The sequence below is a fragment of the Antedon bifida genome, chromosome 10, assembly GCF_963402885.1.
Source record: "Antedon bifida chromosome 10, ecAntBifi1.1, whole genome shotgun sequence".
NCBI lineage: Eukaryota > Metazoa > Echinodermata > Crinoidea > Comatulida > Antedonidae > Antedon > Antedon bifida.
In genome coordinates, this window is record NC_136235.1 from 14777815 (window position 1) to 14838762 (window position 60948).

Sequence of the window (60948 nt, forward strand, 5' to 3'; positions counted from 1 at the left end):
ACAAAATTAAGTGTACATTGAAACATTGATACTGTATATTAAAAATATTTTAATGCATACGTCAATAATCATATTGGAGTTGGAGTTGTGGCTTGGTGGATATGATGCTTAGCTACCACTCCAAGGGTCCTGGGTTCCCGTCCGTCCCGTCACATGTCAGGAACTCCACTCCCTAAGACTTGTAATAAGACTTTGTTTATGTAGAGCATCTTGTGTATATGTTTGTGTTGTGAACCTCTGATGGTCCCTAATGGTCAGCAATTGCTGGATGGATCACCCTCATTAAATATGGTAAAAAAAAAAAAGCATTTGTTCATATGCTCGTGTAAGATTCTCTCTCATTATTTTTTGTATAGCTTATTCAACTATATTTATAGGGTAACCCTTCCAGCTGGACAAATTATTTATATTTAGAGGCCCTCTTTCATTCGTCATGTGAATATCGATTATTGATATATATTATTAATGTTTCTATGTTAGTATATTACTAGTGTACAATGCTTGTAGGTCTACAGTGAAATGAAAGCCTACCTATATAAGAATAATATTATAAATTCATTAAAATACAGTAGCTGGCCATTTTATCCCTTGGTATTAACTTTCTATGAATTATTTCCATGTCACTATATCTTTCAATAACTGTTAATTTTGTTTTGTGGTTAGAAAGTATATTGAATCTGTGTAGTGCATTTTATAAAAGCAGTTACTTAGACTTATTACATCAATTACCTTCCGGCTCGCAGGAAGTCTGATTGGGGTAAATACAGTACAACTAGAAATAGTTTGACTACCTGTATCAAATTTTATTCGAGACGAATTTAAAACGAGACATTTCTATGGCATTATGGATAATTATTATTCTTACTTCCCTCCAGTCAAGTTTTAAATATCAGCCTTGAAAAGTAATATAGGATGGAGTAAATATCGGGTTTCTGAATAACTTGTTTCCACAAGTGATTATGTAAAGAAATCTTGTAAATGACTACAGGTAGTATTGGCCTACATCATCCGTGTATTAGCCACAAGGAGTGATTAGAAGCTTTAGGCATCCACATTTTGTGAGTAGGTTTTAGCAGATGGAGTTTTATTATATTACATTTTACATGCTGCCATAAAAATGACAATATCCTTCCGCCTTAACTTCGTTATCGTCACGTAACGTTTCTTCTTACGCCATCCGACAAAAGGCACACAACGAATCAAAAGAACGAAGACCATCGTCTGGGTGAACTTCATGTACATGGTTAAGTGTAATTCAGTAAGACAACTGCCTGGAGAATACGCCTGTACACGGTTAAAGAGGAATCCAACAACTGACTTCATAATTCTCAACAGAGTGGATCCGGTAAATCGTCAAATGAACCAAGGCCATTGTCTGGAGAATACTTATGTACATGGTCAAAGAGGAATCCAACAACTGACTTCATAATTCTCAACAGAGTGAACCCGGAGAACCGTTAAAAATGGACGTGGGAAAACCGACTGTAAGTGCTGGATTTATGTTGTCTCTAATCATGAATTACGCCATTTGACAAATAGGAATGGAATAACTATTATACATACATTTTTATTATTATACATTATTATTATAGTTGAACATTAAAATTGACCAAATATATCCGGAGATAATGATGATGGTCCAAAACAATAGAAACAATGTACAGGATAAGGAGAAATCATAATTATATATTTAAGATTGGCGTCCTTTACAATCAAAAGAACTAATGCTTTTCAGACAGCATCTTTATATATATATATAAAACTTGTTTTAATATTCTGTCCATGGACAATTATAGGCCTAAATTGGAATTGAAAGAGAATGCAGTGTAACTAAAGTACAGTATTTACAATAGAAAATGCTATAAACTAATAACTAGATTCTGTAGTAATACCCGGTACTATCATACCCGTATCATTATTGTCATTTATTTTTTAACCTTTGATATTTCAAATTGTCTTTAACCTTTTAATTGTATTTACAAAACAGGCTATAAATAATACAAAGACAAGAAAGAAACAATATCTTACAATAATGCATGAATTTCGATAGCATCAATCATTTTCAAACACTTTTATGATGGTTTTCGTTGACATTTGAAAATATGAAGAAGTAATGAAGAATAATAATTTAAATTTTACTTTTAATGATAATGTATAGACCTATACTTAACACACGCAAGTTTATTTTTTTCATGGGATTGATTGATCATTTTGGCACATATGACGTTTCATACGTATACTTGGGCTCAAAACAGTTCCCAGGCAAAAATAGAAACGCCAACTTGTGGATAATAACTAAACAAACTTGTATCCAGAGATTTTCGGAACTAGAGATAGATGCCATGTGTTGCGTCTGGCAAGATGAAAGGGGCTACCTGTACATTGTTGTAGATGTTGTGCCGCAGCACAATAATTAAAAGATGAAGGTGTTAGTAAAATGACCAGGTACAATTAGGCTACTTTGGGCTACATGCAGTGTTTGTTGAAGGCATGGTGAAGGGATTTCAATCTACTGGTACATGTCTTGAACTGTTTTGATGTTGCACATACTTTGTGTTATGTTCCTGTGCTTGGAGAATGACTGTAGTTGATGAAGGATTCTGGTGGTGAGAGGATGCATTACCCATACGGGGGATGCATCCTCTCACCTACTGATTTTGATTTTGATGTTGGAAGTAAATGTTGGGATTGTGTCTGTACTCACATTGGTCATGTATGTGGCGTCGGTGTTGTTTAGTCTAATTGCATCTATCTGTCTGACGGCTGTTTTATCAACTATGAACTTGTCTTGATGAAAAACATAAATAAAAAAAAACTCGTCCTAAATATTAAAAACTTAAATGATCTCTTTCAAACTAAAAAAAAAATATTAAAAAAAAATGAATCGATATAGCCTCAATACAAGCCTACGGAGTCATCCAGCTCGTCGATCCAATTGGGTGTTACTTTGTATATGAATGAATAAAAAATACATTATACGTAGGCATTTTAACCGACCAATCAGAACAGGGTTGACATCTCTTCGTGAACTTTGTTTGGGTGACATTTCCGAGCACCCCAATGCCGAAGATGACGTTCACGGCTCTTTTAAATAAAATCAGTAAATTCATTTTCCATGCGATACAATGTCAAAATGTTGGCTACAACATACATATCTGCGGCATTTATTAAGAGTGTCCCGTTAAAGCTATAGTCGTTCATATACCAATGGGTCTCCTACCATTGTTAAGCTTTTTTTTGTTAGCCTAATTCTTCCCGAAGAAGCGATCCAAATTTGGGCGGAATTTACAGGTGTTTATCCACCACCGATTCGTCGACATTAGCTCTTGAAGGCATAGCAGGTAGATATATGTCTTCATTTTCATGAGATTGGATATTTACATTCAGCGTCACTCACCACTAAGAACTAAGTACTTTGTCCAAAGCCCAAATTAGCATAGATGTCTACTACCTACTAATTCAACGATCTTTATACAGGTTACATACAGCAATAATATTATTTTATTGAAACTGAATAAAAGTAAATTAAGAAGATAAGAATTAGTACAGTATATCATGTTCAATCTAAATTATTTATCATTTCATGATGTTCTGTCTGTCGTTCTCTTAGTTGTGACTGAAATAAATTTTCCTCTATACAAACTGCCACAGGGAAAGGTAAAAATCCTTCAGATTTATGTAATACATTTGTAACCGAGGAAGCCAAATATCACGTACATAAAAGAAATCAAATATTTTTGTTTAATAATAGGAAATTGTTTAATTTATATGTCAAGGTAATACTATTACTAACAAACACAAAATTATAACAATAAAGCCAAACCTGACATCAACACTTGCCTATTTTTCTAAGATTGATTACCTACGTCATGCAGGTGAGAAGGATTAACATACAGGTGGTATGTGATTAACATAAGGTGGTTTATGATTGCAATACAGGTGATCGCGATTGATTAAAGTTATAATTGTGATATGATATTGATGTGAATGAAACAATCTCTAAGTCTAAGTTTAAGTAATTTTAAAATTTGGTTTTTTTCTTGGTTTAAGAATATTGTAATTAGTGTTTTACGTCTAGAACATTATACAAACACGAGCGGCTGACTTTACCCACTTCTATACAAGTTTTGTTGACAACTATTTTGGTCTTTAATATGTTTAATATGTGTTTGGACAATAATTTGTTTTTGTAAAATAAATATTGACTGTCCAGTTGGCTTCCGGTACCTTCATTTTGATGCCGAAGATTATAACTTGTCTGATATTAAGAATGCTCTAGGGCATTCAATGACGAAATATGGGCACAGAGGTGTAAGCTTCTTTGTCGCCAACAAGATGAGTATAAAAATAAATACGTAGTTATTCAAATTTTAGATGCTTAACTAGAATAATCAATACTGAAAATAAATTAGCAACAAATGTGTCAGGAATTCCAACTCACATTTGTGTAAGAGATATTTATGATATAATATTTTTTCTATATTATTTTACAATTATAAAAAGGCATAGGCCTATATTTTTATATTGTCTAAAATGAAGTTTATACTGAATAAAGTATTTTATAAACTTCTAAACAGTTTTAAATGTTGTTCTACTGATTGAAACAAAGGAAAGAACATTTCCAGAAGTTGCATTTAATGCATGAACAAACTGAATTACTTGTTAAAATTGAGTGGCAGAGCGGATAAGGGCAGGGCGGCTCAACCATAATCATAACATCGACATACGCCCAACCCCCTTTTCATAGTTTTGGGGAAAGAAACCCGGACCTAGGCCTATAAGTTAAAAAGTCTTCTCCACATTTGGCTGATGTACTTCTTTCGGAAAGTAGGTAGATATACCCAGGTTGCTGGTAAATTTCAGCGCAGTCGAAAGGATGAGTGACGACCTCAGATACATGTCAGTCAAGATGAAAACAAGTAAACCTGAAACCTTAATTTCCAAATATTTCAAATGAACCTTGAACGTCCAATATAAGATACTTTATTGATTTTCGTTATTCTTGATTTTTAGGTGATGAATGCAATCAATCAATTTTATGGTAATTTCACGAAAATATTGTAAAATGGTAATTAACATTAGTGTAAATTGAATAATATAATTATTATAATTGACTTAATGTATTCAATCATTGTCAATTACCAATGCATTTTAATAAAAGCAATACACATTTTGATACTAAAGTTGCATCTGCATTTTTATCCTTTGTTATGTCAGTGTCAAAAAAATTTTACCAAAAAAAAATACCAATGCTACTATTTAATCATGTGATTGCTTTATTTTAAGGCATTTTTATCAGTGACAAACAAGTCGCATATGCCTATCTTAAATAACAACCTCTGAGCTGGCCTAATTTTACATAGCATATATTTACACTTAAGTTCGAACATTTGATTTTGAGTTGATAATATACAGTACGTAATTGCCTAAAGGGATGATAGAACTTCAGAACTTGAAGATGTACAACATGTTTGCTTCTTTACGGCTCAGAGGGCTGTACTGTCAAGACAGCCGATGAGAACCGGGAGCTTGCTGCTGAAATGTGGTTCTGAAGAAGATTACTAAACGGAAAGAGAAAATAACAAACAGAAGCATACTTGAGGAAAAGACAACTTCTTGTAGAGATCGTGAAAATAAAGCTAGCCTACAACACTGCAGATAACAGAAGGAAAGGTTGAAGGAAAGGTTGAATGGAAGAGAAGACGTCAGAAGAAGCAATGGTTTGATAACATCAAAGAATAGACAGGATTGAATTTAATGCAAGCCAAGCGTCTCACTCAAATAAGACCGGATTGTAAAGAAAGAGATAGTGACATGTCACAGATTGTAGCCAATCGTCAGTATTGACGGCGGCCAAACTTATTACTTGAAAATAGACGTAATTAATGAACATTATAATCTATAAAAATATCACAGAGAAACGTTCAGTTTTCACTAAGTCTAGGACCTGGGTAAGATTTGTATGCATTAAATTTAGGAGAGAATATCTCAACTGTTATAGGATAATTTGACACCAAGGAACAACATGGAAAATGTGCCAAATTCGCTATCCGGGACGAACATGCCCACAGCCGGGGTCAAAAGTTAAAAATGTGTGGTTTTTATATCTCGACAACCACTTGCTTTTGGTGTTAAATTGTTCAGAATAAACATATTTATATTCGGTCTAGCACAACAGGAAATGCTTTTACTGACCTTTAACCCAAAATGACAAAAAACACATTTTCAATGGACAAACTTTATGGTATCAAATGAAAGCCCATAAAATATTCTATCCATTGCTACCCAACTTGTATTAAAAATCTGTAGGCCTAATTAGTATGCTAATTTTGTTAAAAATGTGCATATTTTATTATATTTTACAAAAATGAGTATATAATATATAGTATAAATTTACCCAGCATTTTGAACCAATTTTTACCGTTTTATCACTTTTAGATATTATTTATGTTGTATTTTTTTTATATCTAGGCTGAGGGTAGTCTAGATCAAAGACTATCTAGTAAAATATAGAAATATTTATTTGACGGCCTCTTTCAATGGCTTGGCAAAAGAAATGTTGACATTGTTGTTCTAAGATTAAGTAACAGTCAAGAAACCTAAATTCTGTTTGGTAACAAGATGGCGGATACAAATTATAACCAGTTGTCGGTAACAACAATATGGCGCAAATATAAATAGCCCATTGTATAATAGACATATTCATATTGGAATTAATATCTATATACATCTATCGCAATAACGCGCAATAGAATATATGTTTAGAATTACAGTAGGCATATTTCGGGACACGTACACGGTTCCCCTATTGAGTGGATACTTTTCCGTGAAACAAACGAAGAAAGATATTTAATATTTTCCATATTGAGGGATAAATATATAAGAATGCATTTTTTTTTTACATAAAACAAGAAATTAGAAAGGTTTTCGTTCTAGAACTATAAGATAATCATTTACCCTGTCTTTGGTAAAAATAATATTTTTTAAATTCCAATCAAATGACGTCATGATAAAAAAAACCCAAAAAAATCGTTGTATTGTCACGATATTTTACTAATCATGACGTCATTTAAATTGACGTGTGAACATTTTATTTTCATCAAAGGAAGCATAGATGGTTATTCTAGAATGAAAAGTGTTTATATTTCTTTTGTTTTATGTATGAAAAATGCACATTTCTATTTATCGTCGATCGTTATCATCATTGTCTAAATGGGCCTTTACCCTAACCTTACATTACATGATACAGGCACCACATGTGATATAAATTAGATGCTGTATTACCAAATATTCCTATGATACTTGGGAAATAGATACTGTATGTGGAGATACAGCATATATATGGGATCACCACTAAGGGGACACTTTCCGTTAACATGAATTCTCCTGTACTTATAGATTTGACTTAAATCGTTTTTTTATTTTATGTATTTCTAGTAAATGAATTAAGTGATATAATAAACCAAGTTATTTAAAGAAACAGTAAGTTTGGTTATCGGCAATACATGGCCTTACGTCAGTAACTTTTTTTTTCTTTTCTTACACACACATCTGCATCATAAACTCGGTTCAAAAGGGGGAATGTTATATCAACCGAAATGCCAAAGGCCAAATTCAAATCATATTAGAAATATGCAAAGTCCCCAAGTTAAGCAAACGTCATTGCTTAATGTATTATATTAAAAAAAAATTTTAAATATTATTGACATTTACCTTGACTGTTTATACAAATCTAATATAGCATTATGACTATTAATTACAGAGTTACTGCTGTACATTTAATATATATCAGCATTATGTCTATCAAAATGTCTAACACAACGTTGACTAATAATTGCAAGAAACGCTTTAAAATGTTACAATGATTTATATACATTTATAAGTTATTGACATATGCTCAGAAACACTAACATCAAACATCCAATTTATAAATTTATGAACTAAATTAATGTAACGATATACGATTATTAATGGGTATAAACTCATCGATCGATTTCAAAAGAGAATTGGCCTGAGGTTCATGTAAAGGAACGCTCGTAACTCTCGTTGAGAAATCCGAGAGTTGTAATAATTTCTCTTTTTGTAAGTAAAAATGGAAAATGGGCAGAAATAATTAAATTACGACATTAATTAGGCTGTGTTTTAGTGTGTATGTTTATCTAATATTAATGTAGTATATAGAATGAATAGAGCGAATATTAATAAGAATAAACTATTGGCTGCAGTTCTATTTTATCAATCAATCAATTGTTGACCAGTCCACTCCTCATCCAATCGGTGTACACACACAGTACAGCCTTGATGGACGTCGAGGATGTCCAGGACTGACTGACGACTGCGGCTGGCTACCAAAGTCAGCCGTAGACACCAGGAGCAAGATCTCTGAAATCCGACGGTGGTCCAAATTGGATGGGTACACTGCATCATTGAGTTGTAACTATTTTGCATTACTTCTAAAATGTTTCCCTCCATGATTGCATTATATTTCAATGATGAGTTTTTAGTCGCGTGGACGCGACTCTATAGTTTACTATGTCGGTCGGTCGGTCGGTCGGTCTGGTATCACTATGCGTTTTAGCACGCGACTTATGGCTGTTGGCCTTGTTTTTTGCTTGATCTCACTTTGTATATTTTATATTTCTTTTTAGGAATTTCAATTTTTTCTATCAAAATTGCCATTTTTTGTAATTGTAATGTGTCCGTCTATGTTTTATGCTTAGGGACTAGGACAAAGCCAGACAAAGACAAGCCACTTTGGCTTCTGTGTGTCTTGACCATAAAATATGTAAACTGTCTGTTGAATACATGTTGTTATTATGTGTCAGGTTAATCATTGGCTATTATCAACATTCAACGAATACTAAATAGTGTATTACAATTCCCGTTCTTAAATTATTCAACTGCTTTCATTTTTAATCGAATATCGAAGGATATGTTTAATTTAGGCTGTGGAGCATAGCAGACATCGCACACTCTAGGTAGGTTGGCATCATTCGTCAGCCTACAAACATCTGTATAACGAACAAACAGCTTAATTAAGTGCACAATTTAGACTATATCGGATCCAACATGGTAAATAAGGTATAGGCTACATTGCATAATATAAACACTGCTACATTCTTCTGGTCGTTTTGTAATATCTTATAGAGAATGTTGAAAATAAGGCAAATTCTCAGATTTTGGACAATTATCAATACAAATTGCATTCAAACTAGATTGTTTCTTCATTTTAGCAGCATACAATAAATATAATAACAGATAATGAACAGGCCTATCTATTGCTCTTGCCCTGGGAAGATTGTTCTTGACATTATGCTAAATAATAATTATTATTAGGTCTTACATGCAATATTCAGTTAAGATGTATCTAGTGACAGCTGCAGATTCGTCAACAATGGATTTGATAATGATGGCTTAGGGTGCCGTATTCTGTTTGACTACTTGTACTTCTCATAAAAATATAAAAATTATAACAACAACATCATCTTCTTCTTACTTTGTTACATTATTTCCATATGTCATTTTTTAAATGAAATCATTTCTCATTAAATTTTTGTTTTCTTGGGAATGTTGTTGCACTGCAAAACTCTGTTAATGCTAGAATTGAACTTTGATATTAAATAGATCACCCAATTAAATAACTCCAACAGTCAGTGGGGCATGATATCTTAATGGATTCTAAACAACTTCCATTTTTCTCCACTTGGTTACTAAACTTCGAAAGTAGAAAAGATTTGGTGACGTCAGTTAGTTTTAATGGGCATTATATAAATTGTATGATTTATTTCTAGTTAGACATATCGTTTATTCAATTGAAGATACTCAACTTTAAAGTTTTATAAATATAGTAAGTAAAACTCAAATTCACAACTTAAGCCTAAATGATGTGTGGTCGCCAATGAATTCAAATAAACATTTATTTTCTTTCTCTATTTTCATATTAAATAAGTAACAAATTAAGAGTAAATTTTAAAATGACCGTGAAAGTAGTAGAGATGAAATTAAGGAAGTAGGTAGATGACAGAAAAGATAAAAATCTGGGCCAGCGTAAAAAGCACAAAATACAGTGCGCAATGAACACAAGACAACAGATGGAGGATCGAACCGAAGATGCCAAATTGACACCAGTTAAACGACCAGAATAATGACCAGTGAATGCGAGCGTGTGTCTTTAAATCCTCATCTTTATAAAATAAAGAAATCGATCTCTAGAATGGCCTGTGGGTTTAGAGGTCAGGGTTTATATAGAGTATAGACAATAGGCAATTGTAAGTGCGCGCGAGCCTTAGTTTTCTCTGTAACATCATGCAGAGCATTTATTCTGTCCCTTCTGGATTTCAACAACGACACGTAACGTATTTATTAATTAATATAATTGATATTCTACATCTCTGGTTAATTGAATGAAGTATGATATGACGTGCTAATGTGCGTTCTATGTAGCCAAATGCTTTCCATCGGCGATTTTTCAATAGTTGCATAAGAGTATTTCATTTTAAATCACTTGTTCGTGTCAAACTCACTAATTACGCATTACGATTTCCTGATTAGATAAAAGATGTTTTCTAAAATAAAAATTTGAAAGAGGTGACCTGCCACAGGCTTAATAACCTCACACCCAACCTGTTCTTAAGGTTTAGTGGAAAGTGACATTTAGTAGGCACGATTGATTCTGGGTTATTGTAATGGTCTTGCGGTTTAGTCACGTATGTCACACTAATACGTGTTGATACATTTTAAATGACGTTTGTTAATATGTACATCGGCTAAAATGGCCATAAATTTTCTTTACTGACTTCAGCTTATTTCTTGTTGGTAATTGTTAAACAATTGGATTAGCGTCGAGTTACTTGTAAGACGTATACAAAAAGGCAGTATATGTACAGAACCAACGGCTTTACATCCAATCCCATCCGAAGGACGAGGCAATGAGAGTAAAGCATAATAATTTCCCAAGGATGCAATCAGTATGGTACAGATATATCATTACATCATCACTATCCGGTATATACAGCACCAGACGCGATTCCCGGACGGTCTTACATCCAGAACGCAGCCTTATGTATGAAAACAAAAAACCGGGCCCAAAATTGCTTAACTTCGGTGAACCAACGAGAACCGGTGATCCGAAAAACTCGTAGTTTGGGAAACCTTTCATCTCTTCGACATCGATTTAATAATGATTGTGTCACCTGCAAAGGTCATTGATAGTTTACAGAAGACGTAAAAATTAATCATTATTAAAAATAATACTATAATCGAACATAATGCATAAGTACATGACGATTAACATCAGCAAGGTTGAAAAATGATTTAAAATAACATTTTTCTATACTTATCATTAATGAATGAATAAACAATTGGCGTGATATGTATGACCACATAGGTGCCTTGCAAAAGTATTGATTATGGTTAGATAATTAATTGTATATCTAACTTATATCAGTGACAATAGAAAATGGTTACAAAAAACGTCAAAATATTGCCATTGTATATATTCATTATTACACAGTACCAAAAACAACCCTAACTCAATTTATTCATGATACCAAAAGCCAAGGTGCTATAATTGCATAGCTGTCATCCACTTCCTTGGAATATGACACAACTATCTAATAATCCGTCATGTCATTATTTCACATTACGGATGAATTTTGCTTACATAGTAAATACATTTAGAACATTATCTTGTATTTCAATAATATTATTTCAACGATACTTTTGTTCAATGTTTTCATTAATAGTTTTAATTATATTTCATGCACAATTCATTAATAAATCATGTTATTAGAGAATTTAAAGGAGGTAGTAAGGAGGTATTTTAAGCAATGTGAAGAATATGTATGTAACCACAGTCCAAGAGGTTAGAAGTGCAATGTATTCAGCTCAGCCACTCCGCCCCGCGTTCGCAATTTAAACAGTTAGTCCAGATCCCTATGTATTTTCGTGTGCAGATCATGGGGAAAGTGTAAACATTGTGTTTTATGAATATTTGAAGCATGCTGGTAGCAAAAACCGATGTTGTCAAATTTCTAAAATTCATCTTTGACCTTTGACCTCAGTTTAAAAATTATTGCTGTAAAAAATAAAATGGCCATATCTCCGTAATGCATTATTGAAATGAAATAATTTTGGTGTCAAATTATTTGTAAGGTACATGTTTATATTCGCTTTAATGAAAAAGTTTGTCCAAAAATGGCCGGAAGTATGATTTTTGGCATTTTGACCTTTGACCTACTTGTTGTATAACTCCATAACTACCAGTCGGATTGATTCCAAAAAGGGCTCATATTATTCAGAAGACCTATGTTTCTATTCAATCTAATGAGAACTTTTGCATGAAAATCATCCAAAAACTTTTTATTGACCCTTGACCTTTACTATAAGTACATTCCTATATCTAAAAAAACTATGGGTCATTCAAAAAAAAATTTGACGTGAATATGTCGGGAATATACATATTTATATACGATATAATAGAAAAGTTTATATAAAAATGTAGAGAAATGTCATTTATGATCATTTAATCAATTTTTGGATTTATTGAGTAATATTTCGTGAGGTGGTTTTGTTTATCCAAAATATCAAGTTAAATTGCATTTTAGTGGAATAGCTTAACATATCGGGAGACTCTTGAAATTATCAAGAGAGTTTGGAGGTCTGTGAAATAATAATGATATTATTGATGTTGGTATTAATAAACAAAAAACACTACAAAATGTAATTCAAAATCTTTGGAGTGTCAACCATCCGTCTCTGCCATATAACGATCCCGAACCCCTACCTAGGTGATTCGAACAAAGTAACAGGAAACACATTTGCCCTACCACAGACGAACGGGTGCCTAGGAACAGTGACCAAGATAGTGGCACCTCAAAGATAATATATACCATATTTTTTTTTTTTTTTTTTTTTTTTTTAAATGTACTAATCTATTGTTCATCATCACTGTCAGACTCTCCTGCGACGTCATGATACTGTGAATCTTCGTCATTGCAGCATAAGCTTTCCTCTGAGGGACAGAGACATAGCTCTGTACATAGACTTGCCCCAAGTCTGTATTTATTGTCTTTTTTTTAATTTATTTGTTTTTATTTCGACCGCGATTTTTGTCTGAAAATACACCCCAAGTCTGTATTTATTGTCTTTTTTTTTATTTATTTGTTTTTATTTCGACCGCGATTTTTGTCTGAAAATACAGACTTGTGAAACACGTATAGAAATCGATTTGCAAACCGCAAACATCCGATAAGAATGACGTAGGTTATCATACCGTATTTGGCTATATGGGGCGGGCGGTATGTAAATATGGATTTCGAATCAACCAATGATCATTTTGTTTCAAAATGAAAAAGATCGAGTACGTACGTACGTACGTACAGTGTGCTGAATGTACGATCGAGACTGAACAACTGTTGAAATATAAAATCGTGTTGCCAAGTTGTTTTGTTTATTAATATTAATTGTTTAGTCCAGTCCTGGCCTAGGCCTCCTTCGTAGGGCTACTCAACTCGTACGTATGACCTTCCAAAAACGTCAATAAGGTACATACCACCACCGACCGGCACACAACAGGGCTACACCACCACACAGAACAGGACAGGGTCTGGGTGGGAATTAAATCAAATTTTCTCCGCATAATAAATGATCCATTCAATGTTAGATTTGGCGGAGAAGCTATAGCCTATCATATCATATCAAGACGAGTTTTCATGTACCCAAGTACACATTGTCTAACCGTAACATACTGTAGCGCATGCGCATCGTCTTAGACGTTGAGTCTTTGAACTGAAATATGAATATTAAAACAACGTACGAGTGAGTAGTAGCCAATGGCATGCGGCTGAAACTAGTCAACTGGATAATTTATGCACCAAGAATTCTTGGTGTCAAACCACGTGACTTATGCGTGTTTCCCCAGACGGAGTATCCAAACTCAAGTAATACACGTATGAAACGCCATATGTGCAAAAATATTTATATTTTTACAAAACTCCGTCTGGAGCCCAGACTACTCTGTACAGGGCAGATCCTGACGTCTGCATGGACACATTCTTGTACTACAATCCCCTTTGCATTTACACCTTACTAGTTCTAACGTTGCTTTTGGTGCTGGGAGTTCTTCTGTTTTATGAGGTTCAAGTTCGCCTGTTTCACTCTTTGTGTAACCATGCTCCAATGGATTAAGGAACTTTTGCATTGGTTTTATAGCTTGCTCCCATACCGACGCCTGTATCTGTGCCCTCAAAGCATGTTGCTTTAATGCACCTCTAGTTGGTGGAAGTCTTTCTCCGTCAGCGTCATTTTGTCTATATAAACGCCATCTTAACTCTGAAATAGATTCTATTTTTAGTGACGATGGGCAGTATGCAGAGCATACAAACTTTTCAAGTCTTGACAATTGCAAGTTGGTTAAGTCAGGCTTGTATGCCAGCATATGAATGGCATTTACAATCTGCTTTGACAAATAGTTTGATCCATGTCTGTTTTCCTTTGCCTGAAAATCTCCCTGTAGTATCTGATCCAGTAAATGCATGCAATGCTGGAAGAGCTTTTGATTTATGTTCCTTAAGTGCTTCAACAATTGGTTTTACTCTCACTAACCCTGAATTCATAATTAGTGATGTAGAATCTGACAAGTGCTTAAAATGGCCAATGACTAAAATAAGCACATCTGTGTCTTCTGAATGGATTGAAATTGATGAATTGGGATGACGTTCTGTGGCTAACTTAGCGTGATATATCATTAACGTGTCTGCTTCTTCATGATTATTATTGGGAATTTCCATATTGATATTGCTGTATGTTAAACCTGCAGCTGATGTTATAACACATTTTTGTGTTGATGAATTTAATTCTAATAGCTTTTTTGCAAGGTATACTGTTAATTCCTGTTTCGTTTTTGGATGAGAAAGCAGTCGTTCCATTGTTATATTCTTAATAATTGTGTCATCTTGGATCTTGTAATGCACTTGAGGTTTTCCAGCCTGCCTTCTATGACGTTCAGCTTCTTTGTGGGAATCATCTTTGTATGTGTCAAACACAGTGATGCACTCATCATCTTCATTTGTTAAAAACTGGACCTTTTTGTTGTAAAGGTATGCCAAATCACTGATTGTTTTAACATGAACTGGTTTTGAAGAAATCTTTCTTAAAACTGCCATTCCATCTACAATTCCTACTTTCCTTCTGTCATTTTGCTCAAACTCGGTTACACTTTTGTTCTTATCTTCCATGAGATCTGATAAAATTCCAATAGCTTGGCTTTTACCAATGCATGGTAACATTTCGCCATTAGCCTTGAAAAATGCCTTTGGATTTAGGGTCATTTCATGCTTCCCGATTGCTTCTTTCAGGTCAATATTACGATTAGACCTAGAAATGATCAGAAGACGTCTGTGGTAGTTGTTTGTCTCTTTAAGTTCAATTACATCATCCTTATGTTTTATTTGTTTTACAGAGTTGGCAGAGCTGTAAAGTTTGAAATTTGACCTTTTCAATTTTGACCACAGACTTGTGCTTGCTTTTATAATTCGTTGCTGAAAGTAACTTTCGTACAGTGCTTGTCCATTCAAATCGATTTTAAGGATGTCGTCTACATACTCATTTGGTATGTATGCCAATGTTATTAAATTGAACAGTCTGTTACCTTCAACGGCAAATGGATTACCGTTCTTTGACAAAGCTGATTTGATTTTCTGAACATTTCTGTTAAATCTCTTGCATTTGGCTGTTGACATTTTGTTATATACCCCCAGTACCTTTGTACAGTAGTAATGTATTGTAATATAATGTAAAAGTATTGTAAAGCTGACTCAAAGATAGATGTATTCACTTCGACTACTTTTTAACAACTCTTTTATTCACAATTCTACTATCTATATGACTCATACAAATTGGTATAGTTACAGGTGGTATTTGTAAACCAACTGATAACATAGGAAGTGTATACTGATAAACAAATGTATCATCTTGCCTACTGGCACCATAGCTAGACATAACATCTCTCCCCTCCTAATTTCACATGTTACATTTAGGGAGTGTAATCAATTAACCAACGTGGTTTATAAACTTCACGTCTAGGTCTATCTTTATCAAATGTATGTACAACAGTATCTTTCTGTTTCTGTGTGGTTAGATCATTTGTTAGGTATTTAGCATTCCAGATCTTTCCATCATCTAGCTCATATGTAGCATTACTAACAATTCTTTTAATTTTTCCTCCAGTATAGAACTTATTACTTGATTTATCAACATGTCTCGGATTCTTAATTCGTACTGAATCTCCCACTTTAAATTGTGGTTTCCTCACATTTTTCTTATCATCGTAATACTTCTTACTTTTACTTTGGAACTTTTTAACTCGTTCCTTTACCTCAGTATGTTTAATTCCATTTTGGTAACCATCTGTAGGTCTTACATTTAGTGTAGTAATTAATTTACGCTTATGTAATAATTCTGCAGGAGATATGCCTGTAACAGCATGAGGTGTAGATCGATAGATCATAAGAAATTCTAACATGGCCTCATTCCAATTCTTATTATTTTCATTGGCCATTTGAATGGTATGTTTAATTGTTCTATTCATTCTTTCAACTAATCCATTACTTTTAGGATAGTACAATGATGTTCTAATGTGTTTAATACCTCTCTCCTTTAAATAATTTTCAAACTCTATGGATACAAATTGTTTCCCATTATCGGATACCAACTCATTTGGTAATCCTTCTCTTGCAAATATCTGATCGAGAAAATTACATACAAATGTAGATGTAATATCATTAGTAAAAGAAACTTCTGGCCATTTACTGAAATAGTCAACTAACGCCATAGCATATCTACACTTTCTAGGTCCCTTTTCAAATGGGCCTATTATATCAATAGCAACTTTTTGCCATGCATGTTCTGGTAACGCAATTGGTTGTAATGGCGCATTGTAAGTTTTAGCCGTCTTATCACTATTTTGACACGGTTCACAATTCTTAATTTTATCTTCTACTTTACGATCTATAGCAGGAAACCAGTATAGTTCTCTAATCCTGTTTTTAGTTCGTACAATACCTTGATGTGCAGTATGTGCTTCATCAATTATTTTACATTGCAATGATTTTGGGATTACCAGTCTCTCCCCCCTCATAATTAAATCATCATTTAAACACAATTCATCTTTTACAAGGTAGTAAGGTTTTAATTCTTCATTTAACATTTTCTTACTTGGCCATGCAGTTGTAATATACTTCTTAAGTAATGTTGACACATGATCAGTATTTGTCTCCTTAATTAACTCTTGTTTTGTAATGCAAGTGTTAGCATCCAATATATAACTTAATACATATTCATCACTATTATCAACAGAAGGATTATTTTCTGTTATGGGGAGTCTACTTAAAGCATCGGCAACAGAATTATTTTGCCCTGTAACATATTCAATCACATAATCTAAATTAAGTAGCCACTCTGCCCATCTAGCAATTCGCATGGTTTTATGACCTGTAGCACATGAACTTAGCAATTTTAAATTAGCCTTGTGGTCAGTACGTAATGTAAATTTGTTACCCCATAAGTAATTAAACCATTTTTTACAAGCATATACACAAGCTAATGCTTCTTTCTCTCCCGTTGAATAATTACGCTCTGCACTTGTTAATGTACGGGATGTAAATGCAATAGGAATTTCAATGTTATCCTTAATTTGACTTAGCACACCGCCTATTCCGTAATCTGAACTATCAGTGGTAACAATCACTGGTAATTTGGGATCAAACAAATTCAATGCAGTACTTTTAGCAATACTATTCTTTAATTTATCAAATGCGGCTTGTTGTTCAGTACCCCACACAAACGCATTTTCTTTCCTTAGCAAATACCTTAATGGTTCTGATGTAGTCGCATAATTTGGTACAAATTTTGCATAGTATCCAAACATTCCCAAAGCAGTTCTCAATTCAGAGATGTTGTTTGGAATTTTTGCCTCGATTATGGCTTTTACATGGTCATTATCAGGTTGAAGTCCTGAAGCCGAAATTGTATGACCTAAGTATGAAATTTGTTTCACTCTAAATTTGCATTTATCAAGGTTTAGCGTTAACCCTGCCTTTTGTATTTTACTTAGAACATTTTCCATATTAATAGCATGTTCATGTTCATCTTTACCAAAGACAACAATATCGTCAAGATAGCAACGTACCCCCTTTGCATTCATTAGGATTGAACTCATTGTTTTCTGAAATGCAGCTGGTGCGGAAGCAAGACCAAAACATACTCTCTTATAACGGTAAAGGCCTTGATGCGTAATAAAAGCAGTTAAATCCCTACTTTCTTTATGTAATGTCAATTGATGGTACGCAGATCTTAGATCTAATGTAGAAAATACAGTAGCACCATGCAATGAATTGAATAATTCTGAAATATCAGGTAAAGGAAATTGGTCTACTACAAGTTCTTTGTTAACTTCTCTTAAATCTATACAAATACGTACATCACCGGATTTTTTACCTACTACGACAATAGGACTTACCCAAGGACTTGCATTAATTTTCTCTATAATTCCTTGACTTTCTAACCTATCAAGTTCTTTAGCAACTTTGTCTCTTACCGTAAATGGTAAGCTTCGTAATTTCTGAATTTTCGGTGTACAGTGTTCGCGGACCATAACTTTATGTACGAAATCCTTCGCGAGCCCCACATTCCCATTGAACAATCTCGGATAGTTCTTTTTCAGTTCTTGCTTGTATTCAGCATCATCAATTGTAGTAGTATCTTTAGCAACTTGGACGTAAGCAATTTGTCCTTTCACAATGTTAATATTTAGGTTGCTAATCAAGTCCATCCCGAGAATAGGCGATCCTTTTTCTACAATGTAAATCTTCGCGTGCACTTTATTCTCTGGCTCACTGGCAAGTGTAACTGGTAAATTCACAAATCCATGCACATGTATCGGTTCCTTGGAGTAGGTCATCAGTTTGATTGACGCCTTTTGTAGAGCTTCGTTGACAAAATATCGATTATAGATTCTTTTGGGTAGAATTGTAACTGGTGAACCAGTATCTATGGTCATGTTCACTTTTGCTGAGTGACCTATCAATACGTCAGTGCGTAATTTTCTGTTAACCATCACATTAACAGACATGGTTTCATCAATATTTTCAATTTCAACACTTCTGCAAACACTAGCAAAATGTCCTATCTTACGGCATTTATTGCATTTAGCTTTCTTTGCCTTGCATTTGACATCATTTGCTTTGTGCGATTTCGAACCACAACGAAAACAGTACTCACTGGTTTTGTATTTTGCTGGCTGTTGTTTAGGTTTGTAATTACTCTTTCGTATCTGCTCAACAGGTACTGGTAATTCAGCTTTACCTATTATTTGGCATTCTTTTGCAGCATGTTCACATTGCCTTGCAATTTCTATGGCAGTATTTAATGTAAGTTCAGGTTCCAGAAGTAATCTTTCGCGAATACGGGAAGAATTAGTTTTCTCAACTAACTGGTCTCTTATCATTTCATCAGCTATTACACCGAAATTACATGAAATTGATAATTGTCGAAGTTCCCTTACGTACTCATCTGATGTTTCATCCTGGAGTTGTCTACGTTGACGAAATTTGTATCTTTCCGCTACAACGTTTAATCTTGGGTTAAAATGTGCCCGCAATTTGGCAACAGTTGCATCATATGAATTAACATCATCATTTGGATCAATTTCTCTTTCTGGTAAAGAGTAGTAAATACGTTGACCCTCAGTACCAAGACAATGTAGTAATAGTGCTTTTCTTCTTTCAGCATTCCATCGGTCACTTCCAGACGCAAGAGTATAATTTGTAAAAAATTCAAACCATTGTTCAAACTTTAACGTTGATTTGCCTGGAGTAGGTAGAAACGGTACTGGTGGTGAAATTCCAGCCATTGTATCACTTAGAATTTAAAATCCGATCCTCGTCGCCAATTTGTTATATACCCCCAGTACCTTTGTACAGTAGTAATGTATTGTAATATAATGTAAAAGTATTGTAAAGCTGACTCAAAGATAGATGTATTCACTTCGACTACTTTTTAACAACTCTTTTATTCACAATTCTACTATCTATATGACTCATACAAATTGGTATAGTTACAGGTGGTATTTGTAAACCAACTGATAACATAGGAAGTGTATACTGATAAACAAATGTATCATCTTGCCTACTGGCACCATAGCTAGACATAACACATTTCATGGTGGTAATCCTGATTGTTTGTCTGTAACGTGAACTGTTGTTTAAACTTCGACGAATATTCTGCCATCACTGGAGCTGTCATAAAAAAACGTAGTCGAGCGTTGGAGTTGTTTGATATGCCAACTAACCCTCCTCTGACCTTCAATATTTTATTTACTTGTTCCACAGCGTGGTCTACTCCTATTGAGGTGAATGGTATTGCCGACTTTGTTACAGAGATTTTATCTTGCATCCATATCCACGTGTCTGGGTCTTCAGTCTCCAGCGATTTCATGTCTGCAATATATCTTGGCCAAAGCCTCATATATTTAAGGCGGTCCATGCCAAAAAATATCTTTCCAAGCTGCTCACCAGATTTGATATGGAGCTTGAGGTTTGATGTTCGGGTTGCCTCAATAAATTCTAGGATAATTTCCACGCGATTGGTATAGTTAATTAGAGACTTAAACATGGCATGTTGTGACTTTGAATCTATCCAGGCACTAAACTTTGTCCATAAGGTTTTGTCTAGCTCCTCTCTTAATTTTATCAACGATGCTTTAACATCTGCACCATCTTTGTTCCAGTATGCAACATTAACTTCACTGGTACTTGAAATAATACTTTCTTTCATTGAAAAATTGTTCCAGTAACAGGTCGTAAAGGGCAGCATAAGTGTAGACGTGTGCGTTTAGGCATCGTTTGTAATGTGAGCAGCTAAGTATCTGTCTTGTAGTAGCAACACCGAACACATCTCCTTCAATCCATGCATCATCTAAGCCAGAGCTCTCGATTGATTTTCCTAGAGCTCTCAAGGCAGCCATTGTTGTATGGAGCTCACCCAATCTTGGTAATACTTTTGACTTCATATCTTCATTTGCATCAATGATCTGTATGCACTTCTCGTAGAGTGCCATATCCATAGATATGATAGTTTTAGAGCTGTCACCTGTGACTGTGTTAGTAATTCTAGAGGTGTAATGTAATACCGTCAGTAGTGTTGACCATTCATGAGCTACCTCATTGATGAGAGGAAGTGCACCTATATTCACAATTGGTGGTGATGAACTTGTTGAAAGGGATTTAAACCCCGACCAGATTGGAATTAGCTGTGTTGGTTCTTGTGTTGACAAATAACGAGTTATGTTCCATTCAATATATGGATGATTTGTAGCAGTGCCGACAGGATCCAGTGATATGTTCGTATATTTGGTACTCGACATAGAACCTTTTATGGGCTTTGTGCACGGTATTACTGCAACGTCATAATCATTAACTGACATTGTCATCGAGTCTTCTATGTATAATTCCTTGGACAATGTATCACCTTTCACATCAGCCTCCTGGAATACTAGAACTATTGTTGCGTGAGTTGTTAACTTACCATCTGGTGTGTCCTCAGAGAAATCTACATTATCCATCCCAAACCATACTCGATTTCCCTGCTTTACAAAGGATGGTATATATAGCCCATTGTTCTCGATGGTATTTTTAATGACTGCATTAGCGATGGATGTTTCAAGTCGAAGTGTTTGCTTATAAGGTATGCAATGACCAACATCGTGCAGAAGAGAGATTAGTGTCTTGCTTCTAAATTCGTGGTGAAGTGTTAGTGCAAGACCAATGATTTGCGGGTTTTGCCTTTCCTTTCTTGCCCGAAACTCTCCAAACGATCCAGTGGCGATTAACTTGACTTGTCGATTACTTTTATATGCATACATAATGTTCTGACTTATAGTTAAAGCTGATCTGTTGATGATGTTGGTACGTGTATCCGATTGAAGTTGGTCAATTGGACCAACAATCATCCACCGAATCAATGCATACAGCTCTGGTGAAACATCTTGAAGCTCACTGTTAGTATTAATTGTGTTAGATGGTCGATATTCAAAGTCCTGGATTTTTTTTCTAATAATTTTTGCTGCATCATATAAGACTTTCATGTCTGTGTGTTCATCTAAATCACCATCAATAATAGAATCCTCAAACGCATTAGGACAATATAGGATACCTGGCTTTCTCATGTCCATCTGTCTAGCGTGTTTGACACTAGGCAATTGTTTTAGGATCTCGTCTTTCAACCAACGCCTTGATAATGTAGGATAGTGGTGATCAACATTATCTAAAAGGTTCTGATAGGTTGTTTCAACCAAGTCCATTGGAACTCGATTACCTCTTCTTGTTAGCTGGTCTACAAACGTAACAACCTCAACTAGGGCAGATGATTGGTTGCTGTAACCAATTTGACCTGTGTCTGTTTTCAGCCTATGTGGATGAAATACATGTTTTCTCCAACATGACTTATGATACCTGATATTGATGGCATACGCATCTGTCGGACTGATTGATGAGTTAAGACGGGTCTTCAAAGCAACATTGTCTGAACGATGAACGGCATCACATAGCATCTTGCTAGCATTGTCAGTAGATATCTTGTGTAGACCATCGTCTGATTGCATTTGGCAGAAAAAACACAATATGTTATCAAATGGATATGTATTTGAGCGAGTGTAATGAGTTTCTTCGTTCTTTCTTTTTTCTCCTCTGTTTGTTGAATGTTGACATTTATCAGCTTCTCTCTGAAGCAGGGTTTTATTCGTTGTATTTGAATAACATAATCGATGGCACTTGCAATTGTTATGCAACATTTCCTCAGCTTTAACATTATGTAACCTTTTCTTCAAGATGATGAAATCTGCTTGTAGCAGATCTGCTCTTTGGTTAATGCATTCAATAAGTTTACTGCAAGCTGGTAATTTGGGAGAAGTAACGATTGGTCCCTTCTTGTCTGTTTTTCTTTGGCATACAATGCAGAGAAGCCAATCAGTTAATGATGATGACCCTTCAATTTCTACCATTTCTGGGATACCCATACTTATGGTTTAGTGTACCTACATAACAGAGAAAAACAATAGCATTAAAAATTAAATTGATTAAATAGTACAATTTTTTTGATGTTTTTATATAATATGGCATCATTCTACAAAATTTCAAACTTTATTTTAATTAAATGACCTCAAATGACCCCTAATGTACTTAAATTATCCCGACTTGATCCTTGAGCTAAAAGTTCAACTAGGTGTTAGATTTAAAATGTTAATAACATTCTCTAATGTTATTCGAAATTCCATACTACAATTTGCACAATATCATTATTTACACTATTTAATAACACAGTCATACTTGGAAAGTGGCATCCATTTTAGAAAAATGGCGGCCATTTTTTTTTGGTTTAATGCAAATTATGGTTCAAAAGTCACAAAATATATTTGACTAATTGTTAACTCTGGTTAGGCTCACTAATTAACTGTGTAAAGTTATTTTTGGCCATGTATTGACAAATTATATAGATAAATTGATTATTTTTTGCGGCCATTTTGTTTATGCAAATTAGGAGTCAGATGTAAAAATATTTGTTTATTAACCACTATTTTTTTATTCGACATACCTAACTTAACTTTTTAAATGTCATAGATACCGGTTTTACTGTAAAGCGGATCTCTGATGGCCGTTTTTAAAAAAAGAATTAGGACACAACCTAATAGGCCTAAAATCAGGCCTACCCTAATAGGCCTATGTAATAGGCCAGCTCCTGGAAAGGCGCCTTAGTTACGACTTAATAGGCCTACAGTATCTAGCCTAGCTGCCATTCATATTGATCACTATCAAATAACTGAATACATTTTACATTTACTTACTATTAATATTATTACTGATATTATAATTTTAAATACTTACTATTTACTTGAAATATTTCTTGAAAAAGACTTGATAATTGAAACCAATCAGTGTTATAGCAGTCTAGTAAACTCACCATAACTTTGTTGATAGGCAGCCATTAGTGAAAACGTTTAACCAATCACAAGACAGAATTACTTGCATGATTATAATGTATACTTAACCACAAAAAATCTCCCACATTATAGCGGTTCTGACGTATTGTGATAGTGTGTAGACGAATGGTTGACCGTAACTATGTTGACAGGCGACCATTAGTGACAATGAACAACTTTTAACCAATCATATAATAGTATTCCTTGCATATGATTATAATATGTATAATTTACCACAAAGATCTCCAAGAGTGGTTCAGTATTAGAATACTATAGGACGGTTGAGAAGGATGGTTGAAACTCAAAAGATTTTGTATTACATTTTGTGGTGTTTATTAATACCAACATCAATATATATTGCTATTATTTCAAAATGATATACAGTATACTAAATTCAACTTATAAAATGAAAGAACACATTAATTAAAAACTCAATAAATCAAAAAATTGATTAAATGATCATAAATGACATTTCTCTACATTTTTATATAAACGTTTCTATTATATCGTATATAAATATGTATATTCCCGACATATTCACGTCAAATTTTTTTTTGAATGACCCATAGTTTTTTAGATATAGGAATGTACTTATAGTAAAGGTCAAGGGTCAATAGAAAGTTTTTGGATGATTTTCATGCAAAAGTTCTTATTAGATTGAATAGAAACATAGGTCTTCTAAATAATATGAGCCCTTTTTGGAATCAATCCGACTGGTAGTTATGGAGTTATACAACAAGTAGGTCAAAGGTCAAAATGCCAAAAATCATACTTCCGGCCATTTTTGGACAAACTTTTTCATTAAAGCGAATATAAACATGTACCTTACAAATAATTTGACACCAAAATTATTTCATTTCAATAATGCATTACGGAGATATGGCCATTTTATTTTTTACAGCAATAATTTTTAAACTGAGGTCAAAGGTCAAAGATGAATTTAGAAATTTGACAACATCGGTTTTTGCTACCAGCATGCTTCAAATATTCATAAAACACAATGTTTACACTTTCCCCATGATCTGCACACGAAGGCACTTTTTTTGACATAGGGATCTGGACTAAGTTAGCTAGCTCCGCGTAGGGATCAAGGCAATCTAACAACAGGATGATGAACTCCGGAGATGAAATTTTATCTGTGGCTGCGACACGTTCAGTTCCATGCCCCTCAACAGACACCGCGCGCCGCCAAGAATATGTACATAGTACAGTAGTGTTGGTATTTGTCGCAGCCAGACATTAAGATCAAAGGACTGTTATTAGAACGTTACTAGAATGAGAGGGCGGTATTCCAACAAAACAAATCGAGAAAGTTAACATAGTTGCCTTTTGCTTTAGAATTAGACAGCTAATGTCTTATATGGCGAAACTCTATTCTTACCTTCTCTACAAGAATACTATTCTTGTTAAACAGTGACTAAGCCATAGATACGGTAAACGAAGTTGTGATGACAGTGTTAATGGTACATTAGCAGATGGTCAAACAATTGCAATTCAGTTTCTTTATTGCGGTTCCTCATCGGACGCCTTATTCCTGAATGACTAAAAAAACAACAAACAGTATAACAAAATAATACCCATATCTCTACATATCGGACTATTAGGCCTAACTACTACAGTAGAAAGCAAGCTTATAAGTCTGTATCATACTTAAAAGTGTACATTATAGATACACGTATTTTATTAAACACTTACCAAAGATATGCCTCTAGGCCTAAAGTAAACTTAGAACTGAACAGCTACAGCAACTAGCCTTTGCTAGTTAACAAAAGCCAGGCATGCCAGGCAAACCCAATTTGCATAACAATTACCTGGAGCCAGGTGAGCTACACCACAACTTCAACGTAAGGTTATAATATGCTTCAATGATAATATTTGTTCATTTTTCTGTGCACAATTAAATAAACGTTTACATATGTGTACACTTACAGTAGCTGTTAGTTCTCTTAAAATAGCGCCACTTCCAGGACATTTTTTTTCAGCCTCTTGGTAGCGCCAGTAGTAGTCCAGAGAGCCATGGCTCTGACAGTCGCATAACTCTATACCGATTTATAATTTCAGTTTAATGTGTTGTACGGTGGCATATACCATGCGTGTAACCATAGTAACGTTTTTTCCGACTGCACAACAACTATCATTGAATTAAATTAAATGTATTTATCCACGGGGCCGGATTAAACGATTAAAGACATAGGTAGTGCTATGTAGGAGTAAGGACCGTGTACGTGGAATTTTCCCTGCTATCGTCTTCAATTTCCTCAGACCTCACCATAAGTCACGTTCAATAGTCTAAATAATGTAGAACATGCTTTATTATAAAAGATATAATAAGTTCATTTTCTATTTTATTTTCTTCGAATAATTAATGTAGGCCAACAACAAATCGTTTAAATAGCGCCACCTCCGGATATCTTTCCATACGCCCATTGGGGGCGCTCTAATGGACTAGCACACAAAATACAAGGTAAGTGCAAAACAACAGTTTCCGAACGTTTCTCATTTTAAAAGACGAGATCAGGATTGATTACTTAGACACCTATGACTTATAAATGTCATTAAAGAGACTCAATAAAACACAATTAATTCATAGCAAACATAAACATTTATTTAATATATTATTTACAATACAGTAATTAGCCAAGTGTATTAAAAACAAGCCATGGACAGTTCCTGAACACATATGCCTACCCGCGAAAAAGTGCTAAAAAAGAAGTCTTTGTGACTGTTTTTTCATCATAATTAAAACAAATTTGACATATTTTAACAAACATTAATGGAAATATTAAAAACCTCATTTATCTTTACATCATAAGAGAATAAATTTGAAATGTCTCAGTACAGTCAGAGTATCAATGACGCCACCAACGTCTATTATAAACACGTCTTTGCCATAGGCGGCGCACTTCATAAGAGCCATGTACAAAATGATTTGTAAATGTCATGAGTAAAAGTATTAAATCAATATTATAACAATTTTTTTAGTTTTTTGGCATTTTACCTGTGTTTTATTTCAAGAAAAGCGTGTACTTCGATGCAAGCGGCACAGTTATCACAGTATATTGGTCATTCAATAAATACAATGAGAATAGACGTATAATAATATATTTATATACAGTATATCGATGGTTTATAGGCCTACAATATTTCAACAACTTTCATTATACTGCTTTTAAAATCACGTCTTGCTTTTCTTTGAAATATATACATCGATCAGAAAAAAAGCAACGGTTCGGATGACAAAAGCCAGGTGATATGTGGTTTAATGTAAAAAAGAACAACCATTCCATGCATGTAAGAAGCCCTACTTATTTTCTACACACGCTTCTTATGCTTGGTTCCCACTAGGATACGACGCAATGAAGTGATAAGCGCAGCGCAATTTATTAGACCAGTCACAAGCTATGTATCATCCGAAACTGTCGTTTGTGATTGGTCAACTTGCTTGTGTTGCGCTTGCGTCCTAGAAGGAAACGTTGGATACACGTTTGTGGCATGATTGCCGTAGAAAACTTTATAAATAACCAAAATAACATTCAATAAATAACAAAGCATTTATAGAAAAATGCAGTTACTTCAAAGAAAGATTGTATTAATTTGCACATTTATTTTCATGACATTCAATTCAATTAAATGAAATGTAATATTTCCAATATAGTGATTATTTAATATTGGGATTAGACATTAGTTAACTATTAACAATAACTATAGTTAACATACCATGATTTTAAATGTTTGAGTCATAATGACACATTATACAAAGTACAATATTAACATATAATGAAGACAGAGTTACGTAATATATAAATGTATAACTGAATTCCTTCTCAGTACAATAAACAGATCATGACAATGAAAGCTAATTTGACGCTTTAAGTACGTCATACTTTTATGTAACGAAGGATGGTTATTCATGCTGTAAGGGCGTGCCACTCCGCAAATTGACGTCGTGGATTCTGAACAATATCGTCCCAGTGTTTAGCTTCCGGTTCATTGGCATTTTTACCGATGTTAAGTCGCCCAATTATTTCATTTTTTGTTACTCGATCATGGTCAAGCACATGAAATTCTAAATGGATATTCTCAAGACCATCTATCGGAACATCGAACATGAAAGATTCGTTGAAAACCGGATTAAGTGTTCTCTTTTTTAATCTTGTTTTTTTCTTAGCAAGTCGTTGTGTCCCATACATGAGATACATCTTTACGTATGGATCTGAAAAATAAGTTTGATCAAACGATATTATTTTAAATTTGGGTAGAAGACTGAGAATCACAATGATGCATTCCCTCCATGCAGTTAGACTATTTAATTAGCAATTAAAAAAAGATAAGTGTTCTGTATTATAAAATCTTAACTCAATCATAGTGCAATTTATCAAGTCTAGCTTTTACTGTCTTAACCTTTTCCTATTTTTACATATCTTCTTATTGAATTGTTTTTTTTTATGTATTTGCGTGTAACTATTTTTATGGTGTTTTTAAACCTTGGAATAAATTACTATGTATTTGACAATAAACTTGAACTTGAACCAATTGAATTATCTGATTACAATGGTATTTATTTTAATAATCGATTATCATGTGGTATTCTTTTTAAAATGACGCATATGCATGAACAAAATATAAAATTTTTAAAAAATACAGAAAGTTCTCTAATCAATGTTAGGTTTGACAGTTCCTACGATCTTAAGCCTATCAGTATTTTGCAAAACATTGACTACGTACCAGAGAGCCCAGTAACATCCATCTTTGGTAGATTTTTCGCCTTCAATACTACGACAGTTAGCTTATTGAGTGCCGGTTGATAGCCGAGGGATACTAGTAGCTCACCACGACCCTGACTCTTCGCTACCTAAAATAAAAAATATAAACAAAACAGAGTACATCAAAACGCAGGTTCTATTCTAATGGAACTTATGTTATGCAGCTCTAACCAGCAATTCCAGGAAGAGAAAAAAACTCGTCCTGTTACCAGAAAAGCTTCGCCTCAACTTAAATGTCAATTACAAGACCAGAACAAACTATTGTTAAATATTAATTACACGCCAAAATTACATGGCTAGGACAAAAAATATTTTCATATTGATTTTATAACTATTGTCTTATTTTGTGTACTACACAAATACGAGAATATGCTCAATTACATGTTGCATTACTAAATTAATACGAATTCTTAAACCTTTGACCTTTTCCATATCATTCATTTACTTAATTCAAATTGCAGTTGAAAACAGTCATGCAGAATACGACTGCATATTAAGTTATAAATACAATTTCAGGGAAGAACAAAAATGTCTGTAAACAAGTATTTCCAGCTGCCGATGTATAGATTGATCTTAACGATTTGAGTACGTGTTCACACGCGTAAAACCGGGTGGATTATAGACGCGGTTTTCTAGAGACTGCAGGTATATACATGTGACGTGAAAATAATTGTTACAAAATAAGTTACAAAAATACATCTTTCAATCAATCAAAATGACTCTTGACGCTAAGATGACTAAAATGTACATTTAATGTCCAGTACTTTTTACTGTATTGTGTTTCAATAAGATCAACCTGACATTCATGAGAATCATGTATCTTTCTAAAATAAAATATTCATACCGTTCTCAATCTAGTTCGTATAAATTAGCGGTAGTTTGTGATAACTACAGACCGTTTTTTAGATTTCTACCTTTAATAATGTTGGTTACTTGACATGAGAGCAATGGCAATTAACACACATGTACGCCTGAAATATGCATGTAATTTTTACGTTAGATGACGTCACGTGGGCAATTTGTAACAATGAAAAATGATTCACATGACAAATCGCAAGCGACTGTTAGGACGATACATTACGTCGTGATTGGTCAAATTACGTTCATTGCGCTTACGTCTGCGTTGCGTCCTAAATGGAAACCAAATCACGATGCGTTGCGCTTACGTCCTTGCGTTGCGTACCAGTCGTACTACGTTCCAACCTATTATCTTAGAATTCCAAATCTAAAATAATACGTTTTTATTCTTAACCTTTCATCAACACATCGTAACGGGTATGTCTAGTAGGATTGCTATCTTGATAATGTTAGGTTTAAAAAAAAATACAGTGTGGGCTGTATAAGAGTGGGTGGATTATCATATTATATTACGATTGAAAGTTCATAATGGTCAGGTTATAGACTCAGAACAACAATCTTTCATTCAAACTTGTCGTTAGTAAAACGAATTTGCATCTAACAGATGCAATTGCAATTATGAGGAACGCACTGCAGCAGAGAATTGTTAATTAAATGATGCTATCGATGCTCTATTATATTTAGTTATTAATACTGCTCTGTAAATGAATAAGTATCTTTTACAACATATTGTGAAAGAGAAACAATAACAAAAAACATTTAAAAACACATAGCCTACATACAAAAAGAAGCAAAATAGTAATATAAATGTTTTACAAAAGATAAAAACTGAAATGAGTACGTGCACAATTACGATTATAATTAAGTGTTGTAGGCCTAATGAAGAATGGAAACGGGAGTGTCTGACAAAAGAAAATATTTTAATTCGTCACTTAAACATCCATTTTCTATCCTAATGTATTGGCATGATGACGTCTTCACAATGAAAAATGAAGATGACAATATTTAATTGTCAGCTAAAAGATATTATTGAAAACAAAATTGGACACATAGAAGCTCGATCTACACTTTGATGAAAGGTATTTTAATTTTTTTAATTGTTTATTTAGCTGATCGGATGATGACGTCACAGCATCCGATAGGCAAACTTTTTTCATGAATACATATTGTGGAAGTTTAATAGGAAGAAGGATTTCTATCGTGTGTTCATTCATTCATAATACACGCAAAATATGTATTTATAACTACAGGCCACAGTGTCCCAGTACTAAGAGACACAAACATTTGTTTTTTTTCAGGGAGAATGTTTTATGTAGGGAAATGTATGCACTGTCGGGGCGCCATCTATAGTTATTAGACAAGTAAAGTAAGTTATCATCATCATAAGGCCTATAATATCCAGGCCTACTGTATAGTAATTAATTTATCGTGATAATAATAAAAATCGACGTGTGGCATTGTGGATAGGTGGTGGAGGGTGGTTCTTTCGGCATTATGACGTGTGGTAAAAGTTCCACATTTGGAGGTGGGAAAAGATTACTTAATAACAAAAATAAGTAAGCGGAAAACAACAAATATCAAAACTGAGTAATTTAAATAGATTAAAGTTGCAGGCAGTATAGCAAAGATTTAACGAAAGATCAAACAAAATTACAAAAATCAATCAGAAGAAAGTTTACGTACCCTTGGTTTTCTAGGCGTTATATCTTTTGTCATGTGGACAGGACCTTGGCCAAGGTCTACATTCGCCGTGGAGACAACAACCTCGCCAATAAGTTGGTCACGCGAGAATCGATCGAAGCTCATGATCACAAAATGCAGGGTTATTCCTTGAAGCTGGTAGTACTCCAGATTATAAAATGAGAAAGTTTCTTCATACACGGGATCGGATGTCTTTCTCATTACCCTCGTCTTTACTTTATGCTTCTTTTCTGGTAGAAGATACAGCTTGACGTACGGATCTGAAGTACAACCAGATGCCAATGGATCCCGCTTAGGTAGATTACTTGCTTTGTGTATAGTCACAAGGAACGTCTGCCTAGCCGAGTTGTATTCGACGGTGAAGTCGAGCTCTCCGAGCGCACCGGGCTCTATCAGTCTCGGAGACGGTGGTGATTCCTCAATGGCACAACTACTTTCGAAGCCATCTTCCGAATAACAATCTTTATTCAATGTCGTTGGATCAATCATGCTTCCTGTACTCCCAGAGAATGTCCTATTTTTAACAGTTAGTTTACGTTCAAGCGATGATATAGATTGTGACGAAAATGACTGGGACGGATGGAGTGATGACATTGACGGAGCGTAATCAGAAGGAAACTCTGGAGACGATAGACTTTCAGGACTGCTCGGGGGTCTGCTTGTCTTTGCGCAATAACTCTTCGTTACATATGACCGATTCGAGTTGCTTGGAAATGGCGACTGTTTTCGACGTCGACAGTAATGATAGAACCCAACCACAAGAAATATGAAAACTGTAAACGAAGCTGCAAAAATTCCCACCAAAACTGTAGATGACACTGCGAAAAAAAAAAAAAGCAAATCAAGTTAAGTCAATATAACGAATCATGTTCGGAATAAACTAATTAACACAAGATATTTAGACCTAAATATCATACGTCAGCGCCAGTGGGGAGTGACCGTAAGTCAAAATCACAGCGTTATTTTAAATTGGCAAAGATTCTAATTAAGAGGAGAGATGTTACAAGCCAATCGTTGTTTTCCTATGCATAATGGACTGATTTACATATACAATTGCTTATAACCCTGAGGTTTACAGAATATGAAAAGTAGGCAATTATCTATAAGACGTCGATTTACATACATGCTGTATAGTGTGTACAGCGTCTGAGTAAATAATATTTTCTAGAGAGATGTTGGAAGAAGAGACAAATGCACACGAGTTGATTTAACGATAGCTTTGGAATGTTCAATCAATCTATGTAATCAGTGTAATGCGTGTCACATAACATTGTAATAATCAATAAGCTGAAAGCATCTTTGCTAAATAGATACAGTACCGAGAATATAGTGAATATACACAGTATAAGTGTTTACCAAGTCATTTACATTTACATGTTTCCACACATTGACTACGAATAAATATGTGTTATTTATACAGTAAGTATATTTAATCACCTGAAATGGCCAATACGAAAGAAATACAAGATCGATTACATTGCACAAAGTAGTAATATAAACGTATAGGTTACATACAATTTAATATGAATACTATTTAATGTAAATGAGGTATTAAAATACTTGTTGATAAAGCATTCTAAAGAGTATTAGAGTCTTGTAGCTCAGGTACTTTAATTAAGCATTAAATATTATGATTATTTTGTGCGAAGATCATCTGATACAAAATATAATGCACGTTTCAAACATGAGTGTGATTTTTAATATATTACATTTTTGTTTGTTTAATTATACCAATATAACAGCGCTTTAGACTATTTCAATATTGGGTTTATCACTGTTGGGTTTATTGAGCTTATAAGGTTCGTCGTTTTAGTCCTGTTTGTATTCCATATCACAAAACAACAATTTACAAAGGACTGGGGAACTGATCTTCGATCGAACTGTAACAACATTTTTGTAGTCTAGATGGTCGACGTTCGCCATGTATATGCCAGCTCCCATAGTTATATATATTACACTCTCTTATGAAGCATCGGTTATATTAATAGAATAATCATGTGTACCCCACTAAGATCCGATATATTGCACTTTTACATTGATTACATATGTCATTTGCATGAGAGAAATACCTAACTCACGCAACATAACAAGTACGTTATGTACAACAGTGATTTAAGTAATTTTAAAAATAAAATTGTTTGAAGCGACATGATATACCTATTATTAATCTACAATCTACTTCTACGTTGGCTTATACAAATCTAGAGGTATTTGTCATAGAGTAGTAACAATAGATTATACAATATCATACAATACAACATATACAAATGAAAAAATCACAGGAGGAGCAGCTGTACTGTACGCTGTAACACAAATGAGCCAGCTAATGAAATGGTACCGTAATAAGAAGATATTAATGTACTATTCCGATATAAAAATCACCGTTTATACAGTGTTGAAGAGTTTTAAAATGTTGTAAATATGAGAGAAACGATAATCTAAAGTTCCGTGTATGCGGTGATTTTCTAACGTGGAAATGTAAACATTTAAGTTCCTATATTGCTGCACATCACAATGTAAATTGTTTTTCATCAGCTACTGTTGACAAATTGCGTCATAGAGATTGACATTTAGGGGAAATAACTGAAAATTAATACTTTTAAAAACAGTTACCTTTTATGCTGCCAAACTATTCATTGAGATTAGACGTTCCACCACGCGTGAACATTAAAACTGGATGCGGTTGCCATTAATACTGCAGCATAAACCACGTAAAGTAACGTACGATAGAAATGCAATTCCAACGTATAGTATAGAATAACTCAAAAACGCTGCATATAAAATGTATAAAATATACAGCTTAGACTCGAGCATGTTACTTTCATTGAGACTTGAAGGCAACGAACTCAGAAATGACGAGAGATAGGTCATAATTATTTTCGTGCAGCGATTTTAATGCATAACAATTATGAGGTATTGAATAATTCTGCATTTGCTGTATATCTCTACGTTGTCGACAGCCTATCAAACGTTTAGTCTATTGATTTATTTAATTCGGTCATCAATTTGAAGTTTTGGCTGAATTAATCTATTAAAACTGTTCAATTTTAACGAATTGCAATACTTTTGTCAAGTGATTATGATTATTAAAAAATAAAAATACAATGTTAGGCCTATAACAAACACATATTATATTTAGTGCCATTTGATTGGATGATTGTGGTCGCATGGCGTTATTTTATGGTAATCTCTTCTTCCTAGGTCACATTTGCCTAGAAGAGATTACCTTCCTAAATGTACTTAACCTAACCCTCTAAATAATCTCTCTCAACTATTTAAAAAAACACGCTATTGATAGACCTCGAACCCAGGGTTCCAGTGTCATAGAGTAAACCCTTTACCACTCGACCAAACATTTCGGTTGGGATAGTCACGTCAATTGACATAATAACAAATAAAGGTCAAATATAAACTGTCATCTTTCATTTCTTGTGACATTATTTATATCATTACACTCATAAGCATTCATTATTATATATTATATAACACCTAAATAAATTCCTGTCATTTGATTGGACGATTGTGGGTCACATGGCGTGCAATAGTACGCACTATTAAACGATCGTTTAATAGTACTTTTTAAAAATTTGTGTGTACGGAAAAAAAAAACGTTTCGGGGATGAAAAAAAAATCTAGTCTAAAAATTACTGTGAAATACAACAGCGCCACCTGTTGTCTTGCCCCCTTTTTTTTGTAAACACCACTATATGCAGCAGCAGATTTTTGTGTACGATTTGGAGATATATATGTACTAATTTTATTCAAAAAGGCATTTACATTTAGCTTTAGATCGTTTTTAGGATTTTGATTAACTAATGGGGACATCCCTACAAGACGTGGAATCGTTGGAAAAACCATAATTAGCCTAGATAAGTTTCAATTGTCTGTCGAAGTTTGCCTTTCAGCCAAGCTAGTACTAGGTCTAGCCTAGTAGGCCTATGTCTGTTAGTATTAGGCTAGGCTTAGCCTAGGCGTTTTAGCCTTGCTAAGCCTAGGATTATTTGGTCGTTTATTGACATAATTAAGGTGTAGGTGTGTTTATAAAATCCAAATAAATATAACATTTAATATAATATTATTAAAAACCAAATGTTACAGTTTTAATCAATTTGAATGAATTGTAGGCCTTGGCTAGGGCTACCTTTTATTTGATTCAAATGACAGGAATCTATTTAGTGAATTCCACTTTTTTCATCATTTGGTGAATGATGAAAGGTTAAATATCAACTCGGCGTTGCCTCGTTGATATATAACCTTTCATCATTCACCTCATGCCATTATTTGTACCATTACACGAATATAAACATTCATTATTTGTTTTATATAACATCTAAATAGATTCCTGTCATTCATTATTTGTATAGTATTAAACGATCGTGTACTTTTTTATTTTTTGTTAAAAAAAAAATCACCTGGCGAACGGAAAAAAGGCAAACTGTGATTCAACAGCGCCACCTGTTTATCATTTGTAGAAATAACACTCAATTTAGTATAGTACCATTAATTTGTAGAGCGAATTTAGACCAAAAAGGCACCTAAATTAGCTTGAGATATAGTCTGTATGATTTTGATTAATTAATGGAAATAATTAGTTTAAGTTAAAGTTCAAGATAGAATATATTATCAAATACATTTAAGTAATTTAAATTCGTATTCCAAGGTAAAAAAAAACACGTTTAAAAGAAGTGGAATCAGTTGCCTGGCGATTTTTTCGTATTCTGCCTCTACCCTAAGCCTAACATACTAGGCCTAGCAATATATGTTTCGGTTGTTGACATGTATAAAACAATTAATAAATGTTTTGTATTCATGCAACAAATAATTTCATTTGGTAAAATATAAAATTCTATTTTTAATCGGCTGTCGCCTCGTGAAAATAGAATTTCATATTAACCAAATTATTTGTACCATCACACTATACTAATCGGCGATTTGGAACATTATCATCTGACAGACACACGTATTATTTTAACTTAATTTAGACTTAGTTGTAAATCAGAGGGACCTCCTCGGAAAATGGACTGGCAAGAATTCGTCAATCAACCGAAATAAGAATACATAATATTCCAACTCGTTGAATGACCAACAAAGTGGACATTGAACCACCCAACCAGCCGACAAAACAACCGGCTAATCTACCGATAAAATCTTTTATAACCTAAATTCCAAATTTATTTATAGCGTAAGTCAATAGTTACGTTTCATGAAATTTATTAATAGTAGACTGCGCAAAATGCTATGCTTACAGATTTAAGTGATACAGTAATGCATTTATTTTTTAAACTGGCATCGTATCTCAGATCTCTCATCTGAGTTGTAGACCAAGAGTCACGATTTACTTATTATGCAATATTTGTATCATTTGTCAATAATATCCTAATTGTGCAAGACCTGGAAGGAGTGTAGGCCTACTCTTCCCTGGTAAGACTGAATTTTGTATGCATTACATTGTTCTAAATGTCCATCACATAACAATTACTCGGCATCATTTATATCAAATGTGTTATTCTACACCCTGCTTCCTCCAAAATGCTGTACAACTTGGCAGACGTTGTACTCTGTGGTGGATTGAAATGAGACAGAGAGATAATTAGCTATACTTTAATGAATATTAATAGTGAAATGGCCTGGAGTTAATAGAAACTTAATAATCTTACGTAGGTCTCTATGTACCAGAAAAAAACCAATGAATATAAGATTGCAATCAGATTCATTATGAATATTGAATTTGATTATCAAAGTGATGTAAAACACTTTAACGATAGGTGGCGCAATACATTGTAGCGCCGTAGTAGTTTTGAAGATTTATTTCTTCATGTTCCGATGAAAAATGTCAACATCAATTTGAGAATAAACTTTAAACATTCATCAACATTCTCCAAAAAATACTAATCAAGTTTAATTATAATTAATTCCAAAAATTATATTGAGAGATAATAATAATATACTGGATTTATATAGCGCCTAATGTTTTGAAACCTCTAAGCGCTGAACATTATTACCCCAGTCATTGTTTTGGATCACACACGTATGGAAACATAATAACATAATGTAGCTAGTAATTAGCGCAAATTTGTGTCTTGATTAAACCGGGTTCCCATTTATACACCTGGGTGGAGAGAGGCAAACGTAAGTAAAGTATCTTGACTATGAATACAAGCAATGCGGCGAGAGTTGGATTCGAACCTCGATCTCACGATCAGTAGTCGAACGTCCAATACCCTGCGCCACACGCCGTTCTAACAACGACATGGGTTAGTACATCAAATAAAATCGGCGAACAATGCCTACAACGTTCAGGTACTGTATTTTGTATGCAAATTTTATAATTATATAAATGAATATCAAGGCTTACATTTGTGTTCTATTTTTGGCTGCAAGGAAGGTTGTTGATAGCATTAGCATCAGGATTTGACCTATTCGTCTCTCAATGTTGTATTTCCACTTACTACAATATTTACCCAGTATCATAAGACTATTTGGTAATACATCATCTAATTTGTATCACATGCGGTGCCTGCATCGTGTAAGGTTAGGTTAGGGCCTAAGCTATTTTATACTAGGAGATACCAGGAAAGAAATAGGTGCTGCATAGGCAGGATCATGTATAAAATTAAAACAGACAAATTTCTTGTTTCTGCCTCAAAATAAAATATTTATTATACGAGTACTTTCGACCATAGGTCATCATCAGGTACTGATAGAATATTGGTAAAAGACGAATACATATAGAAAAAGGGTACACTAGAAAACAAAGGAGTCTATATTATGGGCTATATGGGCGTAACAATGAACAAGCAAATAACAAATAGACAAAAGCATTGACAAACAAAAGGTATTACATAATAATAACTCATGTCAATCAGATAGACAAGATAGAACTCAATTCCTAAATGATTTAAAAGATACATTAAGTCCATTGGGTTTGAGAGTTGGAGATACATGTGAAACATACGGATATTCTAGATAGTAGTGGCATGCAGTACCGATACTCGGGTGATCTGTCAATTACTACAATACGCATGAAAAACTCACAAAATCTTTATGTGTAAAATATTTTAAAACGAAATAGATGAAAATGATGATCATTGTCTAGTGTATAGAAAAATATAAGAAATTAATTAAAAAAAAAGGAGGTAATACGGAATTCAAAAATGTAAAATTGTTACTGATGAATTGTAACGACATTTAGAATTACCAAAAATGTTTAAATAATATGATTTTATGTAATGACATGAGATAATATGAATGTGTTTGCGCCACAAAAGAGAAGAAAAAAAATACTACAATACGCACATTGAATATTTACAATATCGAAATGCTAATGTAAAGTAGAAACTATAAAATCAATGAAATATATATATATATATATATTTCCTTTATCTTTATCGTTTCAAATTAATTAATTAAATTTCAGTATATCACCGGGCGGTTTAGAATTAATGTTCTTTGCCTCTTGTGTTTATATATATATATATATATATATATATATATATATATATATATATATATATATATAAATCATACTGTAAATTATAGAAACAGTGCTCATATTCGGAACATGATCTCATAATCGCGTCGAGCATAGCTCATTGGCGAAAGTTCCGTATTTTTTAGTTGTATGAAAAAATGTCTCTGGCGGGATTCGAACCTGCAACCTCTCGCTTACAGGGCGAGTATCTGTGATAATACCATACATGGCTCTGTGGTCTAGTGGTATGATACTCGCCCTGTAAGCGAGAGGTTGCAGGTTCGAATCCCGCCAGAGACATTTTTTCATACAACTAAAAAATACGGAACTTTCGCCAATGAGCTATGCTCGACGCGATTATGAGATCATGTTCCGAATATGAGCACTGTTTCTATAATTTACAGTATGATTTATATATAATTTACACAGTGCTACGCAACATCATTGATTTATATATATATATATATATATATATATATATATATATATATATATATTACTGTGATATTCAGCATAATATAATTCAGACAGAATCATTAAAAGCCCACTGACTGAATATGCCCACTTACTTTACATTTATGCCTAATTAAGTATTAAAGGTTCCTAAAGGGTATTGTATATAAAATAAGATATGTTATCGCTCCCACACATTTTCTATCAAAGAGTATGAACTATAAAATGCATTTAAAAGGTTTCAAACTCCATGCAAGCAACCTTTCTGACAATAATCAGCACGTACTAAAATATACTATAGGGACATTAAAACTCAGAAATCATTAAAATGCAATCTCTTTCTTGATTAGGGAAGAAACAGAGATTTTCTTTACATTAAAGCCCATATGAACAGGTAAACTTTATGGAAACTAGCTCTTAAATCATTCAGTGAATTTAAATATGACACGAATATTTTCAGTACACTATGACTGACACATAAATAAAATGAAACATTATTAATGTTAGTGCTTTCAAATTACTAGTCTTTATTATAGAATATCAGGAAAGAAGAAAGAGAAGCTCTTTGTGTTGTAAGATTAATACCAATCTTGCTTGGTTCCAAGTTGAACGCAACGCAAGGAAGCAATTGAGTCGCCGCAAGTTACCCAATTCTGCAGATGTAAGTAGATAGAATCTAACTGACTACCGCAAGTCACCTAGAAATGAGTGTGGCTGTATAAAAAGTATTTAACGCAACACATGGACGTAAGCGCTACGCAAGTAATTTGACCAATCGCAAGCAACAGTTCGGATAATCCATCGCGTCGTGATAGGTAAAGTATTTGCGTTGCGCTTACGTCCTTACGTTGCGTCCTAAAGCTTGGTTCCCACTAGAACGTAACGCAATGACGTAAACGCAACGTAAGCGTTTTAACCAATGACAAGCGAAGTTATAGACAGTTAGCAATCACAAGCGAATAAGCCATCACTTGTGATTGGTCAATTCACTTGCGTTGCGTTACGTCCTTGCGTTGCGTCGCTAGTGGGAACCAAGCTTAAGGGGAACCAAGCTTTAGTGAGATTTTCAATTGAAACGCACAAAAATATCTATCTAAACGACAATGTATCGCAAACTATTCTTTCAGTAACAATACATCAAAGCGTGCTAAATTTAGCAGACAAGCAGGTGGCTGAAGCTAATGGCAATTCCATTATCAGATCTAAATAATTGTAAAAATACATAATCTGCAGCAGTATGAACGCACCAAATAAAAACAGTGGATTTGTATAGCTAGTATTCGAATAACATGAACAAATGTCATGGATTTAGTGACGTCAGTAGCTTAGATTTTAACGAAGTGATTAACTACTTCTGACATAACAAATACAAGTTTTCTATACATGTGATTGAACTTGCTATCCAGTATAAGCATGGAGCTATTTATAGCTCCATGGTATAAGTATAATGCCGTTAAGTTGATTACCCAAACAATGTCACGGTGGATTGACGGAAGTAATGTGCACATACACTTATTCAAAGAAATAAAAGTAATGATATAAAGAAAGAATGTCACAGAATAATAGATGAATTCAATCTAAACAAGAGCAATACGAAACTAAATCATTTTGAAAAAACAATAGAGTAGTTGACATTAAATCACGTAGCCTACTTACCATATGAAAAAAGAAAAAAGGCCAGCAAAGTTATACAAGACTTAACCCACCCATTACACTCAGATATTATTATTAGCAGATCAGGAAGGGCTAGACTGACACAGAAAACAATGTCGACAAACCGATTTTCAACACTGTATATGGCATGCAATTTATTTAATTAATCAAGTCACTTGTATTCATTTATTTAAATATTTATCACTTTGTATTATTATCTACTATGGTACAAAACATATTTAAAAATTGTAAAAATGATGGTTTGATGATGATGGTTTGATGATTATTGTGATGATGATGATGATGGTTATGATGATTATTATGATGATGATGATGATGGTTATGATGATGGTGGTGATGGTGATGATGGTTATGATGATTATGATGATGATGGTTTGATGATTATTGTGATGATGATGATGATTATGATGATGATGATGGTTATGATGATTATTATTATTATGATGATGATGGTTATGATGATGATGGTGATGATTGTTATGATGATGCTGGTGATGATGGTTATGATGATGGTTATGATGATGATGGTTATGATGATGCTGGTGATGATGGTTATGATGATGATTATGATGATGGTTATGATGATGATGGTTATGATGATGATGGTGATGATGATTATGATGATTATGATGATTATGATAACTATGACTATGAAAAATGAACATGTTAGGAATTAGTTACAACCGCAGTACTACATTTTCTTTCAATATAGATGAAAGAAATGAGCAATATGCCTAAATGAAATGCTGCTATATAAACAAGTTAAAGAGTAAACAAGATGTAGTTACTGCAGTAACTGCTAATTTAGTTATTACTGCTATATAATAATAATATAATATAAATAAATTATAAGTTTTGACATGGTCCCTTAGTAAGGAGTGACAAAGATGACAATTATTGCTGAATTTTGAATATTTATTTATATTACTGCAATCTATTATTTTCAAGCCGTCGTGATTGCAATCAAACTTAACATAGTAAGAGGACTTAGAAGATGGCCTAAGAGAGCATTAAAAGACATCCTTCCGCTTAGATCTCTCGTTTACCACTCAGTGAATTCATTAATCTGTCTTCAAATGAAATGACTTTTACAAATCTATAGCAGACTGAAGTATCGTTCCATCGCTTCTTATCTCCAAACATGTTGATCTTACCGTAATTAAATAATTCGCTGTACGAAAAGGGTCGGTTCACCTTGTGTTCTCAAAATAATTTGCAATATTTTTAAAAATACATTAAATTTAAAATAAATTGGTAGCATCATCAATTTTGTGTTTAGTACTACAAAGAAACTCAATAATTTCTTTTTGTAGTTTTCTATAAAACTAATAAGGCCGCGACTCTATAGTTCACTATGTCGGTCGGTCGGTCTGTCGGTCTGTCTGTCGGTCCGGTATCACTATGCGTTTTAGCACGCGACTTATGGCTGTTGACCTTGTTTTTTAAAGGACACGAATGTTTTCATTTTACCATGAACACATAATTATATAAAGACGATAATGGTATTCAAATTTCATGATATATTATAATCCTTCATTGACCTTGTGCAAAGATTATTCATTAGATTGTGATCCTGTCACTGACTTACATAGTGGCTATTATGAATGCTCACAATAATAATATAATCAATTAATTAGATTGTTATTCCTAAATGCTTACAATGAAAAAGTGAAATTACAATTGTAACTTTATTCTTCCCAGGAAGTACAATATCAAATATGTCTATCTTCCCAGGAAGTACAATATCAAATATGTCTATCTTCCCAGGAAGTACAATGTAAAATATGTCTACCTTCCCAGGAAGTACAATGTAAAATATGTCTACCTTCCCAGGAAGTACAATGTAAAATATGTCTATCTTCCCAGGAAGTACAATGTAAAATATGTCTATCTTCCCAGGAAGTACAATGTAAAATATGTCTATCTTCCCAGGAAGTACAATGTAAAATATGTCTACCTTCCCAGGAAGTACAATGTAAAATATGTCTATCTTCCCAGGAAGTACAATGTAAAATATGTCTATCTTCCCAAGAAGTACAATGTAAAATATGTCTATCTTCCCAAGAAGTACAATGTAAAAATGTCTACTGTATTATTTGTTAAAGGTATATTGTTATTGTTTTTTTGATAATACATTCTCAATCTGAAATTCGTATTTTTGTTTTCGAGTTGATTTAAGTCCGTGTTGACCTGGGGATGACTTGACTTTAGGTGACTTGACATGTGGCCGACTTGGATCGAAATGGACACACGGCATGTCCCAATACAGTAGGGTTGGTAACCATCTACTCTTCAAAAACATGCACTGAGTTTCTTGAACTGCACCCGAGCAACTGTGTACACTGGACCTCCAGTTATAATAAGAAATAATTGTCTGAAAAAATTACAATGTTCATCTGGTTTTGGATATTATGAATTCGTAAGAAGCTGTCCAAGCAGGACAGCAACACTGTCAGCTCGAGCAGGTTAGTTTCGCTAATTTTTTTTTCGACAAGAATTATTAATTCAATTGCCATTTTTGTTAAATTTATCGGCTTTGCTTTCATTAAAAAGGCTTGTCTTTCCATTTTGTAATAACAATTATTATTAATTATTGTTTGTAACTAATGCGGAGTAGCTTTGCGGCAGGGTGTTAAGTAATTGGTCATATGTTTGCCCTACTCTGACGTAATGTGTACTTAATACAAAGTGCATTGGGAATTATTTAATTTTTTCGCTTGTATTCTCAATGTACTACGTCAGAGTGGGCAAACATCTGACCAATATTAATTATTTTGTCCCACCTACCACTTTGAAATCACAAGACATAAATCCGCTCATTATTGACGCCTTTACTTCTGGTGAAACAACAATAACGTGTGATGGATTGAAAACACTGCAACAAGAATATTAATGTTTTCTTTAAGCTCAATTCGTCGAATTTCAGATGTTATTTTTAGGCATTTTATCAGATTACAGTAAATGATTCGTTCTGAGATGTTGTTTTTTCTTTGGAATTGTGTGTTTGTTCTCAATAGGACATGTAAACATCTTGTTAAAACAATATTTGTAAAAACAACAATGGTATGGATGGACCTCAATTAGAATACTAGATAAATATAAAAAAGCTAGACTTTCAAAAATGAAAGTAAATTTCCACAGAAAGAAATAAAAAGTATCATACTGTAATAGTCTTAGCTTTCTCTAAATAAGATACGTTTAGAGATACTTTTGTAAATTTTCATCTGGTTTGTAAGGATAAATAAATATTATAGACATTTCTTTTCATTAAACAAATGGTAAAACCCGAAGATACTATTCTAACCTCGTATTTTACCATTTATTTTGATAACACGGAATTTCTCTATTTACATGTATTGTATAGGTCTAATAATCATCGAAAAATATACCAGAATTGCTAGAGACATTGAGAGTTATTATTTTTGCTGATTAGTTTAGAACTAATTATTGTTTGATGCATTAACTCGTTGATCTTAACTTTGATCTACAGTCAATTCAGTTATTTTGTGTCTTGTTTTTGTTTAAAGTTGGTCCGCCGTCGACCGTACTACTTTTGTTGCAAATTGACATTATTATGTGCTTGCATTTATTATTTGGCTACAAAAATCTGGCATTTATTGAAGGGGGCCCTACGGTAACAGGATTTCATTAGTTTTGTTCTCGTTAGAATTTCCGATTGCTTTTGACAGATATCGCAGTGCAATCAAACCTTCTTCTCAATTTTGTATTTATAGCTTGCGTACTGTAGCGTTTTTTTGCATTTTAGTACCAACGTAACTTAAAATTCTTGTGACTGCCGATTTTCCACCACACAGCTGATAGAAGTATACATTTATCTTAAATATAAAGCGAATGTAATCGATAATTCTAAATTGCTCTACTGACTGCTAAGCTTAGAAACATGCGCTTGTTATTTCTTCTTATTTTTTAAGGAAGTTCAATTAAAGTTTATTCATCCATCATAATAAAACATTTGCATATTATAAAATAAAAGTGAAAAGGACATTGCAATGAGATGTAGCTTGGTGGTTAACGTGCTTATCTTCCATTTGAATATTATTTTCCAATAAAGACGATACTAATAATAATAATAATTAATTATTAGCCCACTGTCTAGACTATAATTATCAATATAATGAATTAAATTGCACAAAAAAAACAAAAAACAAAAAAAAAACAAACAAAAACAAAAAAAAGTACTTGTTTTGATACTATACTGTACGTAGGAGTAGGCATATGCACTTGTTTTGTAGCAACAAAATGAAGAAATAATATTTAGAAGAATTCCCTAATCTATAATAATTGGTTTGTATTAATGCTAGTGTATACTATCATAAAGGCAATAAAAAATACTGTTATAATAATTGCCATCTCGGAAATATTATTAGTATTAATTTCAGGTAAATTAACAGAGTATCAGAGTGTCATGGCAACTTTAAAAATATATCACGGAATTAAAAAAACAACCTACGACAATTAAACTGAACTGGAAAACGATACCAGACATAATTTCTTTGTTACTCCTTCAGTAAAATGATATTTATTTGAAACTAAAACGATAGTAACCTGTAATAAGCACATCATATATAATATACATCATGTAAAATTTTCTAATTTTAATATAAAGTATTTACATTTACATAACAAATATTTTAAATGCTTAGATGACAACCAGTAAATGTTAACGTCCGACATATTTATAACATAATATTGAATTACTCATAAAACGTTGCAGTATAATTCGTGGACATGATGGTATACATTTTGCATTGGTAATGTTGTGGTTCAGTTTAAGAATCTTCTATTGCTTTGGTCGTGTGAGGCCCGCTTTGATGATAAATGGATGCAGAAATGATAGGATCATGTTGATTTCCACAAATAATATTATTTACTTATCTACTTCATTATACCGTATATGTATGCGTATATATACCTTGAATTGGGCACGTCTAAACGTTGATAATTCCATAACCTAACTTGGTCATGTGATCAGTAACAATCTGAGAGATGAAAGTGACACCAAACGTCAAACATCAATATGTGTATTAGGGCCAACTATCTAAGTATAAAGTTTGTTAAATGTTCTACTATGACTGTGTGTGTCAGCATGTACTGTTCACCTTATGGTGTAGATACAATAAGAGCGCTTTGAGATCATTGAAAGTATTCTTTAACAATGCCTCGCGTTTGCTGCTGAAGCAGCCTAGAAACTGTAGTGCTAGCATGTTGTTTGTTTTAAAATGACGTTCCATCTGTTTTTAGTTTAAAAAATCATGTGAACGCAAGTAGTAATTCCTTGATCATGGCCATTAATTTGTAAAGAATACATATAAAGTAGAATGCCTTGTTGCATTGACTTTATATATTTATATATTTTGTCTGTTATTCTGTACAACCTCATTTTTTTTTATCTGTACAATTATTTTTTAGATTAAGCTTCTTTTTTTGCTATGGATATATTATTTCATCATGGTATTCCGAAATAAAAAGATGAATGAATTAAATGAATATACATAATGTCTACATTAAAAGAGGAAAAAAACTGAATTGAGTTACAAACTTTAAACCGAAATCACACTACAACCATTACGTCACCAACTATATATGGATACAATATAACATGTTACATTATACTTTAACATGGTAAGTTCATTCGATACAATAATATTATCGCTATTATATTACATGCAACAGCAATGTCATGGTAGAATAGTTTAAATATCTACTTACAACGTAAGCCCCATATCAATCTTAACACAACAAAATGTTTACATCTTTCTTTCGTGAAACAAGCATATCTTCTCCCGTACTACAACCATTATATAATAAGGGGAGATCATGGTATGCAAATTAGATTTTACAGTTTAACGCACAATACCAACCGATTCGAAAATACCGCCAAAGCGAAACTTGAAACTTTTGATCCGCGGCAGTAATTTGTAAAATCAATACATACTAAATGCACATATAAAACACGTTGTTGTTTGATTAAATTAGTCTAAATGTATAATATAGGAACACTAGCCTTGGGTTCTGTTGATTACGTCACCGATATGCCATGACACTGTTAAATCACTAAATCAGTCACAAAATAGATACAACACATAATGCTAAATGTTAAGGTTGATGTAATGTAATATTAAATCGTATTGATTTCAAATCACGCGGAAACATTTTGTTTTCTCATGAAACTCGTTCTTTGAATTAAATTAAAAAAAATGTTACCATTATAGTTATTATTTTTGTCAGAGCATAACCATTACCGTATCTTTTGTGTTTGAAAGAACATTTCGGATACCAATCTAAAATGGTAATCCAATTCAAGCATGCTACCTGGCACATAACAGTTTTTTGTTTATAGATTTTGATTTTTTTTTCCTCTCAGAAGTGTTATGATTATGAGATAGGACAAATGGAATTGTTTTACGAATATCAATACGGTAGATTGTTTTTGTCTGAGTTTAATTTCTGCATGTATGTGTCCAAAATACAGATGGCAATTTATTTTATGAATTAGATGCGTTATTTAAAGGCCATCGCTATCATTTTTTTTTCATATCAATCACATTTAACCAAATGTGCATGTGGGTGTAGTATTATTTCAACACTCCAAGTGCCCATTTGCTACTCATACCATATCTATGTTTATTTGGTAATTATCTATCTATATATAGTTAATTTAAAATCAAGCTATCAATAAACACGAATAAGTCTCCAAAAAAGCAATTATTCACCTTAAAAAACATTGCGTGGTGTCAGTGTGACACAAAAAGTGTGATGTGACCAAATATGGTAGTGATATGCCCAAATATGGTAGTGATATGACATCATTATGTCCATAATTAAGGGCACATCACATCTTTTTGTCATATAGAGTTTGATAGTATAGACATAGCTTTAAATTATACGGTTACAAGGATCTCGAACAAGGCCTTATACATGGCTGCAGTCGCGTGCTCAAGTTTGAGTTAGTATTTACCGACCGACCAACTGACCGACCAATCGACCGACATTATGCATTTTCGAGAACACTTCAATTAAAAATAAATATATTGGACACGAGCAGGAGTAACAACTCTAAAATTGCCGGCGTGCTGTTTACAAACTAGAAATCTAATTATCCGCTCCTAGGTATTTCTGAATAGCTGATCTCCAGTAATCGTTGTTTCAACAAACACAAACATTACGATATTGTGTAAATGGAAACGAACTTACTAGTAATTGTTATGGGATCAAACTTTATGCAGCCAGAGTCGCATTGTAAATCATTGCACAAACAAGTTTGTTACATTTATATCGCGAGAACACGGACGCAAAATAAAGATTATGTGCAGACATAAATTTTGAAGGAATTTCTACATCAATTCAGCTTTTTATTTTCCGTTAGACAAATGTGTTGAAATGCTGCTATTATCATAGTATCTTTAAATTCAAATTCAACAAACATGTATTTCATAATAATATAGAGCAGAAAAATGACGACCAACCTAGAAGTACATTTGTCTCATTTGGCCAAAAAATAACAAGTGAGAATAATGAAGCATCAGTAATAATATAATAATAAACATGAAATGCTTAATATTTAAGTAAAAGATATTTCTTTAATTTTTTTTTAAATGATTGTTTTATTTTATACTAAGCTTGTTCCATTGGATAGGGCCTTGGTGGTTTACAGATAAACGAGCTTTTGTAAGTCTAGATGGAATAATCAAATTTCGTGTATAAACAATAAACATAGATTTGTTGTTCTCTTTCTTCTCTTACAATTCGCTTTTTATTCAAAATGACGGCTTCATCTAAGGAATAGTAAGAGTAATGTATTTAATTTCTCGGTGCGATGTAGTTTACGTTTATGCCGCAGAAAAACAACATACCAAATGCGTTCTCATTGGTACGATGAACGACGTATTGTAATTCGGTTAATTATGCTGTCATCTGCAGGCTGAAATGCCTCTTTTGTTAGAGGACTATTTTCTTTAATTGCATGTGATTTCAATAGTCTTCCAACATAGGAAAGAAGACAAAGCAATATATATTATAACGTCACCTTAAACACTTTTCTTTTTACTTATTAATCCTAGTATTGTTAGTCTTTGTAGGGCGCGATATAAAACTTACATAGATAGATAGATAGATCTATTATACAGATTTCAACTTTTGATGTGATGTATTACGCATGCGACTTTTGATAATCTGTCTACTTTCAATTAAGATATATATTGACGGTAGCAGCTTAAAACGTTTTAATTATTTATCTATATAATTCAACAAGATTATTTTACCCTTTAATATCCTAATTCGCAAACGATGAATAACATGAACCTTTCAGAATAATTGATATTACTTAGAACCAAATGGATTAATGGTTATTCAATAAATGGTTAATTAACTTTAATGCAGCGCGTCGCAAGCTGTTATGAAGGAATAGATTTGATTGGTCATCCATCGTTAGTTTTCTTTGTGAATTAGTAGACCCGTATGTCCAGATAGATTCTAGATAGAAAATTAAAAAATGTAGTAGAAAGAAAATGCAATATGTTCGGCTTACGATCAGGGCAATGCAGAGAACAAACTAAAGTAAACATAATTATTTTAATACTTATTTTTGCACTTTTTACAATGTCTAAAATGTCTGTTGGTCAATTGTAGATGTTGTAATTATAGATCTTAATCAAGTTATCTGTTTTGGGTTGACCTACTAACATAGGCACCTGTTTGGTATTTTCTTGCCTTTCAAGTTTGTTCACATTTGGATTTCCATGAAAAATGAGACAACATCACACCACCTTAAGCCTAATCGCCTTATTTGGTCTACTTATAATTATAAATATCGAATAGTATTTGAATGCTAGAATCTCTGCTAGAACTCAATCATAGAGGAGGTAAACAAAATTGACTATGATCGATGAGATGAGTATTTATACAAGTTAGGTGTAGTTCCGCCAATGCCAATGATAAAAAATAAATGAGATTCGATTTTACACGTCGAAGCTCGTGATACAGCTGTGTTTATATATATATATTGTGAAAAGCATAAACATAATTTATTTTCAATACGTAGGTTTTCCGGAGAAGAAATTAGGTTAGATATCATACATTTACGATACTTATACTTATTTATCCATGTTTATAGAAAAAAAAACAAGATTAGTATCGCACAATGATTGAAATCCACAATAAAGCTCTGTCCACACTATCACACATTATGTGACAAAAAAAATGTGATGTGCCCATAATAGACACGATGACATCATATCACTACCATATTTGGGCACATCACACTTTTTTATTGTCAAACTAGTTTGATAGTGTAGACAGAGCTTTAAACGTGGCATTTTAGCAAACGACGGAACAATGGAAACGCTGTAGCGACGGTGTAGCGATTTTATGGAAACCAGGCTTTAGGTGGGAAGAGATGTGTCACGTGTCTAAAAAGCAGTCGTCTAATTATAAAATCAATGTTGTCATCTTCCAGTTTCGTTTGCTGTCTGCCTCTTAACACTAAAGGTTATGGAATAGTTTGATTTCAAAGTTAAACCACCTCGATGCAAGTTTGTAAACCTAGACAGACATTTCAAATACTGATTTACATAAAAGATCAGTTTTCTACAATCATTATATATTGATTGACATTCTAAATGATACAAACTGTGACAATGTGTCTAAATGAATCTCTGTTGGGTTATGGAAACAATTAGGGTATATTATTAGGTTTCTATTTTCAGCTAATCCGTCTGCGTTGTTAAATCTTTTTATAGCACAAAATGCACTTTGCCTAATAGAATACAAATCGAAATTACGTAAATTCTAGTGTTGGCAACAATATTATCATGGTAAATGCTGTTATTCAAAGTGTTGAATTGCTAACTAAACAGGAAATTCGTCATCATATCACTAAGGGACACAATTGTACGCATGCGTCCCACTTCAAGTTATTTCTGTATTTGTTTCCCATTGTTAATTTTCACAATTGATGGCCACTCCAAACTGCATACTTTTACCTACGTTAAAACTTCCCTACATAAAAAAAAACCTTTCCTAAATTAAAAACAAACAAAATTGTGCCTACAACAAAACATGTGAACGTGAGTTTGGTGTAATAAAGAGACGCATTTAACTTTTTCTTTTTTTTTATTACCATATTTCATGAGGATGATCCATCCAGCAATTGCTAATCATTAGGGACCCTCAGAGATTCACAAGACAAACATATACACATTATGCTCTACATAAACAAAGTCTTATTACAAGTCTTTGGGAGTGGAGTTGTAATTTTGTCCTTAGAAAAAATCCTGACATGTGACTTGAACCCAGGACCCTTGGAGTGGTAGCCAAGTATCATAACCACCAAGCCACAACTCCACTCAGGTGACCTGATTCAAACCCTGTTCAAAATATTTTTTTTTTAAAGTTGTGCGTGAATTGTGATATTAACTTACCACTTTCAACATTGAATTGGGAAAGATTGGTCAGATTTGGATAAAAGTAGAAGTTTGAATTATATATAGTTTAGTGTAATTTGGATGAACACTTGGGCCTATATGCAGTTCACAGACAAACAGATAAAAACATGGATAAAAATTTCCCTTCTAGTCGGAGGTAATGAAAGAATAACACAATTTATAAAAATTATTATGGCTACATAATTGGCTTAAACTTATACAATACAAATGGTATAATTTGAGATTTGAAATTATGATGTTGTACTCTGAGGTTCAATTAAATTTTTCTTGAGATCTTACAGATATTGCATAAGCAGTACCAAATACATTTTATTTTTTATTTATATACCTTTAAGACATTTGTTTCCTAATGTGTATATGCACATTTCTTTGATAAATTAAATTAATTATTACAAGTAATACAATATATTAATATAATAATAATAATAAAAATTTAATCAAATACATGCAACTTCTGTAAAGAGCTGGTATATTTTCTATTACAGAAACATTACATAAATTATAAATTGAAAATTAAATACAGAGGTAAAATTAATAGGTTTATCGAATTTTGATTTTTAATTTTTTTTTAATTTTTGACCAAAAACAAAAAAAAGATGTGTCCTAATAATTTCTCCAATAAACGAAGAATAAAATTGATTAAATTCTAAACAATAATCATGCAATCCTGCAATTGGTGCTTATAATTTTAACTAACATTCAAGATATTTGGTCCATTATATACAAATGTAGCAGTTTTGACAAGAGGAAGATTATTGATCGTTTCATTTGTCTGTAAATAGTTTTTCTTTTCTGAATTATGTTATCCTGCCTAAATATGTTTTAATAAATAAATAAGGTTTATATGTTTGTGTTTTTTGGTAACAGTTTTGGCTTTAATGGAAGGTAATTGGTCAGTATTATCAGTAGATACTATCGATTTATAATATTTTATTTTATACATCAACGTAGCGATATCAAATGCTGATAAGCTATACATTTAATACAAAATATCACTGTAATAAATTAAAACGGTGATAAATAAATTATCACATGTTTGATATTAGTCTTAGGGGAAATTCATAACGTTGAAAGGGAAGATCAAAGCATAAATCTGGGTTAATTAGAAAGTTCATTAGTGTGACGGTAAAAGATGTTGTTATTAACTATGACCACTAATGGCAATTACTGTATTTTAGTAAATTGCCTTGTCGTAGGCCTAACTACAAACAGCTTTATTACGTAGGTCTGACAGCAGTTACATTAAACTCATTAGGCTTACAATTAGTAAAACAAAGAAAGTTTGTTTTGTGATAATCAAAGTTCAATTAATAAGTAGGCGTAATGTAGAATAAATATGGAAGGAATATTCATGGAAAATAACATTTCAGCATTTACAGGTAAATTAAGTAAAATACCAATACTGTATAAATATCATAGACAAGAACACTCTAAACTGATCAGCAGTAACGATAAATATGAAACGCCAAAGATGAGTAAAAGCACATAGTTTTATTGTTACTATAATATTTAATGACAGGCCTATGTATTTTAGTATAGCACGCACGTTTTATACTTAATCAGAAATATAATATAAATGTTTATTCACTTTCAGTCTGTTTGTCTGTATATAGTATAGCAGGATGATTTGGTATTTTAAATTAGCATTTCAAATATCATAGTGTGACATAAAATATGGCAAGTTGTACGTGTTGGATTAAATATCATTCCTTTCGTTTTTGGAATTTATCATTTGATATTTTCATTTTAAATAGCCTATTATGATTAGTATAATTGCCCTAAGTTGCGTAGACCATGATGCACTGTGGCTATTTCTTCCTAACGCCTACGACGACGCATAAAATATTAGCCTACGGAATGTGTAACCCGTGAATAAGCATACATAGTGTTAAAATGCAAACCATAAATCGCCTTATATACTTAAAATGTATATACAATTCTTCTTAATTTAACCCCTAACTAATATATTTAAGTTTCGTACAATAAATGCCACTCATGTTACCCTGCTATGTGAATATAAAAAAGACATTTTGTCTACAGTAAACCAAATTGTTAAAATGGTAGATACGTTTTTTATGTGCACGGTCCGGAAGAACCATGAATGGAATTGAATATTGTATTGGATCAATACATTTGAATAAATTGAATTAAAATAAAATACTTGTCTTTCAGTCTAAATGTTCAGATGTCAAACGCACATGTGTTCTTACGTCATCTCAAAGTGCACACGTGCTTTAAAGACAGTTTGAAGCGTTGTCGTTAAATATTTACTCTATATCTCCACTGGTTTAAAACCAGTATCAAGTGGCTATACGTGTCAATATAATAATAAGTAATGTATGTACCCGTGTTAAAAGCAACACTTGATTAATGAATTCATATAAAGTACACCGTGAATATTCAGTGTAGTATGCATCGATATAGCCTATTTTAATAAAAAGTTATTTCTTCACAGTAGTTCTACAACATACAGTAACCCAGTTACTGTAATTATACATATCAAAACATCTTCATAAGTTTCTCTCAGCAGCATATGGATGTGTTCAAGTTCTTAAGATAAATAATACTAATTATGCCATTATAGAACACTCCCTGAGGAGCGTTTGGACAAATAAGATTCGTTAGAGCGGATCGTTTTGCAATAAAGTGTACGTGGTTGACAGATTTTAGTTATTAAAATATCAGACATAACAAAATTAACATTCAAAATGTTTTATACATAAAACATGGTGGCATAATATATTATACCACATGAAGTGATACTTATTAAGCTAGGATCTTGTGAATTGTGTCCACTAGGCCCATTTGTTACAGGTTTTAAACTAAAACGTTATTTCAAGAGAAACAGGACGTATAACCAGAAAAAAATCAACTTTTTCGTCTTAAGCTCTGTCTACATGTATCAAACTAGCTTGACAAAAGAAAGTGTGGTAGTGATATGACATCATCATGTCCATATATGGGCACATCACATTTTTTTGGTCACATAACGTTTGATAGTGTAGACAGAGCTTTATATACAGTGACGTTTTCAAAATGTTTAAATCGTTATGTGTTGTTGCTATTTGCCATTATTGAAATCAATAAATGTTCTTCAAATGAAAATCCTCATCTAAGGTCTGTTATATTAAACCAATGTAAAAACCTAGTAGAAATTGAATACATCAGTTAACTTTACAGCTTACATTAATTCGTTGAATACTCATGTGTGCAATTCTATATAATATAAGAGGCACTTTTAGGAATCGGATATCGGTTTCAGATACATCACAAATAACCTCAAGAAATATATCGACGCAACGTAAGATTCATTGATATCACTAACGCAAAGTGGTGTTGTTTTCATCATCAACAGTGTGTTAACTTGAACACCGAACGCGTTTATTATCGATTTTACTCATTTGTATGCGTGGACGTACGTAAAGGGTAGTAATTAGTTGGCCGCAGACTCGGAAATCATTTCCATGACAACTTATTCACGTTATACCATCGATACTAAAAGATGACAAGCGTGGAAAACGTTACCATGGACACGCATTGACATATTTTCAACAAAAATCCGGTTCCTCATCAATGATGAAATCTGTGACGCAATGATCTGAAGCCAATCAATTCTAACATGCTTGGTAAAGTACAGAATGTAAAATTCACGTACTCCACATGCGTCATTTAATCATAGAATTAATTATAGAAGTAACCAATTAATATTAGTAAATAAATTAGACCATATCATATATGACGACACAGCGATTAGAGCTAATAGACTTTATTGTTATCCAAATAGTTTCCACCGCGTAGAGACAGTCCGTAGGAGAAAAATATAATTTCTTTTTGTATATGCTCAAACCATCATTAGGCATGGAGCATTATATTGAATACGAATGGCAGAGATATTTATATACGTCATAAGACTTTTAGGTCTACCGGATACGCGACATTACCATGGCAACGTAAACTATAACAACTATTGGTGAATCAAATAATAATATATCTCCAAAATCGCTGCATTTCTGATTTGCTTTTCATATTGCCATTTGACATGAATTGATAGATACATCCCTTGTGTTTACACGAGTTACCGTAAATACCATTTTCATCCTTTATGACGTTAGTTAATACGTCAGTAAGAAGATAAACCATGGAAGCAAAGTCATATCAATTTGACATTCATTTAGTTTGAATTTGTATTTTTTTTTATATTGTACAGTATTTATGTCCCATTTTACGAGTTTACATTTATTGTTTTTGTTAACGTTGGATGTTTCCGAAACGGTGGTTTTTGTAGAAGAAAATATGCTATAATAAGTTAAAATGCCAATACAACTGACTAAAGCCCGTGGAATGTAAAAATCATCATCATGATATAAAATCAATACTATAATAATAATTTCAATGCGGCTTTTTGTTCTTCTCTTTCCTCAAACAAACCATTAAACAGGCTCAACGACATGTCAGAAGGTAGGCCATTGTATTGATATTATTATTAGATTTAAAATACATCATCTTAATGGTGTATACGTCATTAGCCAGAACAATATGTTTTATTCAATTGTACTATGCCATTACATTGTGCTATATGCTATTCCATTGTGCTCAGAAGTGTGCACATTATGGATTGTAAATTCTGAATTAAAGATGAAATGAATGAATGAATGAAGGAAGGTATGAATAAGATAAAAGAAGAAACCTATATGTTTAAAAAATTGCTGTTAAGTATATAAACATACTTCATTTTTCATGATTACCACCCGGTTTGATGTTAGGACCTACCGGTATTACAAAAACAGAAAATTGGAAACGAATGTAAATCTGTCGCTAGAAACAACAAAAAGCAATTCAAGACGCATAGAGATCTTCATCATATATTTTGCTGTTGGATCTAGCTATGATAGGCATATGGTATATCATTGTTAAAAACACAACCTGATTATGTTTTCATAATTCCATTTCCTTTGGTCCATATCGGAGATACTAGTGTCTCTACCTCCAGCTCAGCCAAAAATCTTGGCGTCCAACTAGACAGCAGCCTCGGTTTAAAAGAACACATTCGTAATGTTTGTCGTGGTGCTTCCTTTGGAATTTACCAGATCGGACAGATTCGTAAGTACCTTGACAAAACATCAACTGAACGTCTTGTTCATGCTTTTGTTTCATCTCGTCTTGACTGTCATAACTCGCTTCTGTACGGCCTACCAACTTCTTATCTGTCTCCTCTTCAACGAATCCAAAATTCCGCCGCAAGACTTATCACTGGCACTAAACGACATGAACATATTTCTCCCGTTTTTCGTGACTTACACTGGTTGCCTGTAGTTCATAATCACACGCTACTACTTGCACATATCTTGGAAAACACAGCGCTTTGAAACCTTTGTCTCTTGCGCTTTATAAATGTTATTTATTATTATTATTATAATGGATTTAGAGAGTGCACAAGGGAGGTTAAATCGACCAGCGTTAAGTCTGTTTATTATGCAATACGAACAAGAGCATTAACTAGTTACAATCGCACAGAGTAAACAAGTAGAAGAATACCTCTTATGAATACATGTTAAAGTATATAGTAAGAGCAATCATGATTAATACAATATGCATTTTGTTTATCATAAAAGACTTTTGAAATATAATGAATGTTTATTAAGTTGAGAATGCATAGTCGTATTTCAGAAAATATTGTTCATTGTACCGATAATTCATTTATTGTTTCATGGAAAATTACATGAAACTGAAGAATCACAAACATCCATAATTTTCAGAAAAATCTGAATGCAAATATTACTACAGGACTATTATAGGTAAACTACTTTCGGAGAAAGACATAAATGTATTAATTCCAGATTATGCATGATTTTAGATGAATATTAATCTAACAAGGTTGAGAATTATGGATTCCTCTATGACTAGTGTAGGCACAGTATACATCTCTAGTGACTAGCCCTAAGTATTTTTTCGTGGAAATAACGAGAAAACATCCTGATGACTTACGTCACTCAGAGCAAACATAATGATTAAAACATTAATATGACCTAATCCAATTATTATTCTATATTCATTATGCACAATATGTAACTTGAATGAATAATTAATAAGAAACAACGGGAAACCAAGGTGCTTAAAGTTACTGTTCAAAAGGTGTGACACAGTGTCCACCTGTAGTACAAACGGTCGCAGTGTCCACCTGTAGTACAAACGGTTGCACTGTCTACCTGAAATATTTTTGCAAATTCCCAAGTTCGCCATCAAAAGACTATTCCAATGCTGATTGATGTGGGGAAAAAGAGATATCATATACTTGTGACAATACGTAAAAAAGATAGGGCTACTAATCCTCCTCCTCTTTTTTTTTTTCAATTGTCGAATTATCGATGCCATGTCAAGGAGATTGAATAGCAAATAATTGAGATTGAAGGAGACGAGTTATTTCAGTAATTACTTTGCATTGAAAATATGACTTGTATGCCCATGTATGGATATAATGGGACCGGGAATAGTGCTAACCTTACGTAGTATGTGTGTTAATTTGTTTTCGCTAATGCTTAAATCCGCCACGATTTCAGATGGATTATTGAAACAGAGATAGCAATGGAAAGAAGATGAGCATGCGCACTGTGAAGATAATACACCCGATTCAAAACGAGAACAAAACAAACCAAACATATTGCATGTAATATATTCATTTATCACCGATAATAAAAATATAAAATTACTTACTTGTTACAGCATTATGATAAGAATCACCAGTGTAATGATTTTCGCCAGCCATAATCAGATGTACGTAACTCCAGCACTTAATAATGTCCCAGTAAATAAAAAGGTGATCACGCTTAGGCCTATGGCTGTGAGTGATAAATTCACGTCGATTGTACAATACGAAGGCTTATTATGATTGTCCTAAGCCATGAAACAAGACAGCAGGCGTGAATCTGCCTTGCATTGGCAGGAAACGTGAGTGGGTCTCAAACGATGTACAGGTGCTTTGATTATAATTAGTGCAATTATGATAATGACAGGAAAATAAATGCGCACAAAGAAATGGTATAATCTGTTACGAATGCCTCATCCATTGATAATAAACGTTCATTTCGGTTCATTTTCAGACATAGTTAATATTCGGTAAGTACCATTGTGAAAATGGGTAGGTTGTGTGAATGTCTCCGTACGCATTATGCAATTAATTGCAGTGTCCTGATTGGATACCGGGTATATTATTAATCTTACAATGTTTACCGATTGAAATGCATGAAGATTTCATTACAGAATATACCGTGTTTGCAGACGGATACGTTATTAAACGAGCACGCGGCGCGTACGATATACTAAGCCCACGCAATGGGAAGAAGAAGAACTGACGTTTTGCACGACGCAATGTTACCAGGCACTTATCGAGAACCATTGGATTTCGTGACCCTTTGGGAAATCAATAGCTCTCTACAAATAATTAAGCTTAGCGATCTAAGATGATTTTCAACCGAAGCGGAACCTTTGTGTGTGAGCAAACACTATCATTATGTGTAACGCTTAGATTTTTAGATTATATTGAAAATGTACGTACTCAGAGTTTAGGCCAATGTCACTATTATAAATGTTAAACGAAGGCTATTTAAACCCAAATAATATTATATAATAATAAAATAAAATAATAACTGTTATGAAATTTAAATTATTACTATTCCATTATTCAAACGAATGCTTGTTTTGTCAACCACGATGAATTTTATTTTGGTTCAGACTAATTTTCTTTATACTACAATATTCTGTCGTTTTGTATTAAATTCGTACAGACATTGATTCAACAATATATTTATGTTTAGCCCGTTTAGGTATATTATTTACCCGGGTAAGTTGGTTACTACCCACCAAAGTTAGCGACGATAACTTACCCGGGTAAGTTGGTTACTACCCACCAAAGTTAGCGACGATAACTTACCCGGGTAAGTTGGTTACTACCCACCAAAGTTAGCGACGATAACTACCCGGGTAAGTTGGTTACTACCCACCAAAGTTAGCGACGATAACTTACCCGGGTAAGTTGGTTACTACCCACCAAAGTTAGCGACGATAACTTACCCGGGTAAGTTGGTTACTACCCACCAAAGTTAACGACGATAACTTATCCGGGTAAGTTGGTTACTACCCACCAAAGTTAGCGACGATAACTTACCCGGCTAAGTTGGTTACTACCCACCAAAGTTAGCGACGATAACTTACTCGGGTAAGTTGGTTACTACCCACCAAAGTTAGCGACGATAACTTACCCGGGTAAGTTGGTTACTACCCACCAAAGTTAGCGACGATAACTTACCCGGGTAAGTTGGTTACTACCCACCAAAGTTAGCGACGATAACTTACCCGGGTAAGTTAATTACTACCCACCAAAGTTAGCGACGATAACTTACCCGGGTAAGTTGGTAACTACCCACCAAAGTTAGCGACGATAACTTACCCGGGTAAGTTGGTTACTACCCACCAAAGTTAGCGACAATAACTTACCCGGGTAAGTTGGTTACTACCCACCAAAGTTAGCGACGATAACTTATCTGGGTAAGTTGGTTACTACCCACCAAAGTTAGCGACGATAACTTACCCGGCTAAGTAACTAAACTTGCTCGGTCCCTGAAGATTATATTGATACAAATAATATCGGTAAATGTGACAAGCAAGATGATATTGATAATAGATAACAATAAACAATGCAATAATGTCTCTATTAATAAATAATTTATGATAAATAATGATAATATAATGAATAGTTGATGATAATGATGAATATGAACATAAGGGAAATCTTCATTTGGGAAAATTACCCTATCTAGGGCTGTGTTTCCGCAGGCAAAAATTGACCAATAAAAATTAACCGATAAAATTCCTGTGGAAACGGGGTTTAACCGATTCCGAGAGAGAAAAATACACCGATAATTATCTTATTCAAATCGGATAATTATCGGATAAATGCGATAATTTTTAACCTTTGACCTGAAGCACAAAAAGTTGCGTTGTGGTTGGGCACTTGGTTGTTCGGTTATGTCTGATCATGCGCACTTTATTTTTTATTATTTATCTGATTGGTTAAAAAATTAACGATAATTTTGTTATGGCTGCGGAAACATGGCCTAAGAGACACCCTTTTACAAGAAGGGCTTTAAAAAACGAACGAAGGGCAATTAACATTTAACAACAATTGTCAGTCTCTATTCAGTGGACACCACCTCTATTCAGGGGGCAAATCAGTGAGTTTTTTATTTCTTTACTTGTCTTTCGTATATTAAACTGATGGACCTTTTTTCGTATCGTAAAATTAATTTGATGGCACTTTTTCATACCGCCGTAATGGCTCAACCAATCTAAACTGTTCGTTTTAGGATGAATGCTTGCGTCATCATCTAATAACATGCTAATCATTATTGCTGTTATCTCACAAAAACAATAATTCAGATTAAACTCTACTCTGTACAGTTTTTAAACATATTTTACAGGATTATCATCATAATACTTTAATTCCTTTAAATTTGAATACACTATAAATCCACTTGGAGA

At 33.3% G+C, this 60948-nt stretch overlaps 1 protein-coding gene and 1 non-coding gene across 2 annotated transcripts; one reads left to right on the forward strand and one right to left on the reverse strand.

Moving 5' to 3' along the window:
- Positions 1-26610: 26610 nt before the first annotated feature.
- LOC144853698 (synaptotagmin-11-like) lies at positions 26611-58519 on the reverse strand. The gene is made up of 4 exons (XM_078711477.1): positions 58126-58519; positions 31336-32171; positions 28757-28883; positions 26611-28244 (listed from the first exon to the last, which is right to left on the reverse strand). The coding sequence occupies exons 1-4, from the start codon at positions 58175-58177 to the stop codon at positions 27940-27942; spliced, it is 1320 nt and encodes a 439-aa protein (XP_078567603.1). The 5' UTR covers positions 58178-58519; the 3' UTR covers positions 26611-27939.
- Trnat-ugu (transfer RNA threonine (anticodon UGU)) lies at positions 39053-39124 on the forward strand. The gene has a single exon. It is a non-coding gene; the product is annotated as a tRNA-Thr (tRNA).
- Positions 58520-60948: the final 2429 nt, after the last annotated feature.

Bases quoted from the DNA above. Each gene is read 5' to 3' on its own strand.
- LOC144853698 (XM_078711477.1), bottom strand. From the start codon at position 58,177: ATGGCTGGCGAAAATCATTACACTGGTGATTCTTATCATAATGCTGTA. The intron at 32,172-58,125 runs GTAAGTAATTTT...TTTTTTTCGCAG, and splicing joins TTATCATAATGCTGTAACAA to TGTCATCTACAGTTTTGGTG. The intron at 28,884-31,335 runs GTACGTAAACTT...TTTTTATTTTAG, and splicing joins TAACGCCTAGAAAACCAAGG to GTAGCGAAGAGTCAGGGTCG.